Source organism: Homo sapiens, chromosome 14 (genome assembly GCF_000001405.40).
Source record: "Homo sapiens chromosome 14, GRCh38.p14 Primary Assembly".
NCBI classification, from domain to species: domain Eukaryota; kingdom Metazoa; phylum Chordata; class Mammalia; order Primates; family Hominidae; genus Homo; species Homo sapiens.
In genome coordinates this window covers 19,455,182-19,511,713 of record NC_000014.9, presented here as the reverse complement: position 1 = coordinate 19,511,713, position 56,532 = coordinate 19,455,182, and the positions used below count along the sequence as shown (strand labels likewise).

General features: G+C 41.6%; 1 long non-coding RNA gene and 2 pseudogenes across 2 annotated transcripts; 1 reads left to right on the top strand and 2 right to left on the bottom strand.

The window, feature by feature from the left end:
- NF1P4 (neurofibromin 1 pseudogene 4) lies at positions 9,986–19,435 on the bottom strand (annotated as a pseudogene).
- MED15P1 (mediator complex subunit 15 pseudogene 1) lies at positions 22,027–26,399 on the bottom strand (annotated as a pseudogene).
- LOC124903277 (uncharacterized) lies at positions 29,838–56,039 on the top strand. Of its 2 annotated transcripts, none has more exons than XR_007064054.1 (6): positions 29,838–30,177; positions 31,390–31,543; positions 39,464–39,621; positions 41,509–41,615; positions 43,808–43,920; positions 52,097–52,893. It is a non-coding gene; the product is annotated as an uncharacterized LOC124903277 (long non-coding RNA). The 2 variants fall into 2 exon arrangements; XR_007064053.1 differs by lacking the exons at positions 29,838–30,177; positions 31,390–31,543 and adding exons at positions 53,933–54,177; positions 55,708–56,039 and having other exon boundaries at positions 38,394–39,621; positions 52,097–52,207.
- Positions 56,040–56,532: the final 493 nt, after the last annotated feature.

Sequence of the window (56,532 nt, the reverse complement as noted above, 5' to 3'; positions counted from 1 at the left end):
AAGCTTGACGTTTTGCTTGCCATCCAGGAAAACACTGGCTGGTTTCAGATCCCGACGCACTACAGTATGATCACCATCACTTCGTCTGTGGCATTACTTCAGGGCCAGAGTCAACTGAGTTGTCACTCGAAGAACAAACTCTTCATCTAAGTATTGCCTTTCCTTGGTTCCCTTTGTAATTACACTAGCCAGGTCTCCTTCTTCACAATATTCCATTACAATGTACAGTGTTGTGTTGGTCCGGTCAATAATACGATCATAGTAATGAACGATGTTTGGATTTTTCAGTTTACAAAGCAAATTCACTTCAGAAATAAGCATCTGTTTCTCAGCTTCTGTCATGAAGCCATAATCAAGTTCTTTCCAAACTAATATCTTGCTGTCACTCTTCCTCCGGATCTTCTGGCAGCGGCCATAGGAGCCTGTGCCAATGGTGTACAACACTTCATAGTCCTCAGCCCGGGACGGCATGGCCGGCCAGTCACCAGAGTGGCGCTGCCTCATGCAGGTTGTGCCCCCAAGTGCGGAGCTCCAGGGACCGGGAGCTCCAGGGACCTGGATGGAGAAGCCCCCGAGCAGCACTGACCTGCCACCCCTGCCTTTGGCCCCGTTTCTCTCTCAATTCTTAAGCAACTTATATTTCCAAGTCCAGTTCAAAAGTTATATTCTTGGAAGCCTCCACATCTCACCTGTCCATCCAGGCAGAACTAATCCACCTACACTCTAGTATTATGCTCTCATAACTCTTGGCTCTTCACCAATTCATTCAAGGGTATAATGAGCATTTAAAATATGTCAGGCATCAGGCTATGCACTGGAGAAAAAAATCTTAAATGTGTAAAGCTTCCAAAGTTTTCTCACATACATTATCTCATTTCATACTTTAAAAAAGTATCCCATAGGATGATAATTTTTTTTTAACAATTTCTCCAACCAGAATGAATTCCCAGGGGGTAGAAACTAAGTGTGATTCATCCTTGAATCCCTAGAGTCTAGTGCAGTGCCTAGCACACCGAAGACACTCATTAAATGCTTGATAAAGGAGTAACAGACACTTGTTTAATTACTAAAATATCAATCAGGGTTAACACTGAAATAATCTTTCCACAAAGTTTCCATAGGGGAAAGGGGAAAATACATTATATGAACACATCTGTGGAGCGAAAATTCCTCCCTACGACAGAGCATCTCCAACTCAAGTTTAACTGTTTAACAAAGCCATGTAGCAACTGAAGATGGATTTGATTTCACTATTAGAGTAATAAGCTCTAACTGAAGAACAGTGAGTTCTGCATAAAAGCTCCTATGCACATCATTCTGCTTGGTAAAACTGGACGTTATTGCACAAACATTAAAATAAACATTTAAACTTGGCCGGGTATGGGTGGCTCATGCCTATAATCACAGCACTTTGGGAAGCTGAGGCGGGTGGATCACGAGGTCAGGAGATCGAGACCATCCTGGCTAACACGGTGAAACCCTGTCTCTACTAAAAATACAAAGAATTAGCTGGAAGTGGTGGCACGTGCCTGTAGTCCCAGCTACTCGGGAGGCTGAGGCATGAGAATCGCTTGAACCTGGGAGGCAGAGGTTGCAGTGAGCCGAGATCGTGCCACTGCACTCCAGCCTGGTGACAGAACGAGACTCTGTCTCAAAAAAAAAAAAAAAAATTAAAAAAGTTAAATTGACAGACTATATAAATGGGTTTATCATCCTTTTCTCCTTTAGTATTTACTTTTCTTAATCTCACATCATGTTCTGCTTTACATAAAAAAGCCTCACAGTTTACAAAGCCCTTTCCCATATACGGTCTTAGCAATCCTGTAGCTACCATCAAAAGCATCTTGGAGAGGTAGTGCAGTACTGGAGAAGCAACACAATGAGAAGACCTGGGCTTGAATCCTAGCTTTTAATAGCTGTATGACCTTAGGGATATATAGCTAAAACTGCAGAAGAAATAAAAATGAATATGTGTCTAAAATTATAGAAGAAATAAAAAATGAAAACATTTTTAATGTTTTTAAAATGCCTACAACTTTGGATCACACAAATGACCAAGCTGATGAACCTTAAAAATTCAAAATATCGGCTGGGTGTGGTGGCTTTTGCCTGTAATCCCAGGACTTTGGGATTCACCTGGCTAACGTGGTGAAACCCCATTTCTACTAAAAATACAAAAAATTAGCCAGGCGTGGTGGCACATGCCTGTAATCTCACTTGCTTGGGAGGCTGAGGCAGGAGAATCTATTGAACCTGGCAGGTGGAGGTTGCAGTGACCCGAGATTGCGCCACTGCACTCTAGCTTGGGCAACAACATTTTTTCTGGCAGGCGTAATCCCATGCCTCAGCTTCTTGAGTGGCTGAGATTATAGACGTGCGCCCCCACGCCCTACTATTTTGTATTTTTAGTAGAGATGGGGTTTTGCCATGTTCCAGGCTGGTCTCGAACTCCTGACCTCAAGTGATCCACCCGCTTTGGCCTCCCAAAGTGCTGGGAGCCACCATGCCTGGCTAATCCCACTTTCTGACTTTGGCCACTGCACTGAGGGGGATATTCTGGCAGTGTCGTTATCACTGGGGAAACGAAGGCCAGGGAGCATTGCCTTATGGGCTGTGACTGTTTCTTCAGCTGCTTTCACATAAGCTTTGACAGCCTGCCCCCTCAGCAGGAAGGACAGGGATGGCTGTCACCGGCAGGCCCAGGCCCAGCCCCTCAGCCAGGTAGGGTGGCCGGAGGATGCCAGGCAGCACTGGCTCCCCAGCCTGGGGCTCACCGCTCTCGTCCAGGTCCTCCAGGCGCACTGTCTGGTGGGGCACGGGGCCATCCACAACTCGCTCCAGGATGCCTTGGACCAGGGCTGGCTGGTTGCCTGGGCAAACCCTGAGGTGCTCCCCACCGCAGGTAGTTCAGGCCTTGGCTGTCCTCACAGGAGGGTTCCACCAGGATGGTGATGTGGCTTGGGAAGGAAAAAGAAGCCTCAGGTGGGCTGGGCCCTGTGGCTCACGCCTATAATCCAAGCACTTTGGGAGGCTGAGGTGAGCGGATCACCTGAGGTCAGGAGTTCAAGACCAGTCTAAGCAACATGGTGAAACCCTGTCTCTGCTAAAAATTACAAAAAATTAGCTGGGTGTGGTGGTGGCTGTAATCCCAGCTACTCGGCAGGCTGAGGCACATAGTGGACATAGGGACACCAGAAATCAACTGGCTGGCCAGCACCTAACATTAAAGGTCCTGCCAAGCAGAGATATTTTTTAGCTGAATCATATTTTCTTTCTGGAATTTTAGACATGCAAGTACTGAGATAATGAAGGGATTACTATCTGGGGCAAAAGCTGAAAGGATACAGAAAGATGAAAATCATGAGGAAGAGCTGAACACAAAACCAAGAGACAGTCAAAGAGCGTAGCCAGTTCCAGAACCCACAGCCATCTAGTTCTCTCTATATCTGGGTAGGCTCTGCTCTAATTCATGCTTTTCCTAAGATCCTTAAGAAAATACAAATGACTGCTTTGCAATAAAAGCCTAACTGGAACAACTTAAATTGATCGCCCAGGCTCTCACAGGTAAAATCAAGATTTGGTGACTAACAATGAGGAAGATAAAAGAAATAAGAGGTGGGGGGAAGGGGGAGGGATAGCATTAGGAGATATACCTAATGCTAAATGACGAGTTAATGGGTGCAGCACACCAACATGGCACACGTATACATATGTAACAAATCTGCACGTTGTGCACATGTACCCTAAAACTTAAAGTATAATAATAATAATTAAAAAAGAGACTCCCACACCACTTGTGCATCCCAATCAGAAGCCTGATACCCATCCCCACATGGACAGCTGCACAGGCCCTTGGGCTCCACGTGCTTGTGAACACACATGTACTCTCAAGTAAGGACATGGGTTCTTGTGCATCAAGTGGTATGTGGACAGGCCCCTTTGCCCATGACTGGGTATTTCTGGCAGTTTCCTGTTGTTATTCTCTTTGATCTTGTAACGGGATTTGGGACCCCCACTTCTCCAGTCCCAGGGCTCAGAAGCCCACCAGGCTTTCCGATGCTCTCACTAAGTGTTGGCTTCTTGAGCAAGAAGGGCTAGGTCAGGGGGTGGGGTCTGGTTTTACTCATCTCTGAGTCTAGCCTCTAACCCACTGCTTAACGCAGAAAAGGTACCTGGTGAAAATCTATTAAAATCAATGACTGATTTCGCCCAATTTGGAGTGAGACATGCCCGCACAGTCTCAATGTCTGGAGAGCTTTACAAACCCCAGGGGACACCAGGAAAAAAAAAAAAGAAATAAGAGGAAAGAATTTAAAATGATTAGGGTTTCTAGATGGGGAACTAGAAGAGATGATGATGCTACTGAGAAAGAGAAATATGGTGTGAAGAGGAGGTTGATTGGAAGAGATACTGAATTAAGTTTTGGACATTTCAAGTCTGAAACGTCTGCGGACTATCTATGAGGAGATTGGAAAATCCGCAATTCAAAAAGCATCACTTAATACATGGTAGTCTAAGCCGCAGAAACACAGGAGTATCAAAAGACAAGTCAAACCCAAGTGCTCTTTGACAAAGCTGATGGCATATAGACAGACAAGACCTTCATAATGGAGTAAATGGATGCTCTGCCCTGATGTACTGTGTACTCATCTGTCCTGGAGCTAGGCTTCCCACCAGGCAAAAATGAAGGCCAGGAGGAGCTCCAGTAGGTCTAAGTAAGAAGCTAAAAGGACTGAAAATCTGAAACTGACAGTGCCATATCCCCCAGAAAGAGAAAGAAAGAAAAAAAGAAAATCTCCAATTTACTCCTTACACAACTTTATAGGTCACAAAACACTTCATAGGAGAGGTGGACAGTTTTCATAAGCACACACCCCAGCTTTAACATATGAAGCAACAGATTTGGAAAAATAAACTTATCTAAGATTATGCAGCTAAAGCCAGGTGTGGTGGCTCACACCTGTAATCCCAGCACTTTGAGAAGCTGAGGCAGGCAGATCACCTGAGGTCAGGAGTTCGAGACCAGCCTGGCCAACGTGGTGAAACCCCGTCTCTACTAATAATGTAAAATTAGCTGGATGTGGTGGTGCATGCCTGTAATCCCAGCTACTCAGGAGGCTGAGGCAGGAGAATCACTTGAACCCAAGAGGTGGAGGTTGCAGTGAGCCAAGATCGTGCCACTGCACTCCAGCCTGGGCAACAAGAGTGAAACTCCATCTCAAAAAAAAAAAAAAAAAAAAAAAAAGAATATGCAGCTAATAAGCAGCAGAGCTGAGAATCCTTAGCACTCTCAAGCCACAAGACTCAACAGGTTTCACGGAAACCGAACTGATTGAATCTCACTGAAGTATCTACAGCAGGTCCAATCTGCTTTCCTTTAGCTTTTTCTAGATCACCACAGAGAAGGAATACAAATATAACAGTTTCTGATCCTGAAAAAAAAACCAACCCAACTTTGTTTTCCAGAAATCTTTGCTATTTGTAAACTAGTCAGATTTTAGACTGGGCATGGTGGCTCATGCCTGTAATCCCAGCACTTTGGGAGGCTGAGGCAGGTGGATCACGAGGTCAGGAGATAGAGACCATCCTGGCAAACACAGTGGAACCCTGTCTCTATTAAAAATACAAAAAATCAGCCGGGTATGGTGGCCTGCGCCTGTAGTCCCAGCTGCTAGGGAGGCTGAGGCAGGAGAATGGCATGAACCCGGGAGGCGGAGCTTGTAGTTAGCCAAGATCCAGCCACTGCACTCCAGCCTGGGTGATAGAGCGAGACTCTGTCGCAAAAAAAAAAAAAAATTAAAGAGGAGGGGACACACATCTTCTACCTTCCTCACCAATGTTTGCTTTTTACTTACACAAAAAAGGGAAAGTAAAAACATCCTGGTTGTATTAAAGGTTGGGGTTAGAATGCAAATATGGTTCATCTCAAGTACAAAAGAAAATTAAAAAATACAAACTACCATCAGAGAATACTATAAACACCTTTATGCAGATAAACTAGAAAATCTAGAAGAAATGGATAAATTCCTCGACACATACACCCTCCCAAGACTAAACCAGGAAGAATTTGAATCTCTGAATAGACAAATAACAGGCTCTGAAATTGAGGCAATAATCAATAGCTTACCAACCAAAAAAAGCCCAGGACCAGATGGATTCACAGCCGAATTCTACCAGAGGTACAAGGAGGAGCTGGTATCATTCCTTCTGAAACTATTCCAATCAACAGAAAAAGAGGAAATGCTCCCTAACTCATTTTATGAGGCCAGCATCATCCTGATACCAAAGCCTGGCAGAGACACAACAAAAAAAGAGAATTTTAGACCAATATCCCTGATGAACATTGATGCAAAAATCCTCAATAAAATACTGGCAAACCGAATCCAGCAGCACATCAAAAAGCTTATCCACCATGATCAAGTGGGCTTCATCCCTGGGATGCAAGGCTGGTTCAACATATGCAAATCAATAAACGTAATCCAGCATATAAACAGAACCAAAGACAAAAACCACATGATTATCCCAATAGATGCAGAAAAGGCCTTTGACAAAATTCAACAACCCTTCATGCTAAAAACTCTCAATAAATTAGGTATTGATGGGACGTATCTCAAAATAATAAGAGCTATCTATGACAAACCCACAGCCGATATCATAATGAATGGGCAAAAACTGGAAGCATTCCCTTTGAAAACTGGCACAAGACAGGGATGTCCTCTCTCACCACTCCTATTCAACATAGTGTTGGAAGTTCTGGCCAGAGCAATCAGGCAGGAGAAGGAAATAAAGGGTATTCAATTAGGAAAAGAGGAAGTCAAATTGTCCCTGTTTACAGATGACATGATTGTATATCTAGAAAACCCCATCGTCTCAGCCCAAAATCTCCTTAAGCTGATAGGCAACTTCAGCAAAGTCTCAGGATATAAAATCAATGTGCAAAAATCACAAGCATTCTTATACACCAATAACAGACAAACAGAGAGCCAAATCATGAGTGAACTCCCATTCACAGCTGCTTCAAAGAGAATAAAATACCTAGGAATCCAACTTAGAAGGGACGTGAAGGACCTTTTCAAGGAGAACTACAAACCACTGCTCAATGAAATAAAAGAGGATACATACAAATGGAAGAACATTCCATGCTCATGGGTAGGAAGAATCAATATCGTGAAAATGGCCATACTGCCCAAGGTAATTTATAGATTCAGTGCCATCCCCATCAAGCTACCAATGACTTTCTTCCCAGAATTGGAAAAAACTACTTTAAAGTTCATATGGAACCAAAAAAGAGCCCGCATTGCCAAGTCAATCCTGAGCCAAAAGAACAAAGCTGGAGGCATCACATTACCTGACTTCAAACTATACTACAAGGCAACAGTAACCAAAACAGCATGGTACTGGTACCAAAACAGAAATATAGACCAATGGAACAGAACAGAGCCCTCAGAAATAATGCCACATATCTACAACTATCTGATCTATGACAAACCTGACAAAATCAAGCAATGGGGAAAGGATTCCCTATTTAATAAATGGTGCTGGGAAAACTGGCTAGCCATATGTAGAAAGCCGAAACTGGATCCCTTCCTTACACCTAATACAAAAATTAATTCAAGATGGATTAAAGACTTAAATGTTAGACTTATAACTGTAAAAACCCTAGAAGAAAACCTAGGCAATACCATTCAGGACATAGGCATGGGCAAGGACTTCATGTCTAAAACACCAAAAGCAATGGCAACAAAAGCCAAAATTGACAAATGGGATCTAATTAAACTAAAGAGCTTCTGCACAGCAAAAGAAACTACCATCAGAGTGAACAGGCAACCTACAGAATGGGAGAAAATTTTTGCAATCTACTCATTTGACAAAGGGCTAATAGCCAGAATCTACAATGAACTCAAACAAATTTACAAGAAAAAAAACAAACAACCCCATTGACAAGTGGGCGAAGGATATGAACAGACACTTCTCAAAAGAAGACATTTATGCAGCCAGAAGACACATGAAAAAATGCTCATCATCACTGGCCATCAGAGAAATGCAAATCACAACCACAATGAGGTAGCATCTCACACCAGTTAGAATGGCAAGCATTAAAAAGTCATGAAAGAACAGGTGCTGGAGAGGATGTGGAGAAATAGGAACACTTTTACACTGTTAGTGGGACTGTAAACTAGTTCAACCATTGTGGAAGTCAGTGTGGCGATTCCTCAGGGATCTAGAACTAGAAATACCATTTGACCCAGCCATCCCATTACTGGGTATATACCCAAAGGATTATAAAACATGTTGCTATAAAGACACATGCACACGTATATTTATTGTGGCACTATTCACAATAGCAAAGACTTGGAACCAACCCAAATGTCCAACAATGATAGACTGGATTAAGAAAATGTGGCACATATACACCATGGAATACTATGCAGCCATAAAAAATGATGAGTTCATGTCCTTTGTAAGGACATGGATGAATCTGGAAACCATCATTCTCAGCAAACTATCACAAGGACAAAATAACCAAACACTGCATGTTCTCACTCATAGGTGGGAATTGAACAATGAGAACACATGGACACAGGAAGGGGAACATCACACACCGGGGCCTGTTGTGGGGTGGAGGCAGCGGGGAGGGATAGCATTAGGAGATGCACCTAATGCTAAATGACGAGTTAATGGATGCAGCACACCAACATGGCACATGTATACATATGTAACAAACCTGCACATTGTGCACATGTACCCTAAAACTTAAAGTATAATAATAAAAAAAAATTAGAATGCTAAAATCCAAAAAAAAAAGAAAATTAAAATTATCTTAGGCAATTTAGAAATAGCAACCGAGATGAGAGCTGGAGAGAGGCCTTTCATGGGAAGGTGAGAAGGGGTTACTTAGAATTGTTAAAGGGCGGGGGCAGGGGGAGGTTCGACACAATTTTCTTACTTTCTTGATTCCCTAATGCTCCAGTCCTTTGGACTTCTTGGTCTTAAGGCTATATGAATGACCTAATTAGACAAGTTTCCCATCTTCCACTGATTCTTCACCGCCTCTCCACTATTTCTCAACCTCAATTTGTTTCCTACACACTGCCACCTGTGGCCAGCAAATTGACTAACAATGTACGTCTACTAACTTAACGGTCATGGATGTTAAACACTGTTAAATCCAGGAAACTGGTAAAGATTAAGTCTATAGCTAATGATTGGCAGAACTAAGTCTAAACATGATCCTTGAGATTCCAAAATCAGTGGTCTCTATACGTATCATGTTGTCTCTAAGGCTCAATTACCATGAATGTATGTTATGGTAAATGGGACCAAATAATGTCACAGAAGAGTTTTCAAAAGGAAGGTAAAATGAGGCAAGAAAAAAAGACAATGATAGGGAAGGCAATGCAAGCATCATATCTATTATTAAGGAAGAGCTCACAACATTTCCAGAAAGGCTTTCTAGGAACCAGCCTCGACTGAGGGCAGCACGAACAAGCACCATTTTCCAGGCCACCCCTTGCACCATCTTCATGATTTCCCACCACCCCTTTGAATTATTTGCTAAATCACCCTGATGCTGTCTTACATAGCATATTTTTAAAAGTTCTCAGAAACAGGCTCTTACAGTTTTATTTCTTCTTTTAAAAAAAGTTCCCGCTTATCATGTTGTACTATTTAATCAGAATATACTTGAAAACAAAAGATGCTTTGTGGTTTTTTAACTCTTGGTAATTAATCCATTGTAGGCAGTATTTTAAAAAATGATGTAGGACAGGGAAACCAATATGAAATGGGTAGTCTGAAAAGCAGTTACTAGATACTGACCACCATTTTAGGAAAGGCAGGCTATTTAACCCACTGTATGCTCCCAGGTAAACTTGTCTTCAATTCTTGTTAAGTCAAATATGAAAAACCAAACTTGCCATCTCTATAATTGCTATCGTTTAAAAAATTCTGTTGAGAGGAGACACCAAACATAGTATTTCTTACCCCGTGCAGCATAATAAAAAATAGGATTCCCAGCTTTGGAAGCCCCAGCTTGGTAGAAAATACTTAACGTTTTCAAAGCCTTGATCTCTTCTTTTTCAGGTACCTGATGCCTAAAAGAAAAAGAACAGAGTACCTCTGAGGCTTTATGTTGTCTACTGAGTATGTAAAATAGTCTATAATTGGATAAACAATAAAATACTAAAATAAAAAAATATTTTAAAAGCAACAGGCATTCTAAAGGGTAATCTGACAACATGCACCAAAAATTTCAAGGTATTGCTCTTTGAGCCACAAAAGCACTTTTAGGACTATTCTAAGAGAACTATTGGACGAGGATATTAACCATAGGATTGTTTTTACTCATGACATTTTTGTCCCAGACAGAAGTTTATGATTTTTGAATGAATTCATTTTATCAATCTTTTCCTTTCTAGCTTATGGATTTTGAATGGATGAAAAAGGCCTTGCTTTGCCATGCTGTTTTGATTGATGGGAGTTTATCCTCATAAATGGTATGAAGATATTTTTCCAGATCATTACTCAGTTTTATCAATACCATTTATTGAAAGTCCAACCTAATCTCCTGGATTTCAAATACTCAACATGTACAAATTTTTCTTTGTTTTTATTCCTTAAACAATATGGTATAACAACTATTTATATAACATTTATATTGTATTAGATATTATAAGTAATCTAAAAATATTTAAAATATATGGGAGGATGTGCACAGTTTATATGCAAATACTATGACATTTTGTATCAGGGACTTGAGTCTGTGGATTTTAGTGTTCATGGGAGTGAGATGTGGGCAGGAGTTTGGGGGGTGGTTCCTGGAACCAATCCCTGACAGATACTGAGAGACGACCGTATTATAAAGCTAGGCTTTGTCAAAGAAACATATGTAAATGCTTATTATACAGTCCATAGTGTTTAATCACTTTCTGATATGTGTCAATAAGTATTTATCATTAAAGTAGACTTAATTACTTCCTTTTTTGGTCTATCTCTGGTGTTTGAATCAGGAAATCAATTGTTTCTTAGACTCAACACAATGAGTTTCTCAAATAATACCTTTATCTATCTCATCATAACATAAATGCAATCTGAGGCTTTATGTATCTTATTTCCCAATAACTGTAGACTATTCTTCATAAACTGACAACAATAACTTCCCAAACATACCGCTCTCGCATATTTATTTTTCCTGAAAGTCTATCGGTCAAGAAAAAGTAGTAATAAAGATTAGTGTCTTTACATATTTTGAACACAAAAGTTTTACATCTAAAAAGTTTAAATACACATAAAATACAAGTATAAAGCTGTAATGAAGTAGTTATAATTCTCACAGTAAAACCCACTAATATTTGAAAGTCATTTTTTTTACCTTGTAAGACATTTTACATCATCATCTGCTGCTTGGTTTGATGTTCCCATAACCCAGTCTGTCAGGTATTCTACCATCTTATTCCTATAGAATGGTGGAGAAAAGAGAAACAGCAAACAATTTTTCTGAAGTCATACCCCCCCACACACACACCTTCAGTCATGTAAGATTACTTATGGTGCAAATAATTTGGCAGATAACCCAGGTGACATGACGACTTTATAAAAGAGATACTGCTATCATAGATGTAAAAGCCAGAAGGAACAAGCAACGTGGATACTGATCCTCCATCATGGCCTTTAGTTATGCTATCAGATTGGAAACAGGATCAAATTCTTAGCTCAAGTACAGCAGAGTTTTAGAAAAAGGGAGGCTTGCCACAGGCACAAAGCTTAGGGAAATTTGAGGAGAGACACAGAGAAAAACAAACATGTAAACTGCTCTCTTTTTATGTCTTCCTTCCTACCAATAACCAGATATCTACTCCATTTCTGTACTTCATTCAACAAATTAAGATTTACAAGACCCTACATTGCTCTTTTGAGAACTCACCTAAATTTCATCTCTCGGCAAAATGACAGGTCATCTCTCCTTGCCATCGTTACTTCAACCAACTGACACAGTTTCGTTTTTATTTGAATTGCATGGACCATATTCCCAAGCACACAAACGTACCTATACAGACATAGAGACAATAAAAAAATTATCAGATACAGACACAAGATAAGGCATTCAAAATACTTTAACCATCAAATAAAACGAACTAATCGTAAGTTTGAAAACAGTAAGACATTTATTTATAGGAGAGCATACACAATTTCTGGTTACCTTGTTGTCACAGCCTAGTTTGTGTGCAGTAAAGAATGGCAAATTATTTTATCAATTACTATCAATATCAATGTGTAAGAGGTTTTTCTTGTCTCTTAAATCTTAAAGTATGTTTCTGCTACATTTCAGTAGAAGGCTTACCTGACCAGATTTAACATCATTGTTTCAATGCTAGCTTGCTCTAGATGTTCAGAGCTGCCTTCAGTATGATTATCTAGCAAGTTCTTCATTATATCTACAAATTGAGTATTGGTATCAGTCAATAAAACCTATAGAGAGAACAAATATATTAATGATTTGCCATCAATGCCCAGAAGACAGATCCCTAGAGAGATGAAACTGACTGATCTAAACACACAAATAGAGACATGCACCCACAGGCACGCAGCCAAACAGGCACACAGATATACACAGACACTCATACCCATATACAAGGCACGTATACCCTCAGGCACACATACACATCAGAGTTCCTAGAAGCAAGCTGACCATTCATTGAGATGATTCTTCTTTCTACAATTTTTTGACAATTTTTAAAAACTGTGAGTACCTAATTTAAATAATCTGAAAGAAAAAGGCTTCATTATTTCAAACAAGTCACTCTATTCATAGGGAAAGGTGAAAAATAAAAAAGAGCACACTTTGCCTGTCCTTAGGAGTCAAAAAACTTGCTGATGGGTCTTCTTCAATTTGTTAAATAGCATCAGATAAAGAGCAGGACTCAATTCTAGACCCACCAGGTCCTTATCATTGGTCCGTATTTGAAGTCCCACTTTCTCAACGTTACACACCATTAACGACAACAGCTGATCCATATATTTGCTGACAGGTGTATCTGCGTTTCCCTCTGAGGACATCACTGAAATCATGGAACCCTTATGTTCACTGACCGGACCCACGGGTGGGCTATAGGTTGCCAGGCCAGAATTCCTTCTCTGCTGGAGGCACACTCCCCCAAGGGCACAAAGGAAGCCAGTCATGTTGATCCATGCCTGTAGGGAGTCTGTGTCAGACAAATCTATGGGTCCTCCTCCACTCACATGGGACATTCGCCTCTTAACAATGGTCTTGTGAAGCTTTCAACAGCCTAAACACAAAATTTTTGTGCAAAGCATGAATTAAACCTAAATTAGTTGAGACTTGACAAATTACTCTTTATCCAACATTTCTTCCGTGACAAACGTACACAAAAATGTAAAAAAATACATTAAAATCAACCCCCTAAATTACCATATACATTTTTAAAGAGCCACTGATTTATTTTTGTCATATACTAATATAATTGCCCAAGTATCAAATTTCTTTTAAAAAGCTTTGATTTCACACGGATGAACCTTGGGAACATTATGCTAAGTGAAAGAAGCTAATCGTAAAAGCCCACATATTCTAAAACTCCATTTACAGAAAATATCCAGAATAGGCAAATCTACAGAGACAAAGTAGATTCGTGGTTGCCCAGGGTTGGAGAGGCGGGGGGCAGAGAGACAAGAAAGTTGGGGGGTTGTTAGAGGCAGAGATAGCTAAAGGATACAGGGTTTTCTCAATTGATGAAATTGTCCTGAAACTGATCGTGGTGATGGTTGCACAACTCTGTGAACATGCTAACAAGTCACTGAATTGGACACTTTAAATGCGTGAATTGTATGGTATGTAATTACATATTATAGTAACAGTTACCCCCAAAAGCTTTCATTCTAAAGCTACATGTCCCCTCCAAATAAAGGTATGAGGTACACAATTTTGCTTCACAAAACTATAACTTTTTTCTTATTATAATTAAGCATGACAGAAAAATAACATGGGGGAAGAGCCAGTTTTTATAAACCACCTAATAATGAGAGCAATGTGAACATTATAAATCATATACACACAAACACCAACTCATCAATTTCCAAAGTAATGGATAATATAGTCAATAGTAATAGTTGAAGGAACTGTCCATGTTTTAAAATTTCATTTTATCTATGGGTTCCATCTTCTGCCCAAGACATTCTTTAATTAGAATACCTAACAAAATAGCAAAATGAATGGTTTCCATGTTAATTTTTCTCTACCTCTGTTGCTCCTTTTCTGAAAATTCTGTGAAACACCCTGATGAAGGGAGAAAGAGCAAGAAAAGATAAAGAAATGGTCTTTGCAACAAACAGTCTCTAGCAGTGCTGCCCAGTATTTCTGTGATGATGGCAACATTTTCTCTCTGCTGTCCAACAGAGTAAGTACCTGTCATATGTGGCTACTGGGTACCTGCAATGTGGCTACTATATGATTGAGGAACTAAACTGTATTTAATTTTAATTATGTTAAAATTTAAGTTAAATAGTCACACGTAGCTAGTGGCTATCATATTACAAACTACAGGTCTAGATAAACCACAACTAAATATCAGTCTTCAGACAACTATATGCTTACTTTACTGAGTGACTCGTGAAAGATTACCAAAGAGAAGGACATATATTTAGCAGATCAGTTAATAGACAAAAGTCAACTTTACAGACTTACCTGGCCATCTTCCATTTGGGCTTTTGGATAGCTAAGGATTAGTTTTGTTGCTTGTTCCCATTTTGCATGTGTATCTTCCCAAGTCTAAAATGAAGACAGTTATCACTTGAAAGCAACTTTAAGTCTAGAGCTAAACATCAATCAGCAACAGCCAAGCTTCAAACTTGATATATATTAAGTACTCAGATATTATACTTGTAATATGCACATATCTTGGATTTACTTCAAAAGCTATTCCTCATCACACATATGTAACAAGAGGCTTCCAAAACTGAGGGTGGGCGCCTGGGAGGGGTGTTTCTCTTGCTAAGAGCACACCTCAGTGTTTCCTGCAGTGGGATGCTCAGTGCGCCTCAGCAGTGCCATCACTCTTTCTGAAGTGCTGCTGTGCCTAAGCAACTACAACAGCAAATCAAGTTACTGCACTTAGAGCCCTGCCTGCCAATGGAGAACCTGATAAGCCCCACCCAAAAGGCAGAGTAGGAGGAGCAGAGCAAATGCCTCAAATGATAAAGCCAAAAACTTCCGTTCACTAACCTCACAGGAAAGGTACTTATCTTAGACTCTACAATGTCCACAGCATAAAATAGCTATTCCCACCTATAATTTACTCAAAACATATGCCAATGTGTGTAAACTTCACTATCCATAACATACGGAGTTATGGATAACATAAATTACATAGTCATATGTAATTTGACTATGTATATGGATAACATAAATTACATAGTCATACAAACGTAAATTACATAGTCATAACTGATAGTAACACGTACTGCCAGTTAATTTTAAAATCTATAGCATATTAAAAACTCAGTGGGAGACTAACAATTTATTTCAAACGCTTTTTATTTTCATCTTACTTTGTTCAGAAAAGGATTTCAAGTAAGCTACTTGAATTTCTCCTGTAAACTTACAGAAGTGTAATCTTAAATACATTCTCACAATCAGATGCCATGTGCTTTAGGGAGGTTGAGTAAAAAAACCACTATTCATATTTACCTGTTGACATCACATTGCTGACAGGCAAACTCCATGAATGTGTTAGAGTTGGGCAAGAGGTTACGCAATGACACTTCGTCCACCCCACACCGGGTATCTGCTTCCTCACAGAGGTGGCGGAAACAGGACATGGCAACCAGAACAGCTTCAGTGTCAGGGTTCCGCAGAAACATGTACAGGGCCACTTCTAGTTTGGTCTGCGCTTGTCAGCAAGTCAGGGGGGTTCCGCTGCATCCTGCTGCACTATCCTGAGAGTCAAGGGTGGTAGACATATATTTGCAACTTGGGTAATTTTATGTATAAAACCCAACAATGCAATAAACTGCGTGTGTGTGTGTGTGTGTGTGTGTGTGTGTGTGTCCACATATATCTCAGCATACAATAACTCATAAGAGCTTTCTCCTTTAATCATTATATGAATTTTTCAAACCCCAAATTATCTTGTCCAAATGAGAAATGAGATTATCTGGACCAATATAAAGCTACTATCTGTCCAATTTCAAATAAAATAGGTATTATCCTATTCCAGATTCCAGAAATGGAAACCGATTCTAACACGGACAGGTAAAACACCATAACATAAATCTACTGCAGTAACTATATAATGTACTTCCCAGTCAATTACAAATGACAAAAACAGAGGAAGTAACAGGAAATTCTATCTACTTGCTCTAGGGAAGTAATAAAATAAGTACACTGCGGCACTCATTGAAACAAGGGCATAAACAAGAACAAAATATTGCTGTAGAAGATAGACTTGATTCTGAATGACCTATTCCGCAAACATGAAATGGAGAAAATAATTGACAAAATACATTCAAATTCTGCAAGTAAAACAGACAATAATAAATAGCATACTGCTTAGATGTTTTTTTCTTTAACAAGGCTATATTAAAAATTAGGGATGAAAAAAGTTTTGGTTTGGAAAATAAACTCTTCTGTAATGACCCGATATTTTCACTTGAAATATGATTTATATTTAAAGGAAATTATACACGCAAATGCAAATCACAGAAACACTTATCTTTAACATGAAACAAAATATTTTGTTTTTATCCCTGTACATCTGTACCTTTGTTAGCTGGTACAAATTCTATACTTCTATGCTATGAATGGTTTTTCATGAGGTGGAGGTTATCAGATACAGCTTGTATGTGTCAAGTGCTATTTACACATTTTTTTATTTAACCCTCACAACAACTCTGGAGCAGGAATTATTATTGTCCCCATTTTAAAGTTGAGGAATTGAGGAACAAGGATGTTAAGAACTTGCCCAAAGTTCCATAAAGAGCAGTGATAGAACTAGAGTCTAAGCAGTTTTTCACTATTACTCTATATTACCTGGATGAAATTTACCAAAGTTCATTCAGAAAACAAATAGAGCACACGAGATGATACAGGAAAATTACAAAAGAAGCTGACCATAGAGGAGTTCCCTTTTCCCTTCTGGAGAGAGGCTCAGGAGTACGTAGTGACACTTCATGACCCATGGACATTTGATTGGTATTTCCACTAGAAGGAGTATCACATCCTACTCCATAAAAAAGGAGAAAGTGACATGAACTTCTATCTGCCTGCTAGAAAAAAGAAGGAAAGAAGCTTTACTGACACACTGACAACCAAGAGGAATAAACACTTATATCGGTTGTCTTCCTGTTTGAGACTCTCCTAGAAAACCTCTCCTCTCAATCTCTACACCCCACCTTGAAGGAAATTCACTAGAAACCCATTAGAACAAATAATGTTCACTTAATGTCTTTAAAATTTCTTTCAGTTTCCCATTCTCTAAATAATCAGAAACAGTAGATTCTACAAATATAAATTAAGTCTAACATAAACATAAGTAAAACATCAACAATGTATATCCACTGTATGAAAACTATAATTTGGTCTCAATGACAAAGATTTTTTTTCTGCAAGATTTTATCCGTGCCATGTTGGGATAACTAGAAATTGACTCTTGAGATTAAGTTCTTCTGGACCAGTAATTAACACTGGTATATACACCAACTATATCACAAGAGTGACTGTGCTGACCAGGGCACTACGAATTCATTACTGGATTCCTCATACTCATATTCTGGAGATTATGCCATAGGCAAGGGCACGAAAGTCTGAAGTCTAATCTCTTTCCATATCTTTGGAATAATGCCAAATTCTGCTACATTAACACATCAAATAAGCCAGATGTGAATAAACCCACTTCACCATTAGTCTATTTCTAAACAGAGACAATTTATTAATAACAAGCTGTATAATACTGAAAAGGATATGAGTTTCATACATTTAAGGTTTTTCACAGCTATGCTTCTAGTTCCAGATAAAAATTCATTAAATCAAGTACTCCTAAAACTAGGCCATAATAGAATTCCTAAATTGATTAACTATAGAAACTATATGTTAGAAGAAATGTAAGACTCTTCTCTATCTGCCACAACCTCACCATGTTTCAATAGTGCAGAATCAAAAAATTTCACTCCACCCCGAGAAGTGTCGTGAAATTTTCAAGATGTGAAACCCTTATTGGAGGAATAGAAATAAACCTAGATTGAGGACCCTCAACCTTTTCCCTTTTGCTTCTTGATAGATAATTCTCTGGACTAGTCTAGCCACGACATCTAGGCCTTTATGATTTCTCAGAGCTATGATTCTAGAACTGGACAAAAAACTCATTAAATCAAGTACTCCCAAATCTATGCCATAATAGAATTCTTAGATTAATTACAGAAGCTATATGTTAAATTTTACGTATGAATTATGTCTATGTGTGAACTTGAGAGTAAAGATAGAATATGCTCCTCAAGCTACTTTGGTTATAGCAGCCCCCACTTTTCCTAGCCTGTCCCATAGAGACCTATGTAACTCAACTAGAACTAGAATTCATCAACAGTGTGGTTTTACGGCCAAAGCTTCAGAATAATTTTAAAATGCTAATTTGCCAGCCCTTGTCCTCTGCACATATATATCCTTTTGAGAACCTTGGGGGGAAGGAGGAGCTGAAATAGAAACTAATTTGGCTATAAAACACTTTCTTAATCTCTCCCCATCACCATTCCAAATATTCTCTCATTTTTTAAAGATGTCATTTCGTTTACCTTATTTTTAAGAAAGAAATTTATTCCTGCAGATCAAAATTTCCTGCAACCACTTGAGAATTTCTGTGCTACTAAGCATTTAATGACTAGTTAATTTCTTGCAGATGTAAAAATACACTTGTGAGCTGCAGTAACATAAAATTTATTGTTACTACCATCAACAATAACCTAATGCAGATATAACCAGACATAAGAATGGCATTCTCCCATAATGAATACAAGTTTGGAGAAGCTTAGTTATGTTAAGCATGTCAGTTGAATGATACGGAAATTAAGAAGAAAGAGAAATGTTAAGAAATGGTAAGGGCAATTAAGAATCTGATCTAATTATATCAGTATTCATTATACATTAGGTTTCTTAGAGACGTCTTAGTTTTCAGTTATGATCAGAAAGGATCAGTAAGTGCTCTTGAGCTAAAAATTACCCTCAAGGTCTTGGCGTTTCAGTTAAACCAAATGAACTTAGTGTGGTAATTTTGACACATTTCATAAAAAAACACTTACACAAAGCAAGAGCTCTGGATCTGCATGAATTAGTTTCACCATGGACAAGAGAAGATACTTACAGCTTCTTGTCTCCAGGCCTGTAGGTTTTTCTTTAAATTTAAGGCTTGTTACTTTTTCTTTAAATATAAGACTCTAAAAACAAAACAAAAACATGGTATCAGACATAAGACTCAGGATAATAGCTATCCAACCTTTTAAAAGAAATTTATTATGAGAAAACTTTGAAAAAAGCTATTTTTATACTACCAAATGTGTGGTATAAGTAGAAACACTCAGTAGTAAGCATAAGGTCAGTATTATTAAGCTTACAAAATGGAAATTGTTTTTGCACCATTTATATTATTTTTTAATCAATCTAATGAAACAATGAAAATCTACTACAATACTCAAAGCTTAATATCAGGTTGTAAAAAGCCTCCTATTTAAAAAACTATTTTCCAAAATGTAAAAACATAAGGGAAAAAATATTTGGTCTATAGTTCTCACAAATCTCCACACTGGGTAACTCATTAACAAACACTCCCCACACATATACGCAAGTATTTCACAGACTCTACAGTATTGTCCGTTTTAAGATGCAGCATTATTTGATGTCCCAAAAGGAATGAAAACACACTGTCAATTGTAAGACACCATCTAAAATAAGATACACTCCCAATTTCAGAGAAGAGTAAAAATAAGTGCTTCTTAGAATTAATGAAATATGTTATCTAGACAATCTCTGTATTTACTAGTTTAATTGTAAAATTTGCTTTTTCCTTCGATGGCACTCCATCTCTTTTGAGGTACAGAATGCACGCATTTTGCCTGAAGAACATTCATAAAACAGAAAGAATTCAGAGAAAGGTAAACTTATGGAAAATATGTTTCCATTACAGAGACATAGGATGAATTAAAATAATCATAGATGTTTTTCAACCAAAAATCCAATAATTATATTCTAGATCTAATATCACCTATTATTATAACATATTTCCTTCCTTTTCTTCTTTAAAAGAACACAAAACTATCTGATTTTGACATGAATGCCTTTATGTAAACATATATATAACATAGAAATAGTAGACTGTATACCAACTGTGGACCCATAATACAAATGTCCAAGTAAACGGGCTGTCTTTCAAAGTTAAAAAGCAGACATGCATATCTACAACACAAATGAACCATCTTCTGTGATTAAGTGAAACATGCATTTGTTATTATACCCAAGAACACTGAAGGGCTGTAGTCCTCAGAAGGGAAGAATAGCTATTTAAATGCACACATTTATATTCAAGAATGTCACTACAGAAGAGAGATGGCAAAACTTACAAATAGTTTGGTTTTATATTTATAACTGCCCCTTAACGCCTAGGCAAATGTTTTATTAAATGATGTAATAAATTCTGGTTTTACTGTTTGCTCTCTTTCAACTGTATTTTTTCCTCACTCTAAGTTGAGGTGTTTCACCTTAGATCAAGCTGAAACTTTGATTAAACAAATGTATTTACTTTGATGTAACTAAGTGTAACTATCTAACGACTCTTCTCTAATGCAGCCATTGCACAGGAAGATAAGATCAGAGAACAAGTAGTAGATATCAGAATTTTTCCTTATTTAAGAATAATTTCCAAAAAAAGTAAATAGTCTTATGCCACATAACAACATTTCAGACAATGACAGACAATATGTAACACAGCTGAAAAATTCCTATCACCTAGTGACATAACCATCATGATGTCCAAGCACAATGCATTACTTTTTGTTTGCAGCGATGCTGGTGTAAACAAACTTTCACTTCTATTCATATAAAAAGAGTATAGCACATTCAATTATGTATAGTATACAATACCTGATAATGAGAATAAATAACTGTTACTGGTTTATGTATTTACTATAATATACTTTTTTTTTGAGATGGAGTCTCACTTTGTTGTCCAGGCTGGAGTGCAGTGGTGTGATCTCAGCTCACTGCAACCTCCGCCTCCCGGGTTCAAGCAATTCTCCTGCCTCAGCCTCCAGAGTAGCTGGGACTACAGCTGCAAGCCACCACACCTGACTTATTTTTTTGTATTTTTAGTAGAGAAGGCCTTTTGCCATGTTGGCCAGGCTGGTCTCAACTCCTGACCTCAGGTGGTGATCCATTGCCTGGGCCTCCCAAAGTGCTGAGACTACAGGCGTGAGCCACCAGGCCCAGCCTACTATGGTATACTTTTTATTGTTATTTTAGAGTATACTCCTACTTAAAGATAAAAAATTAACTATGAAACACAGCCTCAGAAGGTCCTTTAGGAGGTACTCCAGAAAAAGGCATTGTTACTACAAGAGATGACAGCTGGATCCACACGTTATTTCCTCTAAAAACCTTCCAATGGGAGCAGATGTGGAGGTGGAAGACAGTAACACTGATGATCTTGACCCAGTGTAGGCCTAGGCTAATGTATATGTTTGCGTCACAGCTTTTAACAGAGTTTTCAAGAAAATTAAAATAGAACGTTTTTCAAATAAAAAAACTTACAGGCTATAAAGAAAAATATTTTTATACAGCTAGCTGTACAATGTATTTTAAGCTGTTATTGCAAGTCAAAAAGTTAAAAAATTTAAAAGTTTATAAATTTTAAAAGCTACAGAAAAGTTAATTATCAAAGAAAAAATATTTTTTAATAAATTTGGTGTAGCTTAAGGGTACAGTGTTATAAAGTCTACAGGATAGATCCTGAGTATGAGAAAAAAAACAAGTATTGAAAGAGGCATCCTGTGCCCTGGACTCAGGGGCTTCCCTAGGGGGTGCCCCACTTGCCCAAAGCAGTGCAGCCTGAACCCAAAACTGTGAGCAGAGAGTCCCATGTGTGTTTGAAGGGTTTCCTATGTCCTCTGTGTTCTCCTATAGAAAGCAGCAGGGGTGTGTCGAGCACACACAAGACACGCTAACAACAACCTGAGCACAACCTCATGCTGCTGAGATGCACCCGGACCCTGGACAGGCCGTGGTGAGAGCAGCCCGAGGATCGTGGCTGGGGACTGTGTCTGGCTTCATGGAGGAAGTCACATGGAGTGCCTTCTCCAAGAAGACAGCCAACTCCCTGCAGGCAGCACACTCCACTGCGCACCTATCAGTCTGTACAAGTGTGGGATTTCATTTGGCAGATCCCCAAGGCAGGAGAGAAAAGGAGGAAAGCTAACCTAACTCCAGGCTCTCCATGGACACCAACATCTAGAAGTGTCTGACAGGAGGCATGCATCCTTGGCCCCGATGAGGCTGCGGGCCATCCCTGCAGTCCTGGCTAGGCAGCCGAGAGGCAGGCCTTGTGGATGCTCTGGGCACAGGTGCTGAGCAAGGTGGTAACCTAGTGCTTGTCCGGGAGCTGCAGCCGCCTGGAGGTCACGCGGTGGTGCATCGACCTGAGGAAGGGGTTGGTGCCTGCAACCGAACAGTGGGCATGAGCCTGAGGCAGCTGGCGCTGCACCCACGCCCTGCACACCCGGCAGTGCTCTGGGAAGTGGCAGCCCCAGGACTGGCTGAAGCACCAGGAGGATCCCTGCACGCTGCCTGCCTGGCCATCAGGCTCTCCTCCCGGAGCCTCATCATCAGTGAAGAACTGAATCTGAACGGGATTTGGAGCTCAAGGCTTTGCCTCTGACAACCTTGGGGACCCAGCCCTGGCTCTGCTATGTGCCAGCTCTGGGCTCAGGGAGACTGACTCCTGTCAACATGACTCTCTTTGGAGCCACATCACCCAGATGGGGTCTTGTGTGCCCAAGCTACTGGTAGGACCTGTCAGCTCCACTGAGCTCCCTAGTGGCCTCTGGGAAAAGTGGGGTCTGTCCTTGAGCCGTAGGGTTTCTCACCCCTCAGCCACTGAACACAGCCACCCTGGAAAGCTGACCGGACACAAGATGAAGGGGCAAAGGGACACAGAAGAGCAGAGACTCCTATCTCTCAGGTTACCACTGGAACCTGAGAGATTCCACACAGGAGGAGCCAGAAGAGGGGAGGAAGGGGCCTGAGCCGGGGAGGGGCACAGAGGCTGTCCCTGCAGCACTAGAAGCTTGGTTTTCCAGAATGACCCCTGCCTGCCCTGGGCCCCCAGACAGCTCCTCTGGGTCTGCCCACTGTACAGCCACTGCCAGTCCATCCACAGTGGACTCTGGGCAGGGTAGTGGGTGGGCACATGGTGGCACACTTGGGAGGTCCTTGTCGTTTGCAACACACAAGGCTGTACCTGTGACCCGGACGAGCCCTGGCCTGCCCCGCCTCACAGCCCTGCTCCCGAACAGGACTCTTCACACCCCGGGAGGTTCTGGTGAGGCTTGCGGCAAAGCCTGGATGTCTCTCTGACTCTCAGATTTCCAAACCTGAAGCCCAGAGTGCCCTGCGTCAATGGGTGCCCAGAGGTCCTGCCTGTCACCTCCCTAGGGCCCCAGGCAAGCAGAGCCGTATCTGTGTTGGGGAGGTGAGGGTGCGTGGGGGCAGAGGCATGGCCAGTCTGTCCTGGGCTCCGTGTATGTGAAGACAAAGCAGACAGCCTGCTGGGGTGTGAACACAGGGTGGGGTCTGGGCACGGTGCCCTCCGGCTCGGATGGCAGAGACCTGGTGCTGTGGACAAGGCTTGCGAACTTGTGCCGGCCTGGCCCTCCTGGACGCTCGCCCAGCTTGCAGACCAGGTGGACGGTGCCATTGTTGCTGCAGCGAGAAGAGTCCAGGTTTATCATGCACTTGGGGTCCAGCCTGGCCACCTCGCCCTGGAGCATGCTGGGGATGCTCTGCCGCTCATCGTCCTCAAGCCTGTGCTTCCGGGTGCACACCACTGTGGACGTGAGGAGGCAGCATGGTGACCACAGTGGGCACACATGGTCCAGGGCTGGCCATCCGCCCTCTGCAAAGCCCAGCCCAGCTGGATGTATGTGATGAGTGGGCCGTGGATGGCAGTCATGGCTGGAGCGAATGTGCGGTACAGGGAATGGCTGAAGAGGGTGAGCGGATATTGGCCAGGACAGCATCCAGGAGCTGCTGGCATAGGTACTGCTGTTTGGTCAGCGGCACCAGGGGCAGCGGGCTGGCGGTAGGATGCGCACGGTCAGAAGCCCGGGACCTGAGGGTTCTCCATTTAGGGGGCCTTCCCACCTCTGGCCAGTCCTCACTCACAGCCAGATTCCCAAGGCCTCTCTCTCAGCCTCCACCCTTGTGCAGACAATGTTGGCCGATCCTGGGTATAATCCCCACCCCCACAGCCTTGTCCTCCCCAGAGTCCCTGCTGTCTCTGGACCGGGTGGCAGAGGCACCCACGGGGGCCACAGACAGAGGGTGACTTCTCCCACGTTCCCGCCCAGCACAGCAAACCTGGCCTGGAAGAGGCCTGGTGGGCAGGGTCTCAGATCAGGCCCAGCCCCCACCCAGCCTGACCATGAAGGCCCCTCCAGTGGTGCCCCCAGGAGCTCTTGAGGGAGCCCCGATCCCCCAGGGGTCCCCAGCATCCCACTCACCACCGCCATGTCATTCTTGAGTTTCTCCAGGGCGATCTCACACTTTGGCAAGGTCTTCAGGGGACCTGCAGAGAGAGGGGACTTGGGCTGAGCTCTGTGCTGGAGGGCTGGGAGACATGGCAGGTCTCAGGCTGGGATCTGGGATCCCAACCACTGCCACTGGGCCTCGGCCCTCAGAAACCTCTGCAGGAGCTCCCTTCAGCTGACCAGCTGTTCCCAGACCCAGAGTCTAGGCAGGTGGCCCTCACCCCTAGGAGCTGCCCATCCCTGTTGGCAGTGAGGCAGTGGGTCAAGAGAAGGGACAGTGGCCGGGACCCTGACCAGGCTGGAAAGGCCTCAGTTGCACCTAGGCCAGTCCCTGTCCTGCTCAGTCCTATAACCCTAATGAAGAATCAACTCAAGAAGGCCTGGAGGACCACCCAATAGTGACTGGCATTCTATCCAGACAAGCAAAACAGAGAGACACTTCTAGACGGGGGTGGGGGGACACCCTGAGTTTAGGTGACAGGGAAGTATAGGCCAACGCCCATGCGGTTCTGAGGTGCTGCCCGAGCTCACAGCAGCCCGTGGCCGGTGGCCCTGCCTTCCACCTGCTTCTCACCAGCACCGTCTTGTTTCATTTTCATGACAGCACACATGGGTTGCAAATGGGGTAACTGAGATGCAGTCCCCTGTCCATGGTCACCGGGAAGTCAGGGGCAGAACTCCAGGTCATGCTCAGGCCCATCACGGCCAGCTGATGTTCAGGTCACTGCAAGCTGGGCCCCCAACTACTGGCTGGATGAGACCTGGCTGTGATGGGCCAGCATGAGGGCCGCAGCAGTGGTCAGGAGTAGGGCAAAGGCTGGGCACCGGCCAAGATGAAGCCTGGGCTCGAAGCCCCAGCACACACCAGAGTGGAGACTTGGAGGCCTCTGTCCAGGGCCCAAAGAGCTGCCTGGGGCCTTTGCTAACCCCACATCATCACCAAATGCCCATCCATGGCTGGACGACCCACGCCCTTGTGGACCCTACGTTGGCTGTGGGCAAAACTCACTGCTTGGAGAGGTCTGTCACAATGTCCAGAAGGCTCTTCATCTTGCTCAGGTCCTTTTTTCTGTCTGGGACAGCAGAGGGGACCATAAGACACGAGCCTGGTGGCATCCCCAGGGCACTGGCCCCCACCCCGGCCGCAGCCCACCTTCACTCTTGTCGATCTTGTTGACCACGCGGTGCAGGGGCTTGATGTGCTTGGACAGCTGCTTCAGCGTGTCCCAGTACAGCTGCTCCTGGCCCGGCTGGAGCCGGCTGGACTCATGACAGAGCTGGGGTCACTGCAGGACTATGGGCGGGTGAGGCCTCAGCCCTAGACCCTCAGGCTGGGAGCTTGGGCTCTGAGGGCCCCAGAGCACGCATGAATGGTATGACCTGAGGCCTTGTAAAGGTGAGGGGTGACCTAGCACCTCAACCTGCCGGGCCGTGTACAGCTCACATGATGGAGCTGTGGGTCCCAGGCCTGGCTTAGCAGGTGTGTGTAAAGGACTAGGGGAGGGGACACTGGAGTTCTGTGGGGTTTGTGCTGTTTCTGGGTGCTGGGAAGGCTGCAGTGTGGAGCTGGGCAGGAAGCTACGGGGGACAGAGCAGGGCTGGAGCTGCAGCCAAGCGGGAGAAACATGGGAGCTGGGCCCAGGCAAGGCAGCCACCAAACTCACTCTGCAACAAACCACAGTGGTGACCAATCCCCATCCTCCTTCCCATGCCAGCTGGGCGGGACCTCACCCGAAACAAGGGGTGGGAAAACTGGCAAGACCAGCACCCCGAGCACAGAGCCAAGAGCACACACAGCTGGCATCCTGCTTCTGGAAGGTGATGGGATGCCAGCGAGACTGCAGGGTGGACACTTCCTTCAGCTAGAAGTCTTACGAGCATACCAGCTGGGTCTGCACCAGCTGAAAACACCGGCTGTTCCATGGCTGCTCACTTTCCAAATACCAAGAAATGGAAAGAAAAGGGAAGTTTGGCCCGGCACAGTGGCTCATGCTTGTAATCCCAGCACTTTGGGAGGCCGAGGCAGGTGGATCAGTTGAGGTAAGAGTTAAAGACTAGCCTGGCCTGTCTCTACTAAAAATACAAAAGAAAAATTAGCTGGGCATAGTGGCACGTGCCTGTAGTCCCAGCTACTTGGGAGGCTAAGGCAGGAGAATCGTTTGAGCCTGGGAGGTGGAGGTTGCAGTGAGCTGAGATCACGCCACTGCACTGCAGCCTGGGCGACAGAACAAGACTCTGTGTCAAACAAAAAAAAAAAAAAAAAGAAAAGAAAAGGGAAGTTCTAGGCTGGGCTTGATAGCTCATGCCTATAATCCCAGCACTTTGGGAGGCCGAGGTGGGCAGATCTCTTGAGGCCAGGAGTTCGAGACGAGCCTGGCCAACATGGTGAAACCCTGTCTCTACTAAAAATACAAAAATTAGCCAGACATGGTGGCAGGTGCCTGTAATCCCAGCTCCCTGGGAGGCTGAGGCAGAATAATCCCTTGAACCCAGGAGGCAGTGGTTGCGATGAGCCGAGATCTCGCCACTGCACTCCAGCCTGGACAACAGAATGAGACTCTACATGAAAAAAAAAAAAAAAAAAAAGAAAGAAAGAAAAAAGAAAAAAGAAAAAAAGAAAGGAAAAGAGAATCTCATTTTCCTGCTGGGCTTGACCTGAGGTGTTTAGATGAAGTGAGGTCCTGGACAGGGGAGGGACGGTCCAAAGAGGCAAGAGCAGCAGCTTCCACTGGCTGGGCAGTCACTACGTCCCACCACCAGGCTGGCTCTCAACACACACTACGTCTTTCCTCTGCATGAAAGACCAGGACAAGGGAGCCCCCAGCAGGCCTGAGGACATGTGGAGACACACAGGGAAGTGTGGCACTTGGGTTCCAACCTTGTCACACAAGGTGGTCAGTCTCCCCCAGCTGTAAGTGAACATAACTTCTGTGGTGTGTTTCACACAAGACTCCATCTAAGAAAGAAGATGACTGCTGGGCACGGTGGCTCACACCTGTAATCCCAGCACTTTGTTAGGCTGAGGAGGGCAGATCACCTGAGGTCAGGAGTTCGAGACCAGCCTGGCAAACATGGTGAAACCCAGTCTCTACTATACTTTTACTGATAAAGCAGACAATGAACATAATGTATAGAAATCTTGAGCACAAATAGACATCAAAAGCACAAACAACAAAAGCAAAGATGTAATTACATTAAACTTGTCAAAAGTATAAGCAACAAAGGCAAAGATGTAATTACATTAAACTTAAAACCTTCTGCAAAGCAGAGGAAGCAATCAGTAGAATGAAGAAACAACCCAGAGAATGGAACAAAATATTTGCAAACTATGCATCAGCCAAGGGGTTAATACACAAAATATATAAAGAACTCAAACTACTCAAAAGCAAAAATACAAATAATCTGATTTTAAAAAATCTACCCAAAACCTTTGTCTCTCACCATTATTTCTCCACCTTCTTTTCCCGACCGCCTTTGGTCTCCTCCCCCTCGCCACCCATTTTCTTCCTCCATCTACCCCAAAACTTTTTCCCCACCATTTTTCCCCCACCGTCATTTCGCAAAGCCTTCTCTACTCTCCCGCTCACCAGCCTTTTCCCCATCTATCTACCCAAACACTCTCCCCACTGTTTTCTCCCACCGTCTTTTCCCCTTCTCCCTGGCCACCTTCTTTTTCCCCGTCCCACTCTCATCACCATCTTTTGCTCCTTCATCTAAGCAAAAATATTTTCCCCCCTCTTTTCCCAAAACCTTCTCCTCACTCCTGCCGCTCACCAACCTCTTTTCCCCCTTCATCTACCCAAAAACTGTTTTCCTCATCGTCTTTCCCCTGCTCCTCCTTGCCACCCTCTCCCTTCTCCATCTACCCAAAAACATTTCCCCATAGCCTTTTCGGAAAGCCTTCTCCCCACTCCTGCTCACCTCCTTCTTTTCCCCCTCCATCTATCCCTCAAAGTTCTCCCCACCGTCTTTTCAGTATTTCCCCCTTCCCACTCATCCTCTTTGCCCTATCCTGCTTTCCACTCTGTTTTGCCCTCCATCTACCCCAAACTATTTTTCCATTTTTTCCCCAACCCTCTTTCCCTGCTCCCTCTCGCCACCCTCTTTTCTCCTCCTCCTGGTCACCCTCTTTCCCCCGTGCATCTACCCAAACACATTTTACCCATCATCTTTTCTTCCCCGCCCCGTCTTTCTTTTCTGCCTGCTGTGTTTTTGCAAAACCCTGTCTTCCTCCCGCTGGCCACCCTTTTCCCTTCCCCCACTTGTTACCCTCTTTTCCCCCTCTATCTACCCAAAAACTTTTCTCCCCACTGTCTTTTCACAAAACCTTCTCTCCCTACTGCTTGCCCCCATTTCCCTCCCACCCTCTTTCCTCCTCCCCCTTGCCACCCTCTTCTCCTCCATCTACCCATAAACTTTTTACCCACTGTCTTTCTGCAAAACCTTCCCTCCCTCCCGCTCCCCACCCTGTTTCTCCCCCTCCATTTACCCAAAAACTTTTTTCCCACCATCTTTTCCCCACTGTCTTTTTGCAACACCTTCTCCTGCTCGCTATTCTCTTTTCCCTTTGTCACTAACCACCCTCTTTACCTCCCTCCATCTATCCCAAAACTATTTTCCTCCTCCTACCGCTTGCGCCACACTGCTTTCTCCGTTGCCGTCACCACAAACCGCAGCGAGGCGAGCCGTCCTACCGCGGCTCCAGCCTCCAGCGTACGGCCTGTGATTACCCATTCCCGGTCCTCTAAGCTGGGCCCTGAGCAGCTCTACAGGAAGATACCGGAACCTTAAAGGGGCAGCCTTCCCTTCAGGATCATTCATATACTGAGGTTATATATAGATGAAGGTTCCTAGACTGCATGTTCTGATTGGATGAGAAAAACCCTCCAGGGTTACTGGGATTGGACTTTATTATCATGTTCTGATTGGATGAGAGCAAGTCTTAAGACAACAAATCACAGCATGAAAATAAAGCCCAATCAGAGTAGGCCTAGAGGTTTTTCTCTCATCCAATCAGAACATGTAGTCCAAGAACGCATGTGCGTAACCTCAGTATATAAAGCACGGTGAGGGCAACCTCAGGTCATTTCAGGTTCTTCAGTGGTGGTGTGCTGCTCTTCGCTTAGAGAACTAGGAGAGGGGACCGCCATCTGCTGCCAGCTGGAGCCAGGGCACTGGCTGTCTCCTGTTGGTGGTGGGGATGGAGCGGTCGAAGGGTGGCCTGCAGTGGGAGCTTTTCCTGCCGGGCAGGAGGAAGAGTAGAAGGGAGAGGCACGGACGCATGCTGGAGGCTGGAGCTTGCGCCACCGCAGCTCGCCTCGCTGCGGTTGGTGGTGATGTCGGACACTGCAGGTCTTCCAGAGTGGTAGACGTGCCGTTGGGTAGGTGAGTTTTCTGGGGCTGCACTGCCCACCTCTGGGGGCAGGGGTTGGGTGTCCTTTTGGGGCTCACTGCCCAAGGCTGCACTCCCTGTGGCAGGCAGCTGGTTCGGGGCACTCTCTGGGGTATTGCTGGCGGTTGGGGGGGTTGGCTGGCTATCACTGGCTACACTGCCTGCGGTGGCGGGGGTGGTGGAGGGAGGCAGATTGTGTGCACTAATGTGTACTGCTGGTTGTGGGTGATGGGTTAGGGGCACTATTTTCTGCTCCACTGCCTGCGGCAGGGGGTGGGTTGGGTGGTTATCTGGAGCTATAATGCTGGCAGTGGGCGGTGGTTTAGGGGTGTTATGGAGTGCTGCACTTCACTTACTTGGGGTGCACTATCAGGAGTTGCACTGCCCGTGGTGGGGTTGGGGGGGGCGGGTTTGGGGCACTGACTAGTGCAGCAACCCCCTTGGCTGGGTCGGGTTGTGGGCCCTGTAATGTGCTACACTGCCTGTTGGGGGTGGTGGCTTGGGGGGGTACTGGGGTTATATGCCTGCAACTGGCACGGGATGTGTTGGGTGTGCTATCCCGGGGCTACACTGCTGATGGCAAGGGGCAGGCAGGTTAGGGGTGCTGTCAGGGGCTACACTGCGTGGCATTGTTGGGCTGCAGAGGTGGCAGCAACAGCAACAGTGGTGGCCTCCTTTCTCCTTCCAGTGACCATTCTTCTTTTCCCAGATTCCAGACTCTAGAGGGTAATCTTCTCCTGCTCATGCAATTGTGAGCACAGCAGGGCCCCCACACCCCCCGTGGTTCCCCAGCCTGTGCCTCATGCTGCCTGTTGGGGAGACCACCTGGGACTACCGGGCAGGGATTAGTGGGAATCATGGGGGACTGTGGGGCCAGGGCACTGTAGGTGGAGGCGTCAGGAACAGGAACCAGCACTTGGGTGGGGAGGGCTGCCTAGGTCTGAGTTTTTCCTAGTCCTGCTCCTGGAGGAGTGCAGCCCTGGTGGGCCCAGCAATTTCTGGCCAGCTGCACCTGAACGGGGGCACTTTCAGCGAAGGCACTCACACCCACCTCAGGCCCCAGTTCTTGGCCAGCTTTGCCAGAAGGAGAAGCTGGACTTTGGAGGGTGGGTGTGAGTTCCTTTCCTGAAACTGGTCCTTGCCACCCAGTGGCCAGCGTGACAAGGTGAGGCTCTAAGGCTACCACTCTCTGCATCCCATTCTAGGCTTTTCTGGCTTTGCCCTCCCAGCTGCTCCAAGCCAGGATGGAGGAGGAGGACAAGGAAGAGTCACCTGTGGTAAACTGGAGCCTGCATATGGCTCTGCAGCTGGTCTCACGAGATTGGTGGCAGCGACGGAGACTGCAGCTCGACTGGAGTGGTAGGAGGGTGCCCGCGGGGGCAAGGTGGTAGGAGCCTTGTAGGGTGGGCTGCTGCATTGAGGGCGACAGCGGTTGTATTGGCATCGGTGCTAGTGGTGGTATCAGCATTAAGTCTGGGGGCTGGGAAGGGGGAGTAGGAGCGCTGCAGGGCCCAGCCCGACCTGGGGATGGGGAGGAACCTGCGGGTACTGTACCAGGCCTTGGTGGCAGCAGTGGAGGTGCACCTAGGGAAAGGAGGAGTCCTTCCCCTTCTCCTGCAATCTGTGGAGGGTGCCCTCCTCCTGCTGGTGACTGAGCCAGGCGTGAGGGGCAGGATTGTCTTATTCTTAACAAAACTTAGGGGGTGACTATTTGTGTATCTTGTTTCTTTTTTGTTGTGATAGTCTCTGACTTTTTCAAATTTCATGAATTGGGGAGGGGATAAAAGGTATCATAATAGGCCTTCTACTTCCCACACCTGTTCTTTTTTCTTTCTTCTAGTCTGTATTGTCTTCTTCTCATCTTCTTGTTTCTCTTTATTTTCTTTTGCTGCTGCTTCTATTTCATGTTTCTATTGTGGTTTATCCTCCTTTTTAAATTTTCTTTATGCCAAGCAATGGCCTTAACAAACAACAAACCGAAAGTGAGTTAAAAAGAAACTACTGGTCCCTGTGTTGTATTTTTAAAATAAATGGTCCCTTACTGTGTTTTAGAGATGAGAAAAAAAATCAGTTGTATTAGTCACTTGAATAGGTATGCTTTCATGATCGTGTTAACCCACTTATGCCTAGTGTTCCATTATTGGAATACTGAGCATGAGGAATTAACTTACATCCTACTGCCCAAGGTCATTGACAAGGTCTGATTTTTCACTCATGCAAAAATTCAAAAAATTGCAGCCTCTTGCATAAGTGGGCTAATGCGTTGTAAGTAGTTACTCAAGGAATCAAAAATGAAGCATCACATAAAATATCGGTAGCAAACAGCCATTTCATTTCTGTCACATATTTATCTGGAGCTATGCAAGAGTCACCGGGGTAATAAGTTCCAGTTTATGAGATTATTAAGTGAACTGTATTCTCTTCATTTTATTTGTCTGCCACCATTTTCTTTTTTTCATTCATTCTTTCTTTTTTTTTTTTGAGACAGAGTTTCACTCTTGTTGCCCAGGCTGGAGTGCGATGGGGCGATCTCGGCTCACCGCAACCTCTGCCTCCTGGGTTCAAGTGATTCTCCCGCCTCAGCCTCCCTAGTAGCTGGGATTACAGGCATGTGCCACCATGCCCAGCTAATTTTGTATTTTTGGTAGAGATGGGGTTTCTCCATGTTGGTCAGGCTGGTCTTGAACTCCTGACCTCTGGTGATCCACCTGCCTCAGCCTCCCAAAGTGCTGGGATTACAGGTGTGAGCCACCACGCTGGCTCTCTGCCACCATTTTCAAGAGTATTGTCACCTGCATGAGCAAACCTGGTTCATCACCACCTCTTTGTAAGAAAAAAGGAAGTGGGGAGAGTTGTGTGTAACTTTTTTCTTTTTTTTTTTTTGAGATGAAGTCTAGCTCTTGCCCCCAGGCTGGAGTACAATGGTGCGATCTTGGCTCACTGCAACCCGCACCTCCTGGGCTCAAGCAGTTCTCCTGCCTTGGACCCCCGAGTAGCTGGGATTACAGGTACCTGCCACCATGCCCGGCTAATTTTTGTATGTTTAGTAGAGACGGGGTTTCACCATGTTGGTCAGGCTGGTCTAGAACACCTGACCTCAGGTGATCCACCTGCCTTGGCCTCCCAAAGTGCTGGAATTACAGGCGTGAGCCACCATGCCTGGCCGTGTATAATGTTTTAAGGCAAAGAGTCACAACCAAAAACAAGGCTTTATTAACTTTTGCCTCTAAGAACCTGCAGTGTTGAGCCCTCTTTTATTCCTAGTATTACTACCTTTGGTGTGAACCGTTTTTTTATTTTTATTTTTACTCATTCTTCTGGAAGTTTATACATTTTCTTGCCTGCTTTAAAGACAATCTATATTATTTTTCAAGCCCACAGTAATGTGTAAGGCCTGTAATTTGGACACTTTTCAGTTATGTTTAAGGTTATGAGCATGTAAGATACTGTTGATATATGGAAGAATATGTCTAATTACCACTAGATAGCTTATATTGAAGAGATAATATCTAAATGTTTGTCCAGAGTTGATTGGGTGCAGTTTCATAGGTGTGTTTCTCAATAAATTGCATCCATGTTTTAAAGCATATAGGAATTTGAATACTGTTTAACCTCATATAGTCCTTGTTTGTAGGTTTAATATTTCTGAAGACAAAAGTCATCACAGCCCCCTTTAAGGTTCAGTAATATTAATAAAATTTGAGATACACAGGGTTAGAATCCAACAAATTCAGAAGAAAATTGTAAAATTATATAGCTGTAGAGCAGGAATGAAACTCAGGTTCTAAGTTCCTAGGGGACCATGAGCTACCATACAGGGGCATCAGTGACTGGGCATAGAGTTGGAAAAATTGCAGGATGGTAAGAGAGTGAGCTGTGGAGCCTAACTCTATGTGAACATGAATTTTTAAACTGCATGGTGCCTCAGTTTATCCATCTTTATGGTGGGGACAGTAGTAAGTTTTTCTTTTTCTGCTCAGTTGTCCGAATTATTTCCCTTGTCTGTCTTGTTGCCACTCTTGATGCTCACGTGAGAGGATCTAAGGTAATTTCTGACAGCCTGGGACTCCTTAAGGAAAAATAGAAGGTTCGACAAACCCCATTTTAGGAGAAACTCTGTTTTCCTCATGGAACCCCAAGAACTTTAAGCAGACAGGTCCTTCTCAAAACCTAAGGCTCTCCTCTGTTTTGCCTTGCGTTATCTGACCTTTTTGGTTTAGGTGGACATCAGACATTAGTAGGGGAGAGAGATCTAAAGAAAGTTGTAGATGTGAAGATGTATTGATGGTAAGAAAAGTTATGAAGGAAAGAAATGTTGTATGAGAGAGGATCTTATATGGCAAATTGTTGTCCTAAAGTAGAATGACTAATTACGAAAGAGGAAAATACAGGACAGGTCAGAAAGTTTAATCATGTCATAGATGCTCTGTGGAAGTTGTGTTATGGTTCATGAAATGGGAAAGAAAATCTTAACAGCTGCTAGATCTTTTTCTGTCTAGAAGTGTTGTGTATGTGATGTATATATAAAGGAGCTCTAGTGGCTCGGCTTAAAAGAAAATGAAAGCTCTTAAATATTTTGTCAGAAAAACAGAAGCTCTAATGCCTTTTATTTCATGTGAGTTCAGTAATCTTGGGGAAGTAAAGACAGTGTTAAAATCATTGGTAAAATAAAAATATCTTCAAAATTTATCCATTTGGTGTAATTTAAGTCAAAGTTCAGAAGTGCTTTAATGTCATGAATTGATTGTTTGACTTTGGAAAATAGTTCTGTTTATCTGGTTTGGAGCCGTTAGATTTCTAGGTAAGGCCTCCAGACAGGTGGAGTTAGCCATGTCTCCTAGCTATGCTGGAAAGAGTCAGACTTTATCTACGGTTCCGTCTTGAATCCTAAACTCTGCACCTGGTATGTAATTAAAACTTCCTGCTGCTGCTAATCTCTGGGTTCCATTTAAAATCCTTCCGTCACATGAATACTATCCCCTGTACTAAATTTTTCCACAATTAAGTACTTAGAATAGTTTTTGCTGACTTGACCCAACCATTAGTGATATATTTTAAAACTACTTCTAATGTGTCACAATGTATTCAGCAAATGCAGGGAATGACATTTTTCCTTTTGTCAGCATTTACATAGCATTTATGTAGCAATGCTATTTCAAGTATTTTTAGTCATTTAAATATTGAATAATAGATAATGCTTTTGATTCTTTCATTTCTATGTAAATAAATGTAATTGAGATATTTAGTAAATAGTATCAATTACATGTCTCACTTATAGAATATACTTATCAAATTGGGATTATTCTTTTTATACACTACATCATATTTCCTTGTTGGTTTTATAATAACTTAGAAATAATATTCTGGATTAACTGTGTGACTCATGAGAGAGGGAGTTTGTGCAATTATAGTCTTTACAAATTTTTATTAGATTTTCAAGACTTACACTGGAACTGTGAGAACAAGGTAATAAATAAGCATATCTATTAATATCATCTTTGGTCAACTCTTGGCTGGACCCAATGATAGTGTAGGAATTAACATAATTTTTCCTACTAAAGGTATTGGATTTGTTTTGAGAGACCACAGTTTAATATCATTGACATAGAAAGTTTAAAAATTGTTAGACTAAAATTTTTTAGTGCTGTTGAAGTTGTTTTACAGAAAAATATCTATCCTGGTTTACATTGATAGTTTTTTTTATAAGAACTAGATCAAGAGAAAGGGAGAGTAGTGATAAATGTCCAGGTTTTCGAGTTGAAAAGTAACAATCAGTGTATTACAACAGATAGATTTGATGTCAAATTGCAAATGCTGAAAACGTTATATGTAATTGACTAGCCAGAGTAATTATACAAGGCAAAGAAAGGAAAAGCATCTAAATAGGAAAGGAAGGGGTGAGATTGTCTCTGTTTTCTGAAAATGTAATCTTTTAACATAGGGAAAATCTTAGACTCCACCAAAAAAACCCATTAAAGCTGATAAACACTATATTCAACAAAGTTGAGAGTTACAAAATTAACATACAAATAGTATTCTTGTTTTTATACACCGATGATAAACTATTATCTGAAAAATAAATTAATAAAGTAATTCCGTTTATAATAGCATCAAAACAAATATATAAATAAATAAAAGGCCAAGGAGTAATTTTAATGAAGGATGTGAATGATGTGTATACTGAAAATTATAGCACATTGATGAAAGAAATTGAAAGTGACATAAACATCCTATATTTATAAATTGAAAAAATTAATATTGTCAAAATTGCAATGCTACCGAAAGCAGTCTACAGATTAAATGCAACCACTATCAAACTCCAATGTCATTTTTCACAGAAATAGAAAAATTAGTCCTAAAATCTGAATGGAACCACAAAAGACCCTGAAAAACCAAAGCAATCTTGAGCAAAAAGAACAAACCTGGAGGCATCAGACTATACCTAATCTTTGACAAAGCAAACAAAACATAAAGTGGGAAAAGATGCCCTATTTGGTGCTGGCATAATTGGCAAGCCACGTGCAGAAAAATGAAACTGTTCTTCAAAAGGTTAAGTATAGAATTATCATGACTCAGTAAATTAACTCCTATGTATACAGCAAAAAGGAATTAAAACAAATGCCTTACACAAAAAGTAGCATACAACTGTTTATGGCAACAAAAAGTAGGAAACAACAGAAATGTCCATCAGTTGAGGAGTGGATTAATAAAATGTGATCTGTCCATAAAATAAAATATTATTTGGCAATGAAAAAGAAAACGGTATTAATAGATGCTCCAAAAAGGATGAACATTGAAAAAATGATAAGTGAAAGTAGTGAGTCACACATAACTATATATTATTATGATTCCACTTACATGAAATGTCCAGAATAGGCAAATCCTTCCAGAATTGGCAAATCCTTAGGAAGTAGATGGATGATTGCCTAGGGCTGGGAGGGTTTTAAAGGAAGAGTGGGGAAAATGGGAAAAGATTGCTAATGGGTGCAAGGTTTCTTATAAGGAGCATAAAAGTGTTCTAAAATTATATTGTGATTGTTTATGCACCCAGTTAATACACTAAAAAAACCTGAATTTTATACTTTAATTGAGTGAATTAAATAATACATAAATTATATCTCAATGAACCTGTGAAAAAAGTTTAAAAATATGTGGTATGCATAAACAAAAAGTTCTTGTATTTCCATAGGGTTTTGGGGAACAGGTGGTGTTTGATTATGTGAGTAAGTTCTTTAGAGGTGATTCATGAGATTTTGGTGGACCCAACACCTGTGCAGTATACACTGTATACAATTTGTAGTCTTTAATTCCTCACCCCCTCCCACCTTTTCTCCCAAGTCCCAAAGTCCGTTGTATTCTAATGCCTTTGCATCCTCACAGCTTAGCTACCTCTTATTAGCGAGAGCATACGATGTGTGCTTTTCCATTCTTAATGTTACTTCACTTAGAATGATAGTCTCTGATCGGCTGGGCGCGGTGGCTCACGCGTGTAATCACAGCACTTTGGGAGGCTGAGGCAGGTGGATCACGAGGTCAGGAGATCGAGACCATCCTGGCTAACATGGTGAAACCCCGTCTCTACTAAAAATACAAAAAATTAGCTGGGCGTGGTGGCGGGCATCTGTAGTCCCACCTACTTGGGAGGCTAAGGCAGGAGAATGGCATGAACCCGAGAGGCAGAGGTTGCAGTGAGCTGAGATCGTGCCACTGCACTCCAGCGTGGGTGACAGAGAGACTCTGTCTAAAAAAAAAAAAAAAAGAAAAACGAAAAGAAAGTCTCTGATCCCATCCAGGTTGCTGTGAATGCCATTATATTTTTTCCTTTTTATGGCTGAATAGTATTCCATGATGTATATCACAATTTCTTAATCTACTCATTGATGGGCATTTGGGCTGGTTACATATTTCTGCTATTGTGAATTGTGCTGTTATAAACTTGTGTGTGCAAGCATCTTTTTTATATAGTGACTTCTTTTCCCCTCTGGGTAGATACCCAGTAATGGAATTGCTGGATTAAATGGTAGTTCTACTTTTAGTTCTTTAAGAAATCTCCACACTGTTTACTATAGTGGTTGTACTAGTTTACATTACCACTAGCAGTATAAAAGTGTTCCCTTTTCACCAAATGCCCCCCAATATTTTTTATTTTTTGCTGTTTTGATTATGGTCATTCTTGCCAGAGTAAGCTGGCATAGCATTGTGAGTTTTTGGTTTTTTTTTTTGAGATGGAGTCCGCTCTGTCACCAGGCTGGAGTGCAGTGGTGTAACCTTGGCTCACTGCAACTTCCACCTTCTGGGTTCAAGGGATTCTCCTGCCTCAGCCTCCCGAGTAGCTGGGACTACAGGTGCCCACCACCACTCCCGGCTAATTTTTGTATTTTTAGGACAGATGGAGTTTCACCATGTTGGCCAGGGTGGTCTTGATCTCTTGACCTAGTGATCTACCCGCCTCAGCCTCCCAAAGTGCTGGGATTTCAGGTGTGAGCCACCGCTCCCAGCCTGACATTGTGGTTTTGATTTGCATTTCCCTGATCTTTAGTGATGATGAGCATTTTTTCATGTTTGTTGGCCATTTTTTATATCTCCTTTTGAGAACTGTCTATTCAAGTCCTTAGCCCATTATTTGAAGGGATTGGTTTTTTTCCTGTTAATTTGAGTACCTTGTAGATTCTGGTTATTAGTCCTTTCTCAGACGTATAGATTGTGAAGATTTTCTCCCATTCCATGGGTTGTCTGTTTACTCTGCTTATTGTTTCTTTTGCTGTGCCAAAACGTTTTGGCTTGATTAAGTCTAACCTTTTAATCTTCATTTTGTTGTTGTTGCACTTGCTTTTGGGTTCTTGGTCATGAAGTCTCTGCCTAAGCCAATGTGTAGAAGGGGTTTTCCAATGTTACCTTCTAGAATTTTTATGGTTGCAGGTCTCAGATTTAAGTTGACTTTTGTATAAGGTAAGAGATGGGAATTCAGTTTCATTTCTTGGGATGTAGCTTGCCAATTATCCAAGCACCATATGTTGAGTAGGGTGTTCTTTCCCCACTTTATATTGTTTGCTTTGTCAAAGACCAGTTGGCTGTAAGTATTTGAGTTTACTTCTGGGTTCTCTATTATGTTTCATTGGTCTATGTGCTTATTTTTATACCAGTATTATGCTGTTTTGCTGACTATGGGTTTGTAGTATAGATTGAAGTCAGGTAATGTAATGCCTCCAGATTTGTTCTTTCTGCTTAGTCTTGCTTTGGCTATGTGGGCTCGTTTTTTTTTTCCCATATGAATTTTAGAATTATCAGGAGCCACCAGGTGCTGCAGCAGCTTTGGGATAACTTGAGGGCGCATCCTGGGGAAGAAACACCTCCTGTCCATGGTGCTAACTGCTGAGGACAGTGCTTCGGCGTGGCTTCTCCGTGGCCCAGCTTCTTTGGGGCGTTTTTCTTTCATGGTGAGTACAGAAGCTTTCATTTTGTGGAATGTTCTGTGTATTTCTGCTAGATTCTCACTCCTTTTTTCTCTCTTGATATCTTGCCATTAATTTTACAGTAGTACTCATTCCCTGAGGGCTTTTGAGTTTGGAATATGTGGGAGGCTTTAGGGCTGTTTCTGAGGGAGACTCCCCATGTAGGTGGAGAGGAAAGCTCTGGCTGTGGGAGGAAGGGGAAGCCTGGCCCAGGTGGGGTTTTGGGGCCAGGCCCCAGTTTGGCTGCCTTGCTTTCAAGCCTCAGATGGAAGGAAAGGATCCAACTTAACCTCCAGGGTTTGCTGATTTTTTAATTGTTTTTATTTTTATTTTTATTTTGGAGATACAGTCTTGCTCTGTTGCCCGGGCTGGAGTGCAGTGGTGGATCTCAGCTCACTGCAACCTCCATTTTCTGGGCCCAAGGGATTCTCCAGCCTCAGCCTCAACAGTATTTTGGCCTATGCCACCATGCCCAGCTATTTTTTTTTTTGTATTTTTGGTAGCAACAGGGTTTCGCCATGTTGCTTGGGCTTGTCTCAAACTTCTGAGCTCAAAGCAGTCCTCGCGCCTCAACTTCCCAAAGTGCTGGGATTACAGGCATTAACTACTGCACCCGGTCTGGTGAATTTTTAAATCTGTATCCCTGCTATCAGGACGTAGGGGTCACATTTCTCCACTCCCTGCAGTGCCTGCCTAACTCTGTCCCTCTAGTCATGGCCACCTGACTGGGGGAAGGGACCTTGAGTGTGGTTTACTGTCCTCTTTGCAGAAATGTCTATTCAGGGTCCCTGCTCATTTTTGGATGGATCATTGGTTTTTTTGTTGCTACTTAGTACTGTTAATGTGTTGTATAGTTTCCATAACAACCCCTTAGCTGATTCGTGATTCCTCAAAACATTCTCCCAGCCTTTCTTTTTGGGTTCATTGTTTCCTTTTCCTTGCAAAAACTTTTCACTTTGATGTTGCCATGCATGTTTTCTTATGGCCAGGCATAATGGCTCGTGCCTGTAATCCAAGCACTTTGCAAGGCCAAGGTGGGCAGATCACTTGAGCCAAAGAATTTGAGACCAGCCTAGGCAACATGGCAAAAGTTCATCTCTACAAAAAATACAAAGAAATTAGCCAGGCGTGGTGGTGTGTGCCTGTAGTTCCAGCTATTCAGGAGGCAGAAGTGGGAGGATCAGTTGTGCCAGAGAGGTCAAGGCTGCAGTGAGCCATGATCATGCCACTGCATTCCAGCCTGAGTGACAGAGTCCTTGTAGTTATCACTTCTACGTTTCCTTCAAATGTTCTAACAATTTTTTTGAGACAGAGTTTCATTCTCTCACCCAGGCTGGAGCACAGCGGCATATCAGGGATTGTGAGTCCTCCAACTTAGTTTCTATTTCTCAGGATTCCTTAGACATTCAGGGCCATTTGTGGTTCCATGTGATCATCAGCATTGTGTATTCACGTTTCTTAAATTTCTGTGCATAGTAAAGTATATAATTAGAGAGTCTGCTGGGACTGTTTTTCCTCTGGCACATTTTGATTCATGTATATTTTTAGTAATGATCAAATCAGGGTACTTGGCATATCTGTTCTCTCATACAGGTATTATTCTTTTGTGAAAACATTGGAATTGCTCCCTGTGGCTTTTTTGAAAAATATAGTATTAACCAGAATCACGGAGCTGTGGTATAGAGCACAAGAATGTATCTGTCCCAACTAACTGCAACTTTGTTTCCACAACCAATCCTCCCATTCCCTCCTTCCCCTCTCCTCAGAAAACCACTACTTATCCAAGGCAAAGTTTTCTGGATTCCATATAAGTGAGATGAATCTGTGGTTATTTTTCTATGCTTGGCTTATTTTATTTAACATATTTTCCAGGTTCATCCATATGGCTCCAAATGAAAATTACATTAATTATGGATGAAGAGTATTGTGTTGTGCAGATATACTGCAGTTTCTTCATCCCTTCATCTATGGATGGACAGGTAGGTTGATTCCATATCTTCTATATTGCGAATACTGTCATGAAACATGGGAAGGCAGGTAACTCCTTAAGGTACCGGTTTCCTTTGCTTTAAATGCATACGCAGTGTGAGGAACATCCCAACTTTTTCACAGTGTATTCACTAATTCACATTGGCATCAATAGCGTATAAGAGTTTCCCTTTCTGTAAGTCTACACTGGCTGCTACCTTCCAAAAATGTTATTCCTGTTTTTGGTAATATTCTCAGTGGAGTTTGATGGTATCTGATATTGGAGTGTGATTCTGACTTACATGTTTGGAGTGATTAGTGATGTGGAGAATCTTTTTTTTTCACCTGTGAATCAGTTTCATGTCCTTTGCAGAAGTGATTGTGCAGGTCCTTTGCATATTTTTAGCTTGTGTATTTTTTTAATCTTTTCCCCACTTAGTAGCTTTAGTGCTTGCATATGTTAGATAACAACCCCTTCCAAAATCACGATTCTCCACAATTTTAACCCAATCATCCTTTCCGCCAAGGTAAGATGCTTTCTCTTTGGGTTCATTGTTTTCTCCCCCATGCAGAAGCTCTAAAGTGTTGGTCTCACAGTTTTTTATTTGCTTTTGTCAGCAGGGATTTCTGTGTCCAATCAGAGAGAGAAAAAAGAGATCACAAAGTCATTGTATTGTCTACAGGTATTTTCCCTGTAAGTGAGAGCATGTGGTATTTTGTTTTCTGTTAGATTGTGTTAGTTTGCTTAGCATAGTGACCTGCAGGTCCATCCTTGTTGCTGTCAAGAGCATGAATTTTTTTTAAGCTGTGTAGGATGTTGTGGTATCTATGTGTAGCACTTTTAAAGCATGTAATCAACTGTTAAGGGGGGACATAGGTCGATGTTATTTTATATTTCCATGTGAATAGCACTTCCAAGAACATACCCATGCCTGTGTCATTTTGAAAGGAAGATTTATGATTTATTTTCCTTTGTGTAGATACCCAGTTATGTGATTGCTCATTTGGATGGTAGTTGTTAAGTTCTTTGAGGAACCTCCAAACCACTTCTCATAGTGTGAGAGCTAGTTTTTATTCCCACCAAGAGTGTAGCAGTGTTTGCTTTCCTCCATTGCCTTGCCACCATGTTAATGCTTGGCCTTAGGACAAATGGCCATTCTGACCGATGTGAGATGGTATCTCAGTGTTCATGAGAGTTGCATTTCTCTGATGATGAGGGATGTTGAGGTGTTTGTTCATGTTCTCTACCCATTGTTTGAATGGTTTGTTTTTCTGCCTCTTGATTTTTTTAAGGTCATATTAGAGTCTGGCTATCAGACCTTGGTGAGAAGCATAGTTTGGGAACATTTTCTCCCATCCTGTAGCCTGTGTGTTTACTGTGCCAGTGATTTATTTTGCTATCTGGCAGTGTTATAGTTTCTTAGGCCCAGCTTGTCCTTTTGGTTTTTCTTACTGTTGCTTTTTGTTTAAATGCTTTTCCAAAGCCCGTACTGAGAAAGATATGTCCTAGGTTTCCTTGTAGGACTTTTATAGTTTGAGGTATTCTGCTGAAATCTTTCATTCACCTTGGGTTAGTTTTTGTATCTGACGAGAGTTAAGGCTCCAGTGTTGTCCATCTGCATGTGTCTAGCCACCTAGCCCAGTGCCCTTCACTGCATAGTGAGCCTTTTGTCCATCTGACGTTTGGTGTTTCAGCATGGCTTTGGAGTTTCAGGGCATTTTGTGGTCCCATGGGAATTTTAGCATTGTTTGTTTATGTTGTTTTTAGGAAACAAAATTGGCCCTGTCCTAAATATGTACAACTAGAGGGTCGAGTGGGACATTTGGGTCCATGCATGCATCGTATAGGGATGAAATCAGGGTATTTAGCATCCTTTTATGCCTGGTAGAGTTTTCATGTCTTTGAGTGAGGAGAGCGAGAACCCTCCTTTCTGGCTGTCTTGAAGACCACCCTTTGGTAAAATTTTCCCTAGTCATCCTGCTGAGGAATAGAACAGCAGGTTTCATTCCTCTCATGCAACGTGTCACTTTGTACCTGTTTCCTATGCCCACCCTTGCCCAGCCTTCTTTTCCAACCCTGGCAAGCACGATGGTGCTTTGTAGGTCTGTGTGAGATAAAGTTTCCTAGATTCCTCATGAGTGAAGTGATGCGAGGTTTGTCTTTCTCTGCCTAGTGTGTTTTGTTTACCATAATGTTCTCCAGGTTCCACAGTGTTGCCACGGATGACCTGATTTCAGTACCCGTGTCTGGCTGAAGAGTATCTGGTTGTGACTGGATACTGCAGTTTCTGGATCTCATCCTCTGTGGGTGGACAGGTAGGTTGATTGCTTATCTTGGCTATTGCGACTGTTTCCACAGTCAGCGTGGGAAGGCAGATACGTCTTCTGTGTACTGATTTCATATGATTCCAGTAGCAGCACAGCTCAGTGGTTGTAAGTTTAGTTTTCTGAGGAACCTCCAGGTGGCTTCTGTAGTGTGCATACTAATTACCTGTTAACAGTTGTGGATAAGAAAGCTAACCTCTCTGGAAATTCACAGCAGCTTCTTTTAAGATACACAAAGGTCTTTGTAATAATCGTTCCACCAAGAGAGGCACAGTATCTGAGTCTTGTTCTGATTTTCATTTTTGCCATGATTAGTGGTGTTAACCGGGTGTTAACAAGCATACTTATTTTCAGTTTTATGTGTCTTTTGCAGAAAAGCCTCTTTGGTTTTTTTATCCAGTTTTGGTTTGGTAATTAATTTCTGTTTTCTGGTGTTTTTTGCTAGTTAGTAATGTTAGTTACTTACACCTTTTCCAAAAAATGCCTCATCAGCTGTGTTTTTCTCCAAATGCTTCTTATCATCCTTTGTATGTTTCTTTCTTTTCATTCATGTTTTTCATTCTTTCTTGCCCACAAGCCATGTAGTCTGATGCAGTTTCAGGTGTGTGTAGTGTTCTGGTTTTCCCTTACTTTGGTGACTGATGAAGTTAAAGAAATTCACCAGCTTATCAATCTGTTGCCAGTGAGTTTTGGTTGTTGCTTGTTTGTATTCTTTTTTGTCTTCTTTATTTTTTCTGTTTTCCTTTTTGCAAACCATGAGCATAGATCCAAGTTGACCCTGGTATCTGCACACTATATGCTTTCTTCTTAGAGAGTGACTTTATCAGTTTTGGATAGGTCTTTCTTTCAGTTGAATGAATTGTGAATTTCGCACAATAAGGACCCTATGTTATTTTGCTTAGGGATATCCAGTTCCCTGAACACTGTATTGGACAGACTCTCCCTTCCCAGGGTGACTTTTGTGGTTGTTTTCAAACATGTGCTTACTCGTATGTTGTTAAAGGAAAGTATCTTGGTCCCCCAAAATCACTAAGGAAAACTCAGGCTGGAAACTGCTTAGGGCCAACCTGTCTCCCATTCTGTTAAAAGCCACCCCTCTGCTCACTGAGATAGATGCATATCTGATTGCCTCCTTTGGAGAAGCTAACCAAAACCTCTAAATAATGTAATTATTTGTGTATCTCTTATCCATGACCTTGAAGCTCCCTCCCTGCTTCCAGTCTTCCTGCCTTTGCTTAAAGTTGTTCCACCTTTCCAGAACAAACCTATGTACTTCTTAACATACATTGATTGTTGTCTCATGTCTCGCTAAAATGTATAAAACCAAGCTGTGCCCTGACCACCTTGGGCACATGTTTTCATGACTTTCTGAGGCTTTGTCAGGAGTGTGTCCTCAACCTTGGCAAAATAAACTTTCTAAATTAACTGAGACCTGTTTCAGATTTTCAGAGTTCCCCTTTGGTAACCACGAGGGATTCTGAGTGGAGATGCCCCTGACCTTTGGCAAATCTCCTGTCAGTGCTTGGGACCAGTGTGAGCTCACTTTATGACCCAAACCAATAGGACAATTTGCTGAGATCTGAGAGCACTCCCTCCAAAGAATCCTTCATCTCCAAAACTTTGGTCAAGATCTAAAGTTTATTTTGCTGTACAACTCCTCTTTTTTTTTTTTTTTTTGGAGTTTTACTTGCGTCCAACAAGACAAGTTTTCACACCTCCATGATGTTGGAAGGCAGGTAACTACTTTATAGAGTTTGAGCTCACTTCTTCTATTAGGCAAATTTGTTTTGTGTGTTTGTTTGTTTGTGTGTTTTTCCTGCTTCTAGGATAGTAGAGAGTAGTTTGCAGCCTGAGATCCATCACTAGGTAAGAAACTAGTTTTGGATTCTGTCTTGCAAATTCCTTTTAAAGAATAAAGTTAACATTTAACAACCAGCCGGTGTTAATTTCTGCTTACACGTCAGAGTGCTCAGAAATCATATAATTTGTGTGACCATTGTTAGTTTAGCAGCATTTTGTCCTCGCTGAAATATGGTAATAAGATTAAAAGAGTTTTGTTTAAAGGAGCACAATTGTGTAAAAGTCAGCTTAATTAAAAGGGTAACATCCAGATGTGTGTGCATGTGTGCGCATGTTTGTATTTGAAAGGCCTTCATGTTTTTTGTTTTTTTGTTTGTTTTACTCTCCTAAGACCTTGTCTTTTTGTTGTTGTTGAGCAAATGTGTTTATGTTTTTTTTGTCTTTTTTTTCTCAGTTGACTGAATTCTGTTTTCACTTGATTTTTCTTGACTAAAGTAGTTATTGCAACAGAGGCTACTCTTGGGTTTTTAAGGAAGACTGTAGTTTAATTTAATGTTTAATTTGGCTCGAAGAAAATATTAGTGTCTCCCTCTAGCACCACCAGCCTCTTTCCTTGTGTGCTTTATGTAGTAAATTTTGCTATTTGATTTTCACCTGAATTGTTTCCCTTAACGTTCAAATTTAAGGCTGTTTAGTTGACAGCTGCCTAGGGTTGTGAAACAAGTTACCAAGAATCTGAAAGTCTGAGAGAGAAAAAAAGGGGGAGGTCTTCAATCTATAAAATGTACCGTGACAGCCCAATGCGTTCACCTTGCCCGCTGCCTAGACAGAACCGATTTATCAAGGTAGAGGAAGTGCAGTGGAGAAGGAGTAATTCACGCAGAGCCGGCTGCATGGCAGACCAAAGTTTTTACTCAAATCGGTCTCCCCGAGCATTCGGGGATCAGAGTTTTTAAAGATATTTGGTGGGTAGGGGCTTGGGAAGTGGGGAGTGCTGATTAGTCAGGTTGGAGATAGAATCATAGGGGGTTGAAGTTAGGTTATCTTTCTGTCTTCTATTCATGGGTATGACGGCACAACTGGTTGGGCCAGATTACTGGCCTGGGCAGGGTCTGCAACACGTATCAAGCCCTGATCTTAGGTTTTACAGTAGTGATGTGATGTTACCTGCAGGAGCAGTTTGGGGAGGTTCAGACTTTCGAAGCCAGAGACTGCATGACCCCTAAACTGTACATTCTAATCTCGTAGCTAATATGTTAGTCCTGCAAAGGCAGACTGCTCCCCAGGCAAGAAGGGGTTCTTTTCAGGAAAGGGTTGTTATCAATTTGCTTTCAGAGTCAAACCGTGAACTAAATTCCTTCCCAAAGTTAGTTGAGCTTACACCAAGGAATGAACAAGGACAGCTTAAGGGTTAGAAGCAAGATAGAGTCGGTTAGGTCTGATTTCTTTCACTGTCATAATTTCCTTAGTTGCAGTTTTGCAAAAGTGGTTTCAGTACTTCCATAGATATGCCTGATAGATTTTTAGATGTATTTATGTATTGTGTACAGAATGTTGGACTACTAAAAATATATAAAAGCTCTAATCGGCTTAAAGAAAAATAAAACCACTTAAGTTAAATACTAAGAAAGACTTGCGAAATGCTTTTTCAACTTTATGTAACTTAAGCAAAATCTTTAATAAATAAGCTATCTTTAAAATTATTGGTAAAAAAATATTAGAAATGTCTTAAAAATTGGCAGCATACATTTTTGTTTACATTTAGTATCAACCAATTTCATACATATTCCTGCCAAATACTATAAGGTGTCAAAATTTGGCATTGGGGTTTCAAAAGTATAAACCCAGCCCAAAACGGAATGATCTTTACTTGTGTAATTTTTAATAAGTAAGACATTGATATGGGGTTTAATAAAAACAGCTGCATGTTGAATTTAGTAAGATTACTAGCACTTCTAATCCTGCGGCATTTGGCAGTCTAGTCCACAGACAATAAGGTAAGGACTGTTACTGCCTTTGTTTCAAATCTAAACTATAAACCAGGTTCCTCTCAGTGTTAGTTCAGCCTATGCCCAGGAATGAACAAGGACAGCTTGGAGGTTATGAGCAAGATGGAGCCAGTTAGGTCAAATCTTTTTTTCACTGTCTCAGTTATAATTTTGCAATGGCGGCTTCATAACTTTAAATCATGACTATCACAGATTTCATAAATAATCTAGATAAACAATTAAAATAATTAGGTAATTGTAATGGGATAAATACTTGTAGACAAACTGGTCATAATTTAGAATATAAAGTTAAGTTAAATAATAGATATTTCATTATTTGGGTATTTTCCAATACACATATATTGTAGGAAAACATTCTTGCCAAAAAAGTGTCTTTTTTTCTAAAAAAAAAAAAAAAGAACATGTTTTGTCTAATTCAAAGCTTATTTAAAGTTATATATAAAACAAAGTAAAAGGAACCAGGAAATAAAAAAATGTAAAGAAAGTTGTAAAGAGGTAGTTTTTGAGGTAAAAAAGAGTTTAAAGAGAAATACTATTATATAAGAAAGAATCCTGTGTAGTAAGTTTAGTCCTAAAATAAAATAACTGGTTGTTTAAAAAGAAAGGATGTTCAGAACAAATCAGAAAGTCTGACCATGTCATGAACAATGTAAGTTACAATAAGGATTTATATATTTAAAAAATCCAAAAACTTTTATATAATAAAGTTGTCACATTAAGTTTTGGTTTACTTAGGAAAAAAACTGAGATTTTTTAAAATTGAAGTTATTACATCCATGTATCTTCCTGTATATGCTTTCAAAATCCTTGCAACATTGAGTTACAGGGCTTTTTAACTCCTATGTCTAAAAACGAAAACCAATTCCTGCTAAATCTTAAATACCCACAGCAATTAAAGCCTCATCTTCAGGAACAGTAGAAGATGCCAATTTAAATAAACTGCTGCATTCCTGAGACACAGGGCAGGAAATGAAAGCTATTGAACTCCTCAAGACCAAGAGACTATTGTGAAAGAGGTGGGAGCATAAGATTGTAAGGGCCGATTTTGAAAGATAAAGTTGGTTCAGTTTCTCTATACATTAATTATTAATGTCAAAATCACAATGATGCAAAACCAGTATATGGACCCCTGTGTCAGATTAACAAGGTTTTCTTGAAGCATTTACCAACTCCTTAGTACAGGTTATAAAAGGCTTATGGAAGTTATATTTTATAATCAAGATTACATTTTATAGATTTAGAAAATTTTAAAAAACAAATGTAATTGGCTTCATGCTGTTTTTATTAGGGCTGCTTGTTTAAAAAATTAAGTCTCCTGTCTCAAAGGATGAAGGTTTTCACTTTTAAAAAATCCTTGAATTATCACTTTGGTTAAATAAATGACTTTACAATGACCTGTAATCCTATTTTTTAATATCAAGTGTTTTAAACATTTTATATTTGACAAACTTTCCAAAATCAAATTATATATTATGTCTTTTTCCATCCTAAATAGAACATTAGTTTCTCTAAAGTCTAAAAATGACATAATTTGGCTTATCTGGTATAAAATTTATACAGGAAAGTACTGTCAGATAAGAAATGGTGTTTGGCTTTCTTTCATATCCATTTGTATAAATATGTTATTGGTATGTGTTCCAAAATGATGGGAAACTCCTGTAATTCTGATATAACTTAGTGTACATTATTCGTAATAATCATAATTGCTATGTTAAAATTATCGTGTGCCACGGAGGTAACACATTCACTTGTCAATTGTATCTTTTAACTATGGCTGCCTTTACTTTTTTTTCATCCACAGACGGTTATCTTGTTTTGTCTTGTTTTGTCTTGTTTTAAACCCTCTTTATAAGGTGGGTTTATAATCAGCTGTAGGACTCTTAACAGGTGCACTTAAATTCAGGTTTTCTGATAATTTTGGAAATTGTTACATTGGAATAAAGCAAAAAATTTCGGAACTCTCTCATGGAGAGCTGAAATGTTCCTGACTATGAAACGGAACAGGAGTTAATAGAAATAACTGAACCAACAGAAAATTGAAGTAATCTTTTTGACTTCTTGCTTAAAACATTGCTGATACTTTGTTTAGTTTTTCAGAGTTAAGAAAACTTTGTTAGTTGCAGCTTTTAACAATAAAGTATATTCCTGTGAACAAAATTTGGAGCATATTTGTTTTTCTCTACCTAATTTCTCCAGAATTTGGAAACTGGGGGTATTCTTAATTTATGGCAACATAGTTATTTGCATAAGTGCAATAAGAATCTGTTTTATTTTGCAATAGGACACAGTTGGAGAAGTTGGTTATTTTATCAAGGGTTTGACTGAAATGGTGTGCTTTCCTTTAAGGAATCAAACTTGACTTATAGAAGCCAATAAAGCCCGTGGAAAAACTGGCCTCATATTTTGTGTACACAGTCCCTGTACAGGGTTTTGACCTGTGGTAAATAAAGAATGTCACTTTCTGACAGGTGCAGAAGCCCCAGGTTTATCTTGGAACCTCAAGAGGAGAGGAAATTCACTGAAATCATAGGTATTTGATGGCACAAATCCATGGCTGGGCCTGGCTTAAGAAAGTCTTATCTAAGATTCCTCCTATGGAACAAAGTTCCATCAAAGCCAATTTAAAAGCCTGTGTAAAAAATAATTATTGTTGTTGCACTGTATGCAAATAATTAGACCAAGAATAATAAAGCAAATCAGTTCTAACATGATTTATCTTTAGTAAAAATGGAAAACTGGAGAGAGAAAAAATTATGTTTCAAAACCACAGTAGACCTGTTTTTAGATTCTAGTCTTGCCTAATATTTTTTTCAATTTTTATTATTTTCTACAGTTGGGACCAAATTCTAATTTTTCTTGGCTACAAGTCTTTAATGTTTTCAATTTTTTTTTCAATTATTCCTAACTTGGAGTCACTGAAAACTAAGCTGTGCTTTCTTAAAACCCTGTGAACTGAAGCCAGACAAATTAAACTTCAGAAGAAAATAACAGCAACCTGTTGACATACCTAAGCCACTTTCATACCTGCCTACTGAGGCATGGACTGCAGAGTAATGTGGCTTACATTGATTTTTCCAGGATTGTTCTTTTGTTTGTTGTTGTTTTTTCTCACTTCCTCCCCCCTATTTTAACTTCAAAGGATGTGAGACATCACAACCTGCTAAAAATGAGCTTTTGGGACCTACCTCTCTAGGAATAAACCCTCCTAGCCATGAGAGATGAGATGAAACCCGAGACCAGAGACTCATTTTCTTGTAAAATGCTTTTTCCAAAAGATTTTTTAAAAAGAAAAGGGGGGAAATGTGAAAGGAAAATATCTTGGGCCCCTAAAATCACTAAGGAAAACTCAGGCTGGAATCTGCTTAGGGCCAACCTGCCTCCCATTCTATTCAAAGTCACCCCTCTGCTCCCTGAGATAGATGCATACCTGATTGCCTCCTTTGGAGACTAATCAGAAACTCAAAAGAATGTAACCATTTGTGTATCAGTGATCTGTGACCTGGAAGCTCCCTCCCTCCTTCCAGTCTTCTGAGTTAGCTTCAACTTGTCACACCTTTCTAGACCAAAGCAATATACTTCTTAGATATATTGATTGATGTCTCATGTTTCTCTGAAATGTATAAAACCAAGCTGTGCCCTGACCACCTTGGGCACATGTCATCATGACCCTGAGGCTGTGTCACAAGTGTGTTCTCAACCTTGGCAAAATAAACTTTCTAAATTAACTGAGACCTTCATTTGAGTGTGCTGCTGGACACCCTCATTGTGTTCGTTGGCCTGTGTTTCTCTGTTAATGCCTATCACGAATCGCTTGGGTAACTAAAGCTTTGGGAAGTAGTTGAAAGTGGAAGAGTGTGATGGCACTCCACTGACTTTGTATGTGCAGAAACTGCTTTGGGAATGCAGGGCATTTCATTGTCCCACGGGATTTTTAGTAGTGTGTTGTGATCCTATTTGGAAAACAAAAATAGGACATGGTCTATGTTTTTATTTAAAGGGTGCAATGGACCTTTTTACATGAATCAATGAAACTACAGGACCTAGCATCTGTTTCATGCTACAGTGAGGATTTCTTGATGGAGAGAGCATTCCAAATCCTTTCCAGCAATATTGAATATTATGCTATGATATTGTTAAGCCTAGTCACCCTGCTGTGCTGTAGAACACCAGAGTACCTGTGCCTCATCTGAGCATCCCTTTGTAGCCATTTCCAATCCTCCTCCGAGCCTCTGGTACCCACTGTTGACATTGCTACTGTATGAGATTCACTTTGTTAGATTCCACGTGCATGAGATTGCACAGTATTTGTGTTTGTCTTCCTCTGCCTGGCTCATGTTTTTTAACTTAATGCCCTCCAGGTTTCTCCATCTTGCTGGTAGTGAACTGATGTCCGGAAGTTTGATGGCCGAAGAGTATACCGTTGTGCATATATCCTTCAATTCCTGATTTTATCATCTGTAGAAAGACAAGTAGGTTGATTCCCCACCTTGGTTATTGTCCAGAGTACTTCATGAAACATGGGAAGGGAGATACCTCCTTAAGGTAGGTTTCCTTGGCTTTGCAGGTATACCCAGTGTTGGGATGGCTAGAGGAACTGGTGGTTGTGTTGTTAATTGTTTCAGAAACCTCCAGCTGTTTCCCAGTGGGTATACAAATTTGCATTCAAACCAGTAGTATGTAATAGTTCCTCTGTCTGCAAATCTACACTGCCCTTATCTTCCAAAGTTTTATTGCTGTTTCTGGTCATACTCGTTCTCTGGGGAGAAACTCTTCTGATGTGGAGAAACTTCTGTTACCTGAGAGGCTGTTTCAGGTTTTTTCAGAAATGCCTATGCCAGTCTTTTGGGCATTTTTAGTATTGGTTTTTGTCCACTTAGGTGTGACAAGCATTGTATATTGGTTTTTGTCCACTTAGGACCATTAGTTTCTTGAATATGTTAGATAAGAAGCCCTTCCAGATCCACAGTTTTCCATAATTTTCTCCCAGTCTGTAGGATGTTTTCTGTTGGGTTCACTGTTTTCTCTCCAGTGTTGAAGCTGTGTGAAGCTCTGAAGTTGTCCTTAGTTTCACATGGTCACATTAGCTTTTCTTAGTGGTGATTTCTGTGTCCCTTTGAGGAGAAAAGCAAGATGGTGAAGCCATTATGTTATGGTCTATGGGTATTTGGTTCCTATGTCTTCGTTTTCTGCTTGTAGCTTAGGTTCACAGGTTCAAGTTTCCCCACAGTAGACATACACTCTATGCGTTTCCCTTGGAGATTTTGGTTTCAGGATTGAATTTAGGTGTTCAGTAGATTTTGTGTCACTTTTTGTGTCTTGGGTAAAGGAAGGGTTTGGTCCTTTACACGTGACCCCCACCCCCCCCCAACAGTTTCCTCAACCATTGTTGTGCTTTTGGGGTAAAAGCAAGAATCCCATGGGTTCAGTGTTTATAACTGTGGGTTGATTATTTGGCTCCTTCGTTTTGTCCATTCTGTTATCTTTCTGTGTTCATGCCACTAAGAGGATGGATTGGGTCACTGTAGGCTTTTTGTTTTGTTTTGTGTGTTTTCTTCCTTTTTTCTATTTTTATTTCCAAAGCTGGGTTTTCTAAAATGATAGCTACTTTTATTGTGATCAAGGGGTACGCCTGCAGGTTCACTTCACTACATGGCTATACAGTAGAATTTTGATGCTTGAGGTCCTAACGTACCTGTCGTCCAGGCAGTGAACACAGCACCAGTTGGGTCTTTCTTCCTCCAAGGCTCCCTGTCTCCCTTCTTTTTCTGTCTGGTAGTACCCAACGTCTGTTGATTTCATATTGATGTTGATGTGCATTGGGTGTTGAGCTTCCACTTATAAATGAGAACCTGCAGTGTTTGGTCTTCTGTTCTTGCCTCAGTTGCTTAGCAGAGTGGCCTCCAGTTCCACCCATGTTCCTACTGAGGGCATGATTTTGTTTCTGTGTTTGATTTTCCTTAGTGGTTTTTTCAGCATTCTGTGATGTATAGGTACCACATTTTAAAAAATCCAATTTTCTGTTGGTGGGCATCTAGGTCAGTTCCACATCTTTATTCCTGTCAGTAACACTCCCGTGGACATGTGAGTGTCTGTGTCCTTTTGATAGATGCATGTGTTTTTCCCTGGGGTAGACGCACCGGGGGGGATTGCTGCGTCAAAGCGTAGCTCTGCTTTCTGTCCTTTTTTTTTTCCAGAAATCTTCAGACTGATTTCCACAGTTTGAGATCTAGTTTGCATTACCTCCAAGAGAATAGCCATGTTTGCTTTTCTCTGCTGCCACACCAGCATGTTATGTTTTGACTTAGGACAAATGGCCACTCTGACCAGCGTGTGATGGCACCGGTACCTCATCTCTGATGATTGGTGATGTTGAGCATTCCCCACGCCTGTTGGAATGGCAATCCCTTGGAAATGTCTTCTCAATAGTTACTACCCATAGGTATGTTGCTCAGGCCACTGTGTGGCCCCAGCACTTGGTTTGCATAGGGACTTGGGGATTGTTTGTCATCATTAGCCGGGACAAATGTTACACTGCTGTTCCTACAGTGAGTAGTGGGAGTGGCGTATGGGGGCATATGCTTATGTCCACAGTTCCATCAGAAATCCCACTGCCTTAAGACAGTCTTACGGAAACCGAGTCCCAGCCTTGCAGCACCGGGTAGCCCTGTGGCATTTTGACATTGAGTGTGTCTGCATTGTTGAAGTCACTCAGCATGTTGCCATGCGTTTATCCACTTAGGTCAACGTTAAGGGAAGTTCATCGCCTCTGCTTCTTCAGTAACTGATGTCTGGTGCATCAACTGAATGCATTTCAGGCTTTTCAGCAGTTCCCCCAGATCTATGGGTAAAAAAAGGTTTTCACCATGCCCACCTCCCCAGTGAGTGACCAATGTCTCATTGTTAATGCATCTGATGCACAGAGTTTAGTGGTCTGAGGGAGGTCAGTCGCCAAGCGGAGATTGAAATCACATTTGTATTTACATTATTACTTTTCTACAGTTTGGTTTGTTGCAGGCTTTCACACTACTAATCTGGGCTGAATCCTTGAATTACTTTGTCTACCAAGGGTTTCAAAGAACTTGATAAACTTGTTCTAATTAGCCAACATATTCATCCATGTTGTCCGTATACCAGGTGTAAAAATAAAACGTTTCTTAATGCACACAGGACATGGAAGGCAATCTACACATTTTCAGGTGTAGACTTTGCTTGTGACTCTTTTGTGAGGAATAGTCATTGTTATTTTAGGAAAACCCTGAGTTTATCCAACTCTTGTTAGAATTGGATAAGTGTAAAAACCTACAATAGAATGCAAGTGTGAGAGCCAATTCCTCTGGTAAAATAAACTCATATTATTATTTATATATGTCTGGTCATTGTATTAATAAAATCAGTTTGTTTTGGCTGAAACACATGGTTGGCCTTTACAATAGATGTGAAAATGGGCTTATAGATCATTGCTCTTTATTGTGAATATTAGGTTGTATTTATTGCCAAACTCTTTCAACAGCTTCTAAGCAGTGAATTTTCAGTGCATTGTTGTTGTTCTCCAAGTACAAGCAGCCACTTCAGTTTTACCACATTCATCTTCCACACACTGATGAACCATATGGAGGCAGCAGGAATTGAAGTAGAACCAGAGGGAGTAGTTAGGACAGACATTCTGATTCATTCATTCTGATTCTCACTATTGTCAGTGAGTAAAGGTTCATTGAATTTTTCTTCTGATGAATAAAATGGTCAGTTTTCTCAGTGCAATGGCTTACTTTTGGAAGAGCAGCTCTAAAGACTTTACTACTGATTAGTAAAGTCTAAACTGCTTTCTGTATTTTTTTTTAAATTCAACTTTTATTTTAGACTGAATAAAAATGTGCAGGTTTATTGTGTGATACTGAGTTTTGGGGTACGATTGAAGCCATCACTAAGGTAATGAGCATCTCACCTTCTCCTTCTCTTCACTCTGTTACAGAGAACAGACCCTCCCAGTCTTCAGTGCACTCTAAATACTTGCTAATTCTGGCCAATGGAAGGCATCTGTGGAAGAAAAAAGCCTCAGATCATGTGCTATCTGTCTTTATTCAGTGTGACATATTAGGTAATGGTCACAGACACTCACCATGGCCCCAGTTTTTAATAACATGACCCTGCTTTTGTGTTCCAGTAACTTCTGTTGTTTTCCCAATCCTAAGTATGATAGAAACTTCCTGCTGCTGCTAATCTCTGGGTTCCATTTAAAATCCTTCCATCACATGAATACTATGCTGTGTTCTAAATTTTTCCATAATTAAATACTTACAATTATTTTTGCCTACTTCTTTTGCCCCTTAGTGATATGTTTTAAAAACACTTATAATGTGTCACAATATATTTAGCAAATGTAGGGAATGACATTTTTACTTTCGTCAGCATTTACACTAGCATTTATGGAGCGATGCTATATAAAGTATTTTTAGTAATTTAAACGTTATATAACAGATATCCGTTGATTCCTTTGTTTCTACGTAAATAAGTATACTTGAGATATTCAGTAAACAGTATTGAATACATGTTTCATTTGTATAATATAAAATTATGATTATTCTTTTTAAACAGTACATCATATTTGCTTGTTGGCTTTATGATAACTTAGAAATAATATTCTGGATTAACTGTGTGACTCATGAGAAGATTTGTGCAACTATGTTTCCAAATTTACTTGATTTTCAAGACTTACACTAGAACTGTGAGAACAGGGTAATAAATAAGCATATGTATTAATATCACCTTTGGTCAACTCTTGGGTAGCCCCAACGGT